The sequence below is a fragment of the Muntiacus reevesi genome, chromosome 9 (assembly GCF_963930625.1).
Source record: "Muntiacus reevesi chromosome 9, mMunRee1.1, whole genome shotgun sequence".
NCBI lineage: Eukaryota > Metazoa > Chordata > Mammalia > Artiodactyla > Cervidae > Muntiacus > Muntiacus reevesi.
In genome coordinates this window covers 66,447,658-66,519,746 of record NC_089257.1, presented here as the reverse complement: position 1 = coordinate 66,519,746, position 72,089 = coordinate 66,447,658, and the positions used below count along the sequence as shown (strand labels likewise).

Genomic DNA, 72,089 nt, shown 5'->3' with positions numbered 1-72,089 from the left:
GAAAATAGGTTAAGAGGTTGTTAGGGGTGTGCAATGCAGGAGACCGGAGTTCAATTCTTGAGTCAGGAAGATTCCCTGGAGAAGGAAACGACAATCCACTCCAGTATTCTTGCCTGGAAAATCCCATGGATAGAGGAGCCTCGTGGGCTACAGTCCATGGGGTTGCAAGAGTCAGACAGGACTTAGTGACTAAACCACCACCACCACCAGGGGTTGGAGCAAGGACTGGCCACAAAGGGACATGAAATAATGTTTTGGGTAATGGAATTGTTCCATATCTTGATTGTGGTCATGGCCATATTACTGTCAAAGCTCACAGAATTGCATACTAAAATTGGTGAATTTTACTGTATATAAATTATATCTCCATAAATTGAATCGAAAAAATCTGGACAGGAGTGTCATTTTCCACATTTGCTCCTGTCAGACTGTTCTGCACACCATGAAGGAAGGGGCTCCTTGAAGGTACATATTCTTTAAAGGGACAGGCATATAATTTTGTACCCACTTAGATACATGATATCATATATTATTTTATCTTATCTGTTGGCTTTCATTTTCCAGTGAAAACACAGAGTTTCATTATAGATATGTAATGTCATTCTCATTTTCTTTATGATAATGCTATTATCTTGGTACAACACAGCATATCTATTTGAGATTAGATCAAAAAGTTTTCTCATCAGTTATACAACAACTAATTTGAAATGCTGATTTTTTTTCCCTCCAACAAGCTCTCCAATTAGAATGCTGTCAGCGTATCACATCTTGATGATTTGTTAACAAAAAATGTATGACCTGAACTTGTTCAAAGTTTGAAAAATTTATGGGCATAGTATATGATTTTGGTCCCTTTGGTAGTCATAATTTACTGGGGATTATGGTAGTGTTTGGGCTTCCAGGTGGCTCAGTGATGAAGAATCCACTTGCCAATGCAGGAGATGTGGGTTTCATCCCTGGGTGAGGAAGATCCCCTGGAGGAGGAAATAGTAACACTCCAGTATTCTTGCCTAGAGAATCGCTTGGACAGAGGAGCCTGGCAGACTATAGTTCATGGGGTCACAAAGAGTCAGACACAACTAAGCATGCATTCATGGTAGAACTTAATAGGTTAATTCTAAAAATATAAGGGTTTGTAAAGTCTAAAAATCTCAAAGCATGCAAAGAAACTTGTAGATTTTAAAATACTTCAACATCTTCTCTGAAGCCCACGTAGTTAACATTGAGAGTTACTGACTGGCCATGGACAGCAAGAACCCATCGCTGAGTCAGTGTAGGTGGGAAATAGTTTGGCATGTTAGAAAGAATTTATAATTTGGAGTCAGAAAGGCTGAGTGTGTAGGTGGCAAAGTCAAGCTCAGGATCTAGGGATTCAGAGAAGGGCTGGCCGTCGAAATTTGAAGCTCCTCCTTGGAATTCCCCTTCCTATGCCACCTCATTCTAAGTAAAGCTACTATTTTTGAACACAGATACTGCATTAGGACCTTTGCTTGCACTGAAACATTAATAATTTTCATGACAAACCTGTGTGCCGTTATTATCATTCTCATTATAGAGGAAGAGACTGCGCTTGTAGCAAAGTCAGGAATATCTTTTTGATTCCAATGTCCCTACCCTATTTGATGTTCCACACTATCCTGCATCTTACAAGGAACTGCCCAGCATTCAGCCTTTGTGGCCCCACCGCACATTTTTCAGATTTGTGAAGTCTCTTTCCACATCTCTGAACAATCAAGCCACTCTTTCCGCTGATACTATCTCCTTTCTTTATGATTTATGGCACCTTCTAGACATCAGAGAGGACCACTCCCAACCCAGGCCTTGTCTCAGAGGCTCATACTCTTTGCTTTTTTGAAAGGAACACATCTTTTCTCCCTTGTAGAAGGTTCATACTTTTTTTTTTTTTTTTTTTTACTAAGATCACCTTTCTCATTTTAAGTATCACCATTTTCACTTTTATAACATTTCTTGCTAGCCTGGAGCCAATGTCAAGGTCTTCCTCACAGTGAAAACCTCATAGCATCATAATTATCCTTAATCAAGGGATGGGGAAAAATCTTCCCCTGAAAAAAATTCAATTTGATTATTATTATCAAGATTTAAAAGGTGCATCTCCAGATCAGTTTTGATTTGTTTTAAAATGTTTTCTCTGAACTCTCAAACAAAAGACATGTTTTGTTTTGTTTCTTTCCAGAAATGGTGACATAGTATAACTGAAATCCACTATGTGCATGCATGCCTGCTCAGCTGTGTTGATGAACTGTTAATTAAGAGACTTGTTCTATCTGAAATCCATTGTTGAAACAGCTATACAGCTTTGAGTAAATCATATAATTGATTTGAACTTTGGCTTCTTGGTCTGAAAAATCAGGTATAGTTTTGCCAAACAGTTTCTAAATAGGTCTTAGAGAGCCCAACCTCACTCTAGATTGCCAAAGTATGCGTGTAATGAACTTTTCCTAGCTAGCAGACAGCTTGTTTTGGAATGTTCTCTTAATGTAATTGTGTTTTCTTTGTATTTATAGCCTTTGTTTGAACAGAATTCTTGTTCCGTCATGATGGACAAAGTGACCAAAGGAAAAACAAACACCTCATTTAGAATATACACACCTCTATAGAAAACATACATAAAACTTATGCCTGCACACATCCAGTTTTACTTGCAGAGATATCCTCTTTAAAGATGGTGTCTTGAATAAACACGTTGCCAGCACAAAGCCAGATAAAGAACCAGGCCACCTAACCCAACTTAGGACCCTTTGTTTTAAAGATCTTGGTTGATTATGAAAACTGACCACTTGGGACATTATTATTATTATTTGTCTTCTCACATTTTAAATTCCCACTTTTATGTTTTAAATTTAACAATAAAGGGGGAGCCTGCAAGAGACTAGGCCCCCACCCTTGACCTCAATAAAAGCAGAACTCCAGGACTACACCCTCTGCCTATGACCTCCTGACTGCAGGTGTTCTGGGTAATTTCCAGGTCCTGTAAGTAAAAAACCTTTATTTTTCCAAAGTTTCCTGATGCTTATTGCTGAAGGGTGACTTGTGCTCACAGTAAGAACCACAAGAGCTTGTCTATAACATTGGTAACTGATGGGCTGAGACAGGCACAGAAAACACCCCTATATGTACATGCCTCAGACACACAAATGCAGCATTGAAAGTGGCAACTAAAAATTGTCACTCACCATCTGCCTCCGCAAGGATAAAGTCACTAGCCATTGAAAGTGCAGACCTTCAACACATCCTAAAAGGAGTTTAGGGCACAGATCAAGAACGGGGCACTCCATGCTCTGGGAAAAACTGGCAGAACAGACTTTAAGAAAGTTAGATATTTTTCAGGAAAAGATTTTATGAGCCCTATTTTTTACATCTTCTTATAACTAGAAAAGTACTAAAATCATTAGCAGAGACATCTGCTTCTCTTGACAAGCAGAAACCTTCTATGGAGATGTGTGCTTGACTGCACGCACCCCTTCACCAAAATCATATGTATATTGACACTCCCCTACCTCTTTGGAGCAGTTCCTCAGAGTTATCTGGGAGTCTGTCTCCCAGGCTATAGTCCTCATATTTTTCCCCCAATAAAACTTAACTCACAACCCTCATACTGTGCATTTTTTTTTTCAGCTGACAAATATTAAAGAACACCTGAGCTCTCCACCTCTAAACCATGTACCGACTTTCCTTAGTTCATCTGAGTTGCTATAACAAATTACCATAGACTGGGAAGGCTTTAAACATGCGTTTTTAAATGTATTTTTTCAGTTCTGGAGAGCTGGGAGTCTGCTATCAGGATGCCAGCATAGCTGGGTTCTGGTGAGAGCCCTCAGTTGGGCTATAGACTGACTTCTTGCTGAGTCCTCATGTGGCAGAAAGAAGACAAAAGAGCTCTCGGGAGTCCCTTTCGTGAGGGCAGTCATTCCATCATAAAGATTCCACTTTCATGACCTTATCAACTCACAAAGGCCCCATCTACTAACACCCTCACATTGAGGGCTAGAATTTCAACATGTAAATTTGAGAGAAGGGAGCACACACATTCAGTCTATAAAAATGGTCATTCTTTCATTTATTCAACAAAATTTTATTGACCATCTACTATATGCTGGGTGCTGTTCTACTGTGTTAAGAGAGACATATGGGCCAGGGAGTTATCCAAGTATCCATAGGTATTTTCATGAAGATCCAGATTCTGATCAATAGAGAGCAATTGAGCTGGTTATTTTCTTCTAGAACTTAAAGGAATATGTCTGGATTTTTCTAATTCATTTTTTTTTCTTTCAGTTTACAAATCAGAAGACAGGAACAGAGTAGCAGAGTGAAGGTAAGAGGAGAAAGTGCTTCTTTATTAATCCAACTATAATTAGCAACTAGACAAGTCTCTCTTAAAACGTTGATTTGAAGCGTCACCCTGAAGTAACACACTTCTAAGTGTTTATTCAGTGGGAGGCCATTCATTCGTCAATTAAAAGAAAACACGCTATACCCTATACGTCAGTCACTGTATTAGGCAGAAACTAGATTTAAAGTATGTCTACAAATACTTTGATACTATTTCCTTTAAAAAGGCAAGCCTTTTAAAAAATACATAGTAGTGTATACAATAGATAACTAATGAGAACCTACTGTATAGACCAGGGAACTCTACTCAGTGCTCTGTGGTGACCTAAATGGGAAAGAAATCCAGAAAACAGGGAATATATGTATATGTATGGCTGATTCACTCGCTGTATAGCAGAAACCAACACAATATTGTAGAGCAATTGTCCTCCAATAAAAATAATAAAATCTTAAAAAAAGGAAATCCTCTTGTTGCCCTCTTCTCTAACGTTCAGCATCCATAAAGGAATTCCCGCTTTAGTCTCTTGGGTCTACTTCACTGGGCCCTTCTGTGAAGCTTATGGGTTTGATAATCCCACCTCTTTCCTAGGCTCCCCCAGCCCTAGGGTGATGACTGCTTTGTGCAGTTAATGTCTCATGCACCTCACTGTTCCTCCCCTTGGGTTTTTTTGAATCCACTAATATCTGTTTAACTTATTTTCTAATTTAACTTCTCTCTGTTGAAATAGCTAGTGTGTGGTTTCTGTTTTCTTGAATGGTCCTGGATTGATACAGGTAGGGATTAACCAGGTGAGAGAGTGAAGGGTATCCCAGACAGAAGGAAGAGAAAGAACAAAGCTATGGAAGCATGAGGGAGCACAAGGAAATTCAGAACCTGGGCAGACAAGGGGGGAAAGGAACGATACAGGAAGATAATGGGAGAGGATAGGGGCTGTGGCTTACTTTTATATTTTCTTTACAAATATCAGTAATTAATTTGTCAATCTTTTAATGGACACTGCAGGTACAAAATGAGACTACTAGGACATGACTGATGAATTACTGAAATTAGAACCTTGGAAAATCCTTCCCCCCAAAACCAACTGGACAAAATTATTAAAAACAACTACCCCCGAACTCAGAAGTTACCCAAATGCATACAACAAATAAAGAAGCATTTATTTGAGAAAAACTACAGGATCTTGATAAGAAGGGTGGAATCTCTGACATTTTAACTCAGATATGCTCATTCCACTCCAAGCTTCATGGAGTAGTAGCTATGAGGAATGCTAGCTAGACAGGGCTAAGCTGATTTCGAGATTCACAGAAAGGCCCCACCATCAGAGATGATTTTCAAAACAGTAACAATCCAGAGACAACTTCTGAAACAGTGGTTTGAGGGGCAATGTGTGGACCCTTTTCCCAGTGAAGCAATTGTAACTGGTGAAAACTATAAAACACAGGTTTAACATCTCTGAAAGTTATCCTAAGGGAACACAGTAAATGAATAAACATTTAAAAAAGAAAATATGCTAAATCTTGGTTAGAACAGCAAGAGTTTATGGCATTTGAGACAGGAAATGCTTCTTTTCTCCATGCTCCCCATACCTATCCCCTCACCAGATAAGAATGACGGAAACTCCGTTCTGGTGGGCCCAGTCAAGAACACAGGGCCTCCCTTTCCCCAGCTTCCAGTAGAGGGTATCTTCCCCAGAAGGGTCAAGCACCAGCATTTCTCACCCCCTCCAGCTCCATGTTGCAGAAGTTCTATTCCAGGCAGAATGACTGAGAAATTGAGGACTCCTTTCCTCCTCCTAGCTTCTACTTGTAGGGCACAAATTTGTATTCCAGGTGCGGTAGACTAATAACCCTGAGCCCAAATCACTCCCACCCAGCTTCCTTGTTGGGAGACACAAGCTGAGAAGATCTATGTGCAAAGCTAGCACTTCACTCTGGGGAAAGTGGGCCACTGTCCCTGTCCTCAGTTCTGGAGCAATTGCAGAGGTTTCAGAAAGGCAGAACATAGAACAGAATGCTCCAAAGTTCTCACTGAGAGAACTGAGTTTATTTGGGAAGTTCAAGCCAAGGACACTCTCAAAAACAGTGGAAATACTGGTGGTAAGCAGTTAGGAAGAGGCTGGTAGTTACATAAGAGCAACAAATTAAACCACAGACTGACTAGTTTACCAGAGAGAACCCATAGAAAGTGGAAACTAAGAGCCCTCTGGAATTGGAACAAACTGCAATGACTAGTCTCAAAGACTGCCCGTGCAAAGGGGCCTACATTTAATTGATTGGTCAAAAATAATGGAGTAATCAGTCAGCAATTACTCAAGCTGTTAGGATGCTGTGTCAATAGATGCAGACAGCTTAACAGATCAGGATAAGAGACAGTAAAAGAGTCAAGAAATTTTGATAAAATCACTGTCAGTTCAGGGTGATTGTGTGCATGCCCAGGGTTACACCTTCTGAGGAGTAACAGTAAAAGCTGCATTCTCCAGGAGAAATAATCTTTACTAAAAGAGTCAAGGAAACAACTAAACAAACAAGCGAACAGCATCAACATCCCGCTCCACAGGGGGAGATCAGTGTATAGGGTCACCACAGTATGTTACCTCAAATGTTCAGTTTTCAGTAACAACAACAACAACAACAACAAAAAGAGACATGCAAAGAAACAGGAAAGTATGACCCTAAAACAGGAAAAAAGAAAAAGGACAAGCAACAAAAACTGCTCTAGATAGGACCAAGTTATCAGATTTAGTAGGGGTATGCCTGTATGTTCAAAGAACTAAAGGAAATTGTGCTAAAGACATTAAAGAAAGATACTATGACAATATCTCATCAAAGAGATCATCAGTAAAGACAAATTATTTTAAAAATAGCAAAATACAAATTTTAGAGTTGAGAGGTATACTGCTGCTGTTGCTAAGTCTCATCGGTCACGTCTGACTCTGTGCGGCCCCAAAGATGGAAGCCCACCAGGCTCCTCTGTCCCTGGGATTCTCCAGGAAAGAATCCTGGAGTGGGTTGCCATTTCCTTCTCCAGTGCCTGAAAGTGAAAGGTGAAAGTGAAGTCGCTCAGTCATGTCCGACTCTTCGCAACCCCATAGACTGTAGCTTACCAGGCTCCTCCATCCATGGAATTTCCCAGGCAAGAGTACTGGAGTGGGGTGCCATTGCCTTCTCTGGAAAAGTACACTAGTTGACTTGAAATGAAAAGCTCAATAGTATATTTGAATTGGAAAATTATATTTGCAGATAAATTGATAGAGATTATAGAGGAATAGAGAGAAAGATCATGAGAAAAATAGATATGTTTTCATAGATATGTGGCACAATTTTAAGTACATGAACATACATCATAGGCAAACCACAAGAGAGGGGAAAGAAAAAAATAGGAAAACTATTAGAAGAAATAACTTGAAACTTTCTCAAATTTAATGAAAAACACTAATCTGCACATCTGAGAAGCTCAACCAACTCCAACTAGGATAGTATAAAGCAATGCACTTCCAGACTATTAGAAAAAGTAAATAAGTTCAGCAAAGCTACAGAATATAAGATCAATATACCAAAACCAATAATATTTCTATAAATTACCAATGAAAAATCTGAAAATGAAATTAATAAAAAATTCTGAAACCGTTTACCTCAGATTGTGACTTGAACCCATGTGCTGGGACTTGAACCCAGTCAAAACCCAGTTTGGGACTCTAACCCACATGGCCGGTACTCAAATCTAGCCAAAACCCATGGTCTTCCAACTGAGACCACAGACCTGGTTTTAGAACCTAATGAAGCTCAGGTTCTTAATGTCTCATCATAGAAAGAATTCAGTGAGAGACAAAATGATATGTAAGAAGTATATTTATTAAGACATAAATATACTCCACAGACAGTGTGGGCCATCACAAAGGGCAAGTGCAATAGCCTTTAAATGTGGCATGGTTGGTTTTTATGGGCTGGGTAATTTCATAGGTTAATGACCATGAGGATCACAACAAACTGTGGAAAATTCTTAAAGAGATGGGAATACCAGAACACCTTACCTGTCTCCTGCAAAACTGTATGCAGGTCAAGAAGCGGCAAGAGTTAGAACTGGACATGGAACAATAGAGTGGTTCAAAATTGGGAAAGAAGTATGTCAAGGCTATATATTCTCATGCTGCTTATTTAACTTAATTCAGAGTACATCATGTGAAATGCTGGGCTGGATGAAGCACAAGCTGGAATCAAGATTGCCAGGAGAAATAACAGTAACCTCAGATATGCAGATGAAAACCACCCTTAGGGCAGAAAGTGAAGAGGAACTGAAGAGCCTCTTGATGAAAGTGAAAGAGGAGAGTGAAAAGGTTGGCTTAAAACTCAGCATTCAGAAAACTAAGATCATGGCATCTGGTCCCATCACTTCCTGGCAAATAGATGGAGAAACAATGGAAACAGTGACAGACTTTATTTTTTTGGGTTTCAAAATTACTGCAGATGGTGACTGGAGCCATGAAATTAGAAGACACCTGCTCCTTGGAAGAAAAACTATGACCAAACTTGACAGCATATTAAAAAGTAGAGACATTACTTTGCTGACAAAGTCTGTCTAGTAAGAGCTATGGTTTTTCCAGTAGTAGGGTATGAATGTGAGAATTGGACCATAAATAGAGCTGAGCACTGAAGAATTGATCCTTTTGAATGGTGGTGTTGGAAAAAACTCTTGAGAGTCCCTTGGACTGCAAGGAGATCAAACCAGTCAGTCCTAAAAGAAATCAATCCTGAATATTTATTGGAAGGCCTGATGTTGAAGCTGAAGCTCCAATGCATTGGCCACCTGACGCAAAGACTCAACTCATTAGAAAAGACCCTGGTGCTGGGAAAGATTGAAGGTAGGAGGAGAAGGGGAGGACAGAGAATGAGATGGTTGGATGATGTCACTGACCGAAAGGACATGAGTTTGAACAAGCTCCAGGAGATGGCGAAGATCAGGGAAGCCTGGCGTGCTGTGGTCCATGGGGTTGCAGAGTTGGACATGACTGAGCGACTGAACAACAACCATGAGTAGGAGGATTATTCCAACTATTTTGTGAAGGGTTGGCGATTTCTAGGAACTGGGCCATTGCCCCTATTTTGGTCTTTTGATGGTGCCTTGGAACTGTCATGGTGCCTCTGGGTGTGTCATTTAGCTTGCTGATTGAGGATCAAGGTCTAATCGAAGTTGACTTGTCTGGCATCTTGGATCCATTTGATTCTAATCAGTTTACATTGTGTCCTCTGTTCAGTTCAGTTCAGTCGCTCAGTTATGTCCAACTCTTTGCGACCCCATGGACTGCAAAAAGATATGACACTTTTTGCTCTTTTGTGTCCTCAAGCTATGTCATTTTTTCAAATGTTGTGCCCTGCCCCCTTCCCTCCTGTTTCAATTCTATTTAAAGTGACATAAAAAATGTGAATGAATTTAATAAAATAAATGAAATTCTTATAGATAGCCCATATTCATGGATCTGAGGACTTAATATTGTTAGAATGACAGTTCTTTCCAAACTGATCTGCAGATTGAGCACAATTGCTATCAAACACATAGCTAGCTTTTTTTTTTTTTTTTTTTTGCAGAAGTTAACAAACTGATCCTAAAATTCATATGGAATTGCAAGGGACCCAGAATAGCCAAAACGACCTTGAAAAAGAATAATTTCAGATAATCCACACTTCCCAATTTGAATCCTTCTACAAAGTAACAGTGATCCAGCCTGTGTGGTACGGGCATAGGAGTAAACTCAGACAATGGAAAGGATTCAAAGTTCAGAAATAAACCCTTACAAGTGTAATCAATTTCTTCTCCAGAGTGCCAAGATAATTCAATGGGGGAAAGAATAGTTTGCATAGTTTATTTGATAAATGGTGCTGGACAACTGGTTATTCACACACAAAAATGAAGTTGGAACACTTACTCATACCTTATATGAAGATGAACTCAAAATGGATTATAGTCCCATTGTTACAGTAAATCTACAAAACTCTTGAAAAGAAAATATATAACAGAAAAGAATCTGAAAACAAATATTTATATATGAATCACTTTGTTGTACACATGAAATTAGCATAATACTGTAAATCAACTATAGTTCAATAATAATAAAAAAAATAAGACCTATGCTAAGAAAAAAAAAGAGCCAGGCATAATATACCAAATATTGAATGATTATATTTGTATGAAATATCCAGAAAAGGCCAAGTGACTGAAAACATATTAGTGGTCGCCTGGAGCTGGAGGTGTGAATATGGAGATGAGTCTTTGGGGGTGATAAAGATATTCTAAACTTGATTTTTGTTTCTCCCTTGATAGTATACTTGTTTCAATGCTGTTCTCTCAGAACATCCCACCCTCACCTTCTCCCACAGAGTCTAAAAAATTATTAAAAGGCAGTGAACTAAACACCTAAAGTGGGTAGTTTTATTGGATGTATATTTAACAGCTTGATAAAGCTGTTAAAACAAGAAATTTACAGTTATGTGGGGTATATGTTAAAATAGCAAAAGGCATCACATACTAGAAACAAATTGAGGGAAAATCAGTCACTGTGTTTGGGGTTGCTGCTGCTGCTGCTCCAACTCTGTGCAACCCCATAGACGGCAGCCCACCGGGTTCCCCTGTCCCTGGGATTCTCCAGGCAAGAACACTGGAGTGGGCTGCCATTTCCTTCTCCAGTGTTTGGGGTTGGAGGGTACTAAACATGAAACATGGATTGGAAACCATTCTTGGTTTTGTTTGTACCTGAACACCCCCAAAACCCACTAAATACAGTCACTTGTGGTCTTTCTAAGGTTAAAGTTTAAGCCAGTCCACCATGAGATTGGTGCAGAGAGAGGGTTCATATAGATGCTGGTGGTGGGAGCCAAGGGAGCAGAATCTACATTTCCACACTGCTTTGTTATCTTCTCCCAGTGTGATATGAATATTATATGTAGAAAGTTGAACATGACAGTAGTACTTGAAATGGGGAGAGTCTTAAAATGTCATCTCAGAGGTCTTCTATACAGTCGTTTTAACAACAATGTTTTTTGTTTGTTTGTTTAGTTAGACACCTTTTTATTTGCCTGCAGATCCTCACTGAATTATGTGCAGGTGGAGCAGCAGTTGCTGTGATGTTTGGTGAGTGACTCTTTGTTGTTGTTGTTTTTAAAATTTTAATTTTATTATAGTTAATTTGCAATGTTGGGTTTGTTTCACATGTACAGCAAAGTGAATCTGTTATATGTATCCACATATCCATTCTTTATTAGATTCTTTCCCCATATCGGCCTTTACACAGTTTTAAGTAGAGTTCCCTGTGCTTTATAGTATGTTCTTGTTATCCACTTTGTATATAGTAGTGTGTGCATATTCATCCTAAGCTCCTGATTTATCCCTCCCCCCCTGTTTCCCCTTGGTAAACATAAGCTTGTTTTTCACATCTGTAAGTCTGATTCTGTTTTGTAAATAAGTTCATTTGTATCCTTTTAAAAATTATATTCCACATATGAGTGATATAATTTGATATTTGTCTTTTTCTGCCTTACTTCTCTTAGTATGATGATATCTAGGTCTATCCATGTGGCTGTAAATTCATTATTTATGGCCAAGTAATATTCCACTATGGAGCTTCCCTGGTGGCTCAGTGGTAAAGAATCTTCCTGTAGATGTCGCTTCAAAATTATAGCACTATTTACAATCGCCGAGATGTGCAAGCAGCCTTTAACAGCAATTCAAATAAAAATGCCTAGAAATGTATAGGGTTTCCCTGATGGCTCAGCAGGTAAAGAGTCTGCCTGCAATACAGGAGACACAGGAGACATGGGTTCGATTCCTGGATCAGGAAGATCCCCTGGAGGAGGTCATGGCAACCCTCTCCAGTATTCTTGCCTGGAGAATATCATGGACAAAAGAGTCTGATGGGCTGCAGTCCAAAGGATTGCAAAGAGTTGGATACAACTGAGTGACTACACACACACATGCACACAGAAATTTGTTAGTGATACAAAAGGACATGCCAGCTAGTTATGACCTGTGATGGTCTTAGGTGATTACTGGGTACTAGATATTTCAATGCAAGTGGCAAGGAGCCAGTGGAAAGTGAGGGTTGCCATCAACAGAGCTGCTTTCAGACAATTAAATCTCCATTTTCTTCTGTAGAATTCCCCCTCATTTTTGAGGATCATTCTCTTCTGTTAATACCCATCACACCCTCCTTTATTTGCCATCTATCAATCTTTCCATTACATTGTAATTGAGTTTAGTATTGAGTTCATGACCTTCTTTCCACCCTAAATTTTGCTTTCATTCCACGTGTTTTCAATAGTCATCTGGTGACACATCTGACATCTAAACCCTCATAGTTTCTTGCCTTTTCAATCCAGTGATCTTCTTCCCCTTTTCACCACTTTAGAGAATCAGACCCATGGGCATATATTACAGCTTGTCATTAGCTGTAATTATTTCTGCCACTTCACCGCTCCTCTTAGTGAGTACATCCTCCTTTTCTTCCTGTAGCCTCCTGGATTTTTCACTGTTACTAATCTAATGAGTTATTAGACGGCTTAGACCCAAGATTGAAGGCAAATTTTCCTGTCAATGGCCAGATAGTAAAAATTTTAGCTTTTTGGGTTACATGATCTCTATCACAATTATTCAAATCTGCTGTTTCAGGGGAAAAGCAGTCCTAGACAGTATGTAAGCTAATAGGAATGGCTGTCTTCCAAGGAACACTTTACTTACAAAAACAGGCCACAGATCAGATATGATCCATGACCACAGTTTATACTCCTCCCTTGAGTTTAGACTCAGACCTAGACATGGGCTTATGCAAGAAAATGCAAGTTATTTAATTTTTCTGAGGCTTGTTTCTCATCTATGTACTGGGGATGATGCTTTCTAACTCTCCAAGTTTATAAGAATGAAATGAAGGAACTTTCCCAGTGGTGCAGTGGCTAAAACTCCACACTCCCAGTTCAGGGGATCTGGGTTTAATCTCTGATCAGGGAACTAGATCCCCCATGCCTCACCTGAGAGTTCACATGCCACAACTAAAGATCCCTGATACTGCAACTAAAAAAGATCTCATATACTGCAACAAAGATCAAAGATCTGGTATGCCTCAGTGAAAACTCTGTGCGGCCAAGGAAATAAATAAATATTGAAAAAAGAATTAAGTGAGAAGATGTATCACCAGCATCATGTAATCGATGGCACACAGATGAGGAACTAGAAAAAAGCAAATGGAAAACATTGCTGCACCCCCAAATTCACTGTTACTTACAAGAAAGCTGGAATAGGAGAAAGGTGGCTTATATCTGTAGGTAAGTGGCCTTTCTAATCTGAACCCCAGAATCGGAGAAGCTTACCTACATTGTCTAGGCAGCACCACACCAAACCAGGCCTTCTCAAACAGGAAGAAGTTGAGGAGCCTGGGTACCTTTTTATAAAAAATCATTAAGGTCTGTCCAAATGGATGGAAATATCACGAATGGGTTCTTAATGTTCTGCCGAGAGCAAATGTTCACCCCCTTCTCCCACTGTTGCCAGGCTGGATGTTTATGCTTATGAGGTCAAGGCCACCTCTTCCCACAAGGGTGCTGGCAACATGCTGACACATTGTCATAGTTTCCTGAGTGTGTGCAGGGGAGTTTTTCTGCGTTTAGCTCAAATTTCTCTGTGAATGTATTCCAAAAGCAGGCTAGAAGGCACTTTAGACTTCTGGGGCTTCTGGATGTGACTAAAAAAGACCCTACTAAGGGAGTAAGATTCTTTGGCCATCTTTTCTTTTTATGCCAATGTTGCGTTTCCCTTGGGTATGCTAAGGTTTAAATTGACAAATGTCTAAGTTATTTTCCAATTAAACAGCTTTAACCCCCCCTTGCCCACCAAATCATTGAGTAAAATTAACACTATAGGAAAAGTGTATTTTTGGAGTATATAAGTACCCTCTTTCCCTCAAATGTGGCCTCATACTATCTCTGCCATTGGGCAAAGTAATTTCAATTTGAGAAGCAAAAGCCAAGGCTTTGTTATTTCAGCGAAAAATAGCTCTCCTTTATTACATTTATTTCCTTTCAAATCAGTCTCCATGATGTGGAGACACACCCTGAACCCACCACACTCATTCCTGTGGACTGAGGGCTTGCACAAGTCAAGGGCTGGGAGCTCTAGCCTCAGCTCAAAGGCTAGTCTCAGGTAGCCTCACCTCAGCTGTAACCTCAGCTCAATTGCTGACACAGTGACCTCAGGCCAGTTTTGTAGCTCCTCTCTGTGCCCCAGGGTGATAGTACCTATCCCAACTGGCTCAGCAGCTCTTACATAAACAAAATGAGTTAATTATATATTTTAGGGGTACAAAACATTTGTCTGGTTACTATGCTATTATCTAAGGGACTGTGGTAATTATGCTGTGGCTCGGAGCATACATTTATCATCAAAAATTTAGGGAGCCAAGTATTTTCACTTATTTCTACATGAGAGAAGGTTGTTAGGGTTTACTTTAAGAATCCTGGACCCACTATTATCATTGTCACAATCCGTGTAGTACAAGGCAATAAGCAGAAATATGCCTTAGAAGGGGCAGGGAAGGATTGGCAGGATCGAGATCTTTCTTTCAATATATTCCTTTAGAAATTATCTACTCAGTCTCTGTGCCAATCTTCTACATGCTGTGATCACAGTCCTGATATCCATGCAGTTATATGTATAGATTGGTACAGATGCAAACACACAAATGTTATGTGTACATACATATAGTATGTATGTGAAATAAACATATGTCTATCTATATATGGGTTTCCCTGGTGGTTCAATGGTAAAGAATCCACCTACAAATGCAGGAGACCTGGGTTCAACCCCTGTCTTGGGAAAATCCCCTGGAGAAGGAAATGGCAACCCACTCCAGTATTCTTGCCCAGGAAATCCATGGACAGAGGAGCCTGGTGAGCTACAGTCCATGGGGTTGCAGAGTCAGACATGACTTAGTGCCTAAAGAACAACAACTATACCCACATCTCTACCTAGATATTCGTCTCTATAGTTATCTTCATGCAAGTGTGCATGCATACTCAGTCGCTCAGATGTGTCTGACTCTTTGCCAATAGAATTTTAGCATGGAGTCCATTCTATGGACTCTGTCCATAGAATTTTCTCTTTTGGATGCTCTCCTATCCTGTGACAGACGCAGGGTACAGTGGGATTTAGACCTATGCCTCCTCCTCTTACAGCCTGAGATTTAATTTAGATCATCATTGTTGGAGTGCTCAATAGATGTAATTGCTTAGAGCAAGGGGAAGAGTTTACAAAGAATACAACCTGAATATTGAGAAGAACCAGGCAAATCAAATCCTAGTCATACAGCAACTGTGGTCAAAGGCTGTTTACCTTCTTTCCAGTTTTTCAGATACTTCTGCCATTGTGAAAGTAACTAATTCCACGTGACAGGGAAATGAGGGCATAAGCAAGGGAAATTTACTACCTAAATATGTAAATACATAAAAAGTGTAAGACTGCAATAAAAGGTGACCATGGGCTGGGATTAGATGTGTCTGTTTTTTAAAATGAATTTCCTCCTCCTCCTGGCTTCTTTCTCCGGCTCTGTGACGTGAGCAGGGGCAGGGCTGTGATCCTACGAGGCACACTTGAGCCACCAATGGCATTTCAGCTTTTGATCAATGAAGCTTATAGGGAAACTCCAGCCCAAAATAAATGCAAAGACTGCTTTATCCAAAGAAAGTCTGGACGGCTGTAATTCCTGTGAGAGAATATGATGGAGAAGACATTCATTCATAGGTACCATCCAACTCTTATTTGTAAATTTAATGGCTGAAACAGGAGGGAGAACCATAGTCCTGCCAGTGATTTTCAGACGGTGCAATCCCGTAAGGGATAAAAATCAGTTTTACTGGGGTGTAGAAAAATACTTTTAAAATGAAATAGTCACATAGAATAAAATATAAAAACTAGAAAATATCATAGTACACTGCATGCAGTAAGAATAAGGATTGTTTATGAAACTTGTGTTGTGTATGTCTATGCACGTGTGTGTGTATGCCCTGAAATGAGATTTGATATGATCTCAACTGTGTGTCTCAGGCAAAAGTAGTTTGGGAAATGCTGCCATAATTTAACTCTTTGCCACATACTTTTGGCATTCTGTGTTTGCAAAACAAACTAAAAGTCTGGCCACTCAACAGTGACCTTCTCTAAAGGATACACTCTTGCCCTTTATGGTAATGCTTCTCAACTACTTCAACATGAGGCGATGAAAAACCTGAGGTGGAAATAAGCTGCCTAAGAAAGCAAATGGGAGATTGAGAAGGAAGCCTCCTGAAGCAGTTAACACCAGGGAGAGAGAACACCAGATAATGCATATGTGCGTGTGCGTGTGTGTGCGTGTGCGTGTGTGCGTGTGTGTGTGTGTCTGAGAGAGATTTAGAGACCAGAATTCATTAGAGGGCACCAGAAAAAAAGTGTTTCTTAGGGTAAATAGCTGTAAAACCTTGCTACACTTGCTGAGCCAGTAATGCGAGAGCCCTGATATGACTCAAATGAAAAAGTTCATCTAAGATTAGGAACCAGGAGATCTTTCCTGCTTCACCCAGTTCAGTTCTTTTCTTTGGGGAGGACAATTGTTTCTGATTTCTAATAGAACCTATGATGGAACATCCTGGAAACCCAGAAGAGAGCAAGTGTCTAGAACATAACCTATTCTGAAAAAGTACTGAGGAGGAAGCTAAGTATGCAGAGCAATGTCATGTTTATTTGAATCAACATGTGAGTATTTTTCCTGTCTTCTCTTATAGGTTCCTCACTTTGTTTCCAAATGCCATAGCTCATAAATTACTGCTGATGTGGATGCTTATCTTAGCTTTCTGGGTCATTTACTTCTCTCCCAAACACCACACAAAGGTAGGAATTGTTTCCTTTTTCAGAATTTCAGAAAAGGTCACAATGACTTGGAATGTTCACTATGATTAACACAAGAATTAAATGTTAAAAGCATGTAATCTTAGCAATAGATGTGGATGAGAGGATCCTTTGTTCTGCAGTAATTCCTTTGATAGTATGCATTCTATTATTATTTTTTTTTTTGAGCGACAGGTAGATTTGCAGTCTCTATGTAGTGTTTGACACTGCTAACCATCCTGCCTAAGCGTTTTCTCCAACCTTGGTCCCTGAGCCTCCAATCCAATTAAATCTCCGTGTCAGCCCCTGCCTTTTTCACAGTTTTTTTTTTTTTTTTTAATACTTTACATAATTCAGTTCACATGCCTTGATTTTCCTTTTCCTCAGTCTTTTTTAAAAACGGATTTTGCTTTACTTTTTCTTCTTCTCAACCATTCAATACAAATCTCATCTTTCAAAAGTTCTGTTTTCATCATCTTCTTGTCCTCATGATCAATAACTTTCACCAATGGCTTTCAGAGGGCAGTGCAGAAGAGATCAACTCCTTAACCATTCAAGCTTCTTCTAAATCCGAGCCCAGCTTCTTTTCAAAGTATCTATTTCACCTTTGTATAATACAGACCCTCACCTCCAAATAAAAAGGACCACAAATCTAGGACGTTCAGTCTATGATGGAAACTGGTAAACTGTGGAGCTCTCAAACCACAGCTCAAAAACTTCCTCTCTGTGAACCTTCTCAGTAAATATGTGTTTTCTAGATTTCTTCCATCAATCTTCTCGTTCATGCTTGTACCCTTTAATTCATATGCTCAGGTCCCATCAACAAATATTTGTGTCTCTTAAAGTGAGGCCTGGACACTCTGTACTGAAATGCCCATGTTTGTGCATGTGTGTGTAAAATGCAGATTCCTGAGCCCTGCTAAGAAGCTGCTAAAAACAAATCTCTGGATTGAACCTAAAATGAAGTTTTGAAAAATCTAATCAGAGAAGATACAAGTACACCAAGGTTCATAACAGCACTATTTACAACAGCCAAGACATGGAAGCAACCTAAGTGTCCATCAACAGAGGAATGGATAAAGAAGATGTGGAATAGATACTCAGTGGGATATTACTCGGCCATATAAAAGAATGAAATAATGCCATTTGCAGCAACATAGAGGGACCTAGAGTTTATCATACTAAGTTCACTACAGCAAGTCAGAGAAAGACAAATGTGGTATGATATCACTTATTTGTGGAATATAATAAATGATACAAGTGAAGTTATTTTCAGAACAGAAATAGACTCACAGACATAGAAAACAATCTTATGGTTACTAAAGGGAAAGTGGGGATGGGGGAGGGGTAAATTAGGAGTTTAGGATTAACAGATACACACTACTGTATATAAAATAGAGGGGCCTTGGTGGCTCAGTGGTTCAGACTCTGATTCCAGCAGGGGAGCTGATTTCTGCTTGGGGAGCTAAAGATACCACATTCTGTGAAGCACAGCACCGCCCCCCCCTCAAAAAAACAGAAAAACAACAGGACCTACTGTATAGAACAGGGAACTTCATTCAATATCTTGTAATAACCTATAATGAAAAAGAATCTGAAAAAGAATATATATAAATAAATAACTGAATCACTTTGCTGTACACCAGGAAACTAATACAACATTGTAAATAAACTGTACCCTAATAAAAATGAACAAAATGATAGTTTGAACAAAGTCCCCCAGCTGATTCTCACCCTCACTGAAGTTTGAGAATCACTGCCTTCGTAATTCCAGATCTGAGATTTTTTTCTGTGCCTCACTCTTGAATTCATTCCTCGGTTATCTCCACCTGTTTCACTAGTGTTACCAACACAGAGAAAAACACACAGAGGTTATCTTCTTCCTCGCCTCCCTCCTTGGCAAAACAGAATCATATGGAAAGAAATTCTCTGCGTTTTCTCCTATGTCTCCTATGTTGCCTCAGCCCATTAGTCAACTAAACCAATTCTCTCTCCACAAGCAGTCAGTCACTAATCTCCTAAATTCTACCTCCTGTTTCTCTCATATCTATCCTTTTATCTCCATCCCCAGAGTCTTGATTTAGTCAAGTCCTTTGTCATTTCTCATCTATGGTGTTGAAATAGTCCTCTCATTAATTTCCCTGCCTCTGGTCTCAGCCTGATCCAATCATTCATTCAACAAACCTTTGTTGGGTATAGATTGTGTGTCAGGGCTGAACTGGGTATTAGGGATACAGAAATATAGGACATAATCTTTGTGTTCAAGATCCTGAGATTGTATTTCTAAAAGAAAAATGTCATGCTCCCAACTTCAGGGGAAACACGGCAGGGTTCAGATTTCCTGGCTCACTGTCTTAGTCAGGCTTTTTTATGAAAGGATTTAGAAAACCTGGACCAAGGCATTCTTGAACTGGCTGATTCCTCTGCTTGTTCTTCCTCCAGATTTTCATGTAGCTAATGCTCTTCGTTCAGATCTTTGCTCAAATGTCATCTTTATTTAGCACTAGAAATGGCTCCCACCCCACTACTTAGTATTTCCCTTACCCTGACTTTAAAAAATAATGATAATACTTTTCACTTTCTAAAATACTATATAATTTACTTACTCTGTTCTTTGATTATTGTCCCTCTTGGCCTGCTGTAAGGTGACTGCCATAAGAGAAGGATTTTTATTATTATTCATTTGTTGGTATATCCTAAGTGCCCAGAACAGTGGTTGGCACATAGTAGGTGCTTAACAAATAAATTTCTTTAAATTACAAAATAAGGACTGCTCAGTGGTCCTGGTGAGATATAATGGTGACCTGAAATAAGGTACTAACAATGAGGATGGAAAAAAGTCAAGGAATTTGAGTTAAAATTGACAGGAATAAATTGACTGTGGCACAGGGGTGAGGATGTGGAATTAAGTAGGAATTATTCCAGATATGTACAACTGCCTGGCTGGTGATGCCATTTGTTGAATTATAGAATAGAGTAAGACAAACAGTTTTGGAAGAAAAAAGACAAGTTTAGATATGAACAGTCTATGTTGGAGGTGCTTTTAGGTCATCTAAATGGAGATGTTGCTTCAGTAGACTTGAATATACAAATCTGAAGCTAAGAAAGATGTGATTTAGAAAAATGGACTTAAGATCATCAGAATATAAATGACAGCCTAGCTTATTGATGTTGGCGACAATTCCTTGGGTGAGCTACAGAGTGAAAAAAAAAGACCTACTATACAGCACAAGGAACTCTACTCAATACTCTGTAATGGCCTATATGGGAAAAGAATCTAAGAAAGAGTTCAGCTCAGTTCAGTCGCTCAGTCGTGTCAGACTCTTTGCGACCCCATGAACCGCAGCATGACAGGCCTCCCTGTCCATCACCAACCAAACTCATGTCCATTGAGTTGGTGCCATCCAACCATTTCATTCTCTGTCGTCCCCTTCTTCTCCTGCTCTCAATCTTTCCCAGCATCAGGGTCTTTTCCAATGAGCCAGCTCTGGATATATGTATGTGTTCAACTGATTCACTTTGCGGTACACCCACAACTAATACAATGTAAACCTACTATACCCCAACAAGAATTTAAAAAAGAAAAAAAAGTTGCTAAACTATTGCCCCAAGGAACAAAAAAAGCACTGGTCTGTGAAATGAGTGGGAGGAGAGAAAGAGACTGACAAGAACTCCCGAGAAGTTTAACTGGGTAAATTCAGGGAATAAACAAAAGTTTTAGTATAGCAGTTCTTTGTATAATATGGGAGATATGTGAAAACATTTAAATTCTTATGGAAAGAAGTTAACAGAAGTAAATAGGAGGTAAAGGAAAAAATGTGGGTCCAATTAAGTAGGGAAGGGTAACAGAAAGTTGAATTGCTGACTACTTTAAAAAAATTTTATTTAGATTTAAAATTTTTTAATTAATTAATTAATTTATTTATTTTTGGTTGTACTGGGTTTCTGTTACTGTGTGGGCTTTTCTCTAGCTGAGGTGAGTGAGGGCTACTCTCTAGTTGCAGTACATGGGCTTCTCATCATGGTGGCTTCTTTTCTTGCCGAGCATGGGCTCTGGGAGGTGTGGATCTCAGTAGTTGGGGTATGAGGCTCCGAAGCTGCAGGTCCCTGGGCTCTAGAGCATAGGCTTAGTGGTTGTGGCACATGGGCTAAGCTGCGCTGCAGCATATGGGATCTTCCTGGAACAGGGATCAAACTCATGTCTCCTGCATTGGCGGGTGGATTCTTCACCACTGAACCACCAGGGAAGCCCTGGATCTTTTTTTAAATAAGAATTAAAAATATATATATATATTTATTTATTTGGCTGTACTGGATCTTCATTGTGGCATACAGGATCTTGGATTTAGTTCCCTGACCAGGGATGGAATCCACGCCCCTGCATTGGGAGAATGGAGTCTTAGCCACTGGACCACCAGGAAGTCCCTGACTACTTTTTTAGATTTTTAAAGTTTAGGAACAAAAAAATTCAGTTATTGGAGGAGATGCCTCCTGAATGTTGAGGGCTACTTGGATGTTATCAGGATTTTCAACGATGAAGACTGTAAGACAATTTCTTCAAAATTTTCAGTCAATGAGTTGAGTAGAAGCTACCAATGATTAGCACATGATGGATGATAGGAGGATTATGTAGTGATATTAGTGAAATTTGGTTAGACTTATCTTGGAAGACTCTAAGTCCTCCCCATCTGCAAAGAAGGTCTTTTTTCAGAAGATCTTAGAGTCTTCCAAAAATTACAGTATGTATTAGGGCCTATATATGGGAAATATAAGTGCATTTGAATTAAGTATTTATATTTCATATGCATATGTATTTACTCTATATTTATATCTAATATGCACTTGAAATATATGTATATATATATCCCTAATATTTATGTTTGAAATAAGTATCTTTGAAATAGGCTGTTAAAGGAATGAGGCAACTGGGTAAGAGAAATTGAGCGCTGAATCCTGATCCCCACCCTACTACTACTGTCTTAAAGAGACATTCCCCTTTCTGTGACTCATTTCAAGGGTCAGGCACAAAATTGTTTTCCCTAGCTCATATTTATGGCTCATATATTATGTGATTTCAATACATAATATTCTTCAAACAATGGAGGAAGGGAGAACAGAGGATAATGGATTACGAGGGGTTGGGATTGGGAGGGACTGAGTGTGACTAAAAAGGGCTATATGAAGCAGGCAGATGGTGATGGAGATATTCTGTATTTTGATTATCTGAGTGTTAGTCTGTCAGTCATGTCCTACTCTTTGTGACCCCATGACTGTAGCCTGCCAGGCTACTCTGTCCATCAATTCTCCAGGCAAGAATACTGGAGTTTTAGCCATTCCCTTCTCCAGGGGTCTTCCTGACCTGGGATCCAACCTAGGTCTCCTGTATTGCAGGGAGATTCTTTAATGTCTGAGCCATCAGGGGAGGCCCATCTTAATTATATCCAGTGTCAATATGCTGGTTGTGATATTTTACTACAGTTTTACAAGATGCTATTGTTGAAACTGGGTAAAGGATACATGAAGTCTCTCTGTTATTCTTATTTTTTTCATATTTTATTTATCTTATTCTATTGTATTTTTATTTATTTTATTCTATTATTATTATATGTATGTGAATTTACAATTGTCTAAAAATAGTTTTTTTCACTCACTGCTATACTACTGTTCAAATTAAACATCTCATTACAAACCGAATCTTGCCCAAACTATATATCCCTTAAGAGTAGAGCCTCATGTGGTACTTAGATTGCCTTTATCAGTTGTTGTTTAGTTGCTAAGATGTGTCCAAGTCTTTGTGAGTCCATGGACGGTAGCCCCCTAAGGCTCCTTTGTCCATGGGATTTCCCAGGCAAAAATGCTGAAGTGCCATTTTCCTACTCCAGGAGATCTCCCCGACTCAGGGATCGAACCTGCGTCTCCTGCCTGTCAGGCAGAGTCTTTACTACTGAGCCACCCGGGCCTTGTTCAAATGTTCCTGCCTGATTCAGGTGCTACAGGAGTTATAGGGAAACATGATAAGTTTCTCATGCAGGCTAAGAAAACTTCTTGCCCCATATGTCTGGCTGAATGGCCAAAAGTAGGGATTCCATAGAGTGGGCAGAGAAGACAAAGCTCAAAAGGGTTATCCCCCAAAGCAGAGATTAGACCGTGTCACTCTTACCCTAAATAGCATGCTAAAGGCTTGGGGGAATTGAACTACAGGCTGGACCATTGCCCAGGTCCCAGGGTGGCCACTGGATATTAGATGCATGGGACAGATTCAAACAGTACAGGCAAAGGCTTAGAGAACTGAACAGACCTTGAAACTAGAGCTTGTAAAAGGTGGGTTGGAGCTTATGGCTTTAACCTAACTAGGTTTGATTGCCTGGTTAAAAAAAATATCAGCATTATCTTTAGAGTTTAAACAAGACCCGAATCTCATAGCACAACAGTTAAAATATCCAGTATATGAGCCAAAACAATTTAGCATATGAGGAACCAGGAAAACTATAACTTTCAGGAGAATAAGCAAAGTTACTAACTCTTAGACACATAGCTGTTGAAGTTATCAAAAACTTTAAGACAGTAGTTACAATTGTATTAGTTTTCTTCTGCTGCTGTGACATATTATCACCAACTTGGTGGCTTACACGATAGAAATGTATTTTACGTTATGTTTCTTGAGGTCAAAATTCCAGAATGAGGTTCAACTGGGCTAAAATCAAGGTGTTGGCAGTGTGTACACCTTTCTGGACACTCTGTGGGAGAGTATATGCCCTTGCCTTTTCTAGCTTTTAGAATTTGTCTGCTTTTCTTGGCTCCTCCATCAGTGAAAGCCAGCAAATTTGGGCCAAGTTCTTCTTAGCCAGCTGTCTGGTCCTCCCTCCTTTGCCTTCCTCCTTTATTTTTTTCCCCCTCTTTTTCTTTTGAGGACCCTTGTTACATTTGGCCCACCTAGATAATTCGATATAATTCAGTATTCCCTATTTTAAGGTCAGCTGATTAGCAACTTTAATTGCATCTTTGATTTTAATCTTGAGATGCAATCATCCTGGGTTAGGGTGGACCCTAAAGCCCATGACAAGTGTCTTTTTAAAAGAGAAGAAGGGAGAGGATGCACAAGGTGAAGTGAATCTGATGGCAAAGATGGCAGTGATGCTTCTACAGGCCAAGAATACCAAGGACTGCTAGCATCCACCAGAAGCTAGGGGAGAGGCATGGAGCATACTCTCCTTCAGAACCCCCAGAAGGAATCATCTCTGTTGACGTCTTGATTTTAGAATTCTGGCCTCCATAACTGTGAGAGAATAAATTTATGTTGTTTTAAGCCACCAAATCAGTGACAATTTGTAATGGCAGCCTTAGGAATCTAAAACAGTCAGGCAAAAATATAGAAGAACTAAAGAGTACAATTAACTGAATCTGTTTGACATTTATAGAACATTTCACCCAGTAATAGCAGAATATATGATATTTTCAGTGCACATAAAACATTCACCAAGATAGAACATATCTAAAGTCATAAAACAAATCTTAATAGACTTTAAAGTAACTGAAATTACACAAAGTTTGTTCTTTGACCATAATGAAATTATACTGGAAATCAGTAACAGAACAATAACTGGTAAATCTCTCAGCATTTGGAAATTAAGTGACACAATTCTGCATAATCCATGAATCAAAGAATAAGCTTCAAGGGACATGAGAGAACATTTTGAACTAAACAAAAATGGCAATATAACATTAATATTTGTTGTATTTCCAGTACAGCTAAGGCTGTACTTAGAGTGAAATTTATAAATGAAAGAAGAGCAATGCAGGAGTCAACAACTGTACTTTTGAATTTGTTCTTTTTTTTCATGTATAACTCATCTATAAATTAAGTGGTTATTTTAAAAAAGAAGAAAGTTACCAAATCAATAATCTAATTTCTACCTTAAAGAACAAGAAAAAGAAAGCAGAAAGAAGGAAATAAAGAACAGCACAGTAGAAATCATTAAAACTGGAAACAAATACAATGGAGAAAATCAATAGAACAAAAGTTGGTTCTTTAAAATGATTAATAGAATTGATCAAACTTTAACCAAACTGATATTGAAAAAAGAAAGAGTAGGCATAAATAACCAATATCAGAATTGACAAAAGACACATTATTAAGGAAATTAGAGACATTTAAGTATAATAACAGAAAACCACAAGCTACTCTATGAATGTAAATTTGACAACTTAGATAAAATGGATGAATACCATAAAGTACCAAAAGTCACCCAAGAATAAATAGATGTTCTGAATAGTTAAAACTCTCCTGAAAAAGAAATATCTAGGCCCAGATAGTCATTTTACATGGTAAAATTCTATTACATACTTAAAAAGTAAATAACACTAATTTTATACAGTCTCTTTTTCCAAAGGATAGAAGAGAATGAAAAACTCCCAAATTATGTTATTAGGCCAACATTACACTGATGCCCAAACCAAAGAGTACAAGGAAATAAAATAACAGATCAATATGCTTTATGAACACAGGTGCAAATATCCTCAACAAAATATTAACAAATCAAATCTAGCAATATATAAAAAGAATAATATACCATAACCAACTGGCTTTTATCCCAGGAATACAATTGCTGGTTTAATGTTTTTAAAAATCAATCAAAATATTCAACCATGTCAACAGGCTACAGAAGAAAAAAATACATGATCATATCAATTTATACAGAAAAAATTTGACAAAATTCACATGTCATTTATGACAAAACATTTAGCAAGCTAGGAATGAAAGAGAACCTCTCTAACCCATTAAATTACATCCCTAGCAAATATAGAGCTAACATAATTTTTAATGGTGAAAGGGATTCTTAATCCCTGAGATCGTAAAGAAGGCAAGGATGTCCATTTTCACCACTTCTGTTTAGCATCATACTGGAAGGGCTAGCCATTGTAGCAAGCGAAGGAAAAGGAAGTAAAGCACATGTACGTTGGAAATGAGGCGATAAAACTGAAACTATTTGCCCTATTTGTCCCAGATGACTTGATTGTCTACATAGAAAATCCTGAAGAACAGACAAAAATGCTCCCAGAACTATTATGTAATTTTATCAAGGTCATAGGCTATAAGGTTAACACAAAATTCAGTTTTTTTCTATATACTGTAATTTTAGCAATGAAAAATCAGATATAGAAACCCACATAATGCCATTTACAAGAGATTAAAAAATGAAATCCTGAGATAAAATTCTAACAAAATAGGGTAGAATCTATAGTCTGAAAACTTTAAAATGGTGAAAAAAATTATATACATAAAAATGTTCAAACAGTGTTGAACACATACAGTGTTCATGGATTGGAAGACTCATAACTGTCATCACACTATAGATTTAACACAATTTGAAACAAAATCTTCACAGGAATTTTTGTTGATCTAGATAAGATAATTCTAAAATTTATATGGAAAGGTGAAGGAAATAGCACAGACAAACCAAGTTTTAAAAAGAAGAATAGAGTTGGAGGCCACACTAAAATAATTCGAGACTCATTATTAAGATACAATAGTTGACACAGTATAGAATTAATGAAGGAATAGACACAAAGGTGAGTAAAACAGAATAGAAAGTCCAGGAATGCAGCCATACAAAAAAGGTGACTTGATTTTTGAGGGATGTAGAAAGGAAGTTCAATGGAAAAATGATAGTTTTATAATGTGGTTAGAACCACCAGCCATCTGTATGGTAATAAAATGAATATCAACCTAAACCTCATAAATTATATAAAAATTAACTCAAGTGCATCATAGGTCTAAATATAAAGGGTAAACCCATAAAAGTTTTAAGGAAGCAGATTATCTTAACCTCCTGTGGTTAGTCAGATTTCTTAGATATAAAGCTAAAAACATGATCCATAAAATTAAAAAAATAATAATATGGGACTTCATCAAAGTTAAAACATTTTTCTTTGCGAAAGACACTGTTGAGAGAATGAAATGACAAGGAATGGAATGGGAGAAAATATTTGCAAATTATACATTCAGCAAAGCACTTGTATCTATAAAATACGGTGAACACTTGAGTAACGAGTTTGAACAGCACAGGTCCACTTATATGTGGATTTTTTTTAACAGTAAACATGCCAGTTCTATGGGATCTGCAGCTGGTTGAATCCATGGATGTGGAATCGAGTATATGGAGGAGTTGCATTTACTGATTGTAAATGACTATAAGTTATACTTCTAGTATAACTGACACATAGGATAAATATAGCTGACTACAATTATACTCAGATTTTTGATTGTGTGGAGGGTTGGCACCCCAACCTCCACATTGTCTAAGGGACAATTGTATAAAAAAGCTCTCAGAATTCAAAAGTAAGAAAGCAAATAATTCAATTAAAAATTAGGCCCCCAAACTTGAGTAGATCCTTCACCAAAAAGATATAATGGATGGCAACTAAGCAAAATAAAAATATATAGTCCATGTGATTTGCCACTAAAGAAATCCAAATTAAAACTCTGATGAGCTGACCCTATGTACCTACTAGAATGACAAAAAATACAATAAAAGAAAACCCTGCAATTTCAACTGCTGGTAAAGACACGGAACTTCCATTGCTGGTGAGAATGTCAAAAAATACACATGTTCTACAAAACAATTTGGTTGTTTCTTGTAAAGTTAAAGATGCATTTACCATACACCTTTATAATTCCTACTCTTAGGTATTTTTTTGTGGGGCAGGTCTCTCAATTGTAGAACTCTCACTGGGCCAGTAATTGTTTGTTGTTGGAGGTTGTCTTCAGCATTGTCAGATGGTATACCTTGACCTCTACCCACTAGATGTTACAGCAACCTTTCAGCCTCCCCACCCCCCAACACACCGCCACTCTGCTTCAGCTGTGACAGTGTCCCTCAGAGACAGTCAAAAAAGAACCATGAAAAAGAGCTTAACATCACTAATTATCTGAGAAGTGCAAATCAAAACTACAATAAGTTATTACCCCACACTGGTCAGAAAGGCCATCACCAATAAAACACACCTTGACCCTGAGTAATCAATGGAAAGTCCACTCTGGAAGTCCCTCCCAAGAAGAGTGAGTTCCAATCTTCAAAATCTTCCACAATACCTTTATCATCTGTTAGACTAGACTCTTATTTAGTTGTTACTGGGATCTTTATATCATAAGAACTATAGGATATTTGTTTTTGTAAAGAAATTAGGAAGCAGGATTGCATAGTTAAAATTAATGAAGGCCATTGTCAGAAAGAAGGAAACCAAGATGGCTGATTCTCCTTATTTGTTCCCCTGAGCTCCTCCAAGTCCTTTAAATATTTAGGTTAGACTTTTTGTTCTTTTTTCTTTTCTTTTTTGACACTAATTGCCTTCTTTACTGAAAGAATTATTCTCGATGAAAGGTTAATGGTTCTGGACTTCTGGCCACAGTTTACAGATATATAGTAAGGATAGTCTTTTTCTGAAAAGATAAAAATCTCAGTTCCAGAAATAGCTATCCCTAAAAAGCCTTTTTTCTCTTCTCTATATGGTAATCTCCCTCTTATCTTTTGAGAACTATATGTCATCAGCTCTGTGAAGCCATTCTTTAAGGGGGAAAAAAAAAGTTTTATTGGGATATAACTCATAAAATATACTACTCATCCATTTAAAATATATAATTCAGTGATTTGGGGTATTAATTATAAAAACTGTGATTAAATAGAACATAAAACTTTAACATTTTAACAATTTTAATGTGTATAACACAATGGCATTAATAACATTTATAATATTGTGCAACCATTGCCACTATCTATTTCTAAAACATTTTTATTGCTCCAAAGAGAAACTCTGTGACCACTAAAGCCCAATTCCCATTTTCCCCTCAGGAAGCCATTTTTAACAGTCTGGGGCCAAGTTTGCAACAATCTCTTTGGAATGCCCTTGTAATTCTACTTACATGTCTTTCAAATTATTCTTTTTGTAATAATAAGTTTATATATTTGTTCTTTTCACTAGATTGGTTTTTCTGGATATACAATCATATCCTCTCATAATTAGTCAGAAATAATTAATTAAATTAAAATTACTATTATTACGATCAGTGAAGGCAAAGAATATCTATGCCATAAGAACCAGCAGACAGAAATCAACACAATATTGTAAAAAAATTATCTTCCAATTTAAAAAAAAGAGCCAGTGGAGTAGATCTTTCTATTCACTTATTTGAATTCTAGATAGACAAAAGAATTTAAAAATCCAGTCATACAAAATATGAAAAAACTGGTTCTAAAGTTTGTGTGGAGAGGCAAAACCCCCAGGGTAGCCAAATCAAGAGTAAAGAACAGAGTCAGAAGCCTGACACTACCTGACTTCAAGACTTACTATAAAGCTTACTATACTTACTGTAAATAGTACATGATCAAGACAGAATGATATTCGTGAAAGAATGATGAACAAATCAGTGAGACAGAGTAGAGACTCCAGAAACAGACCTGCATAAATAAAGTCAACTAATGGTTAACAATAGAGTAAAGACAGTCTTTTCAGTAAATGGTACTGGAACAACTGGTCACCCATCTATGTTTTTGAAAAAAAAACCTAGACAACTTTTCTAAAAATGAAACACTGACCTAAATGTAAAATGTAAAACTACAAAATTTCAAGAGATAACAGGAGAAAATGATACTGACTTCGGGTATGGAGATGACGTTTGAGATATCATAGCAAAGGCACAACCTATAAAGGAAGTAATTCATAAACTGAACTTCTTTAAAAGTAAACTTGTGCCTTATGAAAGGCAAAAGAATGAGAAGACAAGCTGCAGACAGAGAAAATATTTGCATAAGACACATCTGATAAATAAATGTTATCCAAAATATACAAAGAACCCTTTTTTCCCCTCTAGGATTATTTGGCACATTTACACATGAGAAAAGTTAGAAACCACTTGATACGTATATAATACACACACAGAGTAACTGAAGCATCATCTTTGGAATTTGAAATATGAACCTTAGGTAGAGCTGTAGCTGTAGATAGCACATGAGTTTCCAAACTGAAAGATCCTCTTATTTATCTCAAAATTGCCACAGGAGATGCTAGTTGTGTAATATTAAACATCTTCTCCTAAGGGAACACTCTACCATTGCTTAAACATGAAATTTATCTTCACACATATCCTTTGCCAAACCCATTTGAAAAGTCATTTATTTGGAACATTTATTTGATCAATCTAGTTTATAGCCAAAACATCTTCTAGTCCTGTAATCAAAATTTGGAGCATATTTTCCAAGCAGAGCCGGATTCTATACACTATAAGATAAATATGAACTAAAACTTAGTAAGACAACTCACAGTAACCACATCAAGATGAAATGTTCACTGTTAAAGTAGGTCAAAATTGTTTATAAAAAGCACAAAATACATATACATTAAAAAAAGACTTTATGGTAAAAAATAAACCAACTAAGCTTTTAAATTTTTTCCCTTCTTGTCGACCAAAGAATTTCTTCAGTGTGTAGTACAATTTAGTGGTTAAGACTACAGGTTCTAGAGTCACCCTTCCTGCATTTGAATCATACTTCCCACCACTTACTGGCTCGCATCTCTGGCTAAGTTATTTAACTTTCTCAGGGCCTCAGTTTCACTTTCTGTAGAAGAGGGGAAGCAGTTCTACTAGCTTCAAAGGGTTGTCATGAGGCTAAATTAGAAAATCCAATTAAATCAATTAGGACAGCATCCTTTTATAAGCATGCTTATTAGAAGCAAATGTTTTCTATGTGTTGACTGTTCTAATTGTTTAGAATGCAATTCTAACTGGAATGCAAAAGTAGGAAGTCAAAAAACACCTGGAGTAACAGGCGAATTTGTTCTTGGAGTACAAAATGAAACAGGGCAAAGGCTAATAGAGTTCTGCCAAGAGAATGGACTGGTCATAGTAAACACCCTCTTTCAACAACACAAGAGAAGACTCTACACATGGACATCACCAGATGGTCGACAACAAAATCAGATTGATTATATTCTTTGCAGCCAAAGATGGAGAAGCTCTATACAGTCAGCAGAAACAAGACCAGGAGCTGACTGTGCCTCAGATCATGAACTCCTTATTGCCAAATTCAGACTGAAATTGAAGAAAGTGGAGAAAACCACTAGACCATTCGGGTATTACCTAAATCAAATCCCTTATGACTATACAGTGGAAGTGAGAAATAGATTTAAGGGACTAGATCTGATAGACAGAGTGCCTGATGAACTATGGATGGAGGTTCATGACATTGTAGAGGAAACAGGAATCAAGACAATCCCCAAGAAAAGAATAGCAAAAAAGCAAAATGACTGTCTGAGGAGGCCTTACAAACAAATGTGAAAAGAAGAGAAGCGAAAGGCGAAGGAGAAAAGGAAAGATATACCCATTTGAATGCAGAGTTCCAAAGAATAGCAAGGATAGATAAGAAAGCCTTCCTCAGTGATCAATGCAAAGAAATAGAGGGAAACAACAGAATGGGAAAGACTAGAGATCTCTTCAAGAAAATTAGAGATACCAAGGGAACATTTCTTGAAAAGATGGGCTCGATAAAGGACAGAAGTGGTAGGGACCAAACAGAAGCAGAAGGTATTAAGAAGAAGTGGCAAGAATACACAGAAGAATTATACAAAAAAGATCTTCACGACCCAGATAATCATGATAGTGTGATCACTGACCTAGAGCCAGACATCTGGAATGTGAAGTCAAGTCGGCCTTAGGAAGCATCACAACAAACAAAGCTAGCTGAGGTGATGGAATTCCAGTTGAGCTCTTTCAAATCCTAAAAGATGATGCTGTGAAAGTGCTGTACTCAATATTGCTGTACTCAATATTTCCAGCAAATTTGGAAAACTCAGCAGTGGCCACAGGACTGGAGAAGGTCAGTTTTCATTCCAATCCCTAAGAAAGGCAATCCCAAAGAATGCTCAAACTACTGCACAATTGCACTCATCTCACACGCTAGTCAAGTAATGCTCAAAATTCTCCAAGTCAGGCTTCAGCAATACATGAACCATGAACTTCCAGATGTTCAAACTGGTTTTAGAAAAGGCAGAGGAACCTGAGATCAAAGTGCCAACACCTGCTGGATCATCAAAAAAGCAAGAGAGTTCCAGAAAAACATCTATTTCTGCTTTATTGACTATGCCAAAGCCTTTGACTATGTGGATCACAGTAAACTGTGGAAAATTCTGAAAGATATGGGATTACCAGACCACCTGACCTACCTCTTGAGAAACCTGTATGCAGGTTTGGAAGCAACAGTTAGAACTGGGCATGGGACAATAGACTGGTTCCAAATAGGAAAAGGAGAACATCAAGGCTATATATTGTCACCCTGCTTGTTTAACTTATATGCAGAGTCCATCATGAGAAATGCTGGGCTGGAAGGAGCACAAACTGGAATCAAGATTTCCAGGAGAAATATCAATAACCTCAGATATGCAGATGACACCACCCTTATGGCAGAAAGTGAAGAGGAACTAAAGAGCCTCTTGATGAAATTGAAAGAGGAGAGTGAAAGAGTTTGCTTAAAGCTCAACATTCAGAAAACTAAGATCATGGCATCTGGTCCCATCACTTTATGGGAAATAGATGGGGAAACAGTGGCTGACTTTATTTTTCTGGGCTCCAAAATCACTGCAGATGGTGATTGCAGCCATGAAATTAAAAGACGCTTACTCCTTGGAAGAAAAGTTATAACCAACCTAGACAGCATACTGAAAAGCAGAGACATCAGTTTATCAACAAAGGTCCATCTAGTCAAGGCTATGGTTTTTCCAGTAGTCATGTATGGATGTGAAAGTTGAACTATAAAGAAAGCTAAGTGCCAAAGAATTGATACTTTTGAACTATGGTGTTAGAGAAGACTCTTGAGAGTCCCTTGAACTGCAAGAAGATCCAACCAGTCCATCCTAAAGTTGATCAGTCCTGGGTGTTAGTTGGAAGGACTGATGTTGAAGCTGAAACTCCAATACTTTGGATAGCTGATGTGAAGAGCTGACTGATTGGAAAAGATCCTGATGCTGGGAAATATTGAGAGCAGGAGGAGAAGGGAATGACAGAGAAGGAGATGAATGGATGGCATCACCGACTCAATTGACATGGGTTTGGGTGGACTCTGGGAGTTGGTGATGGACAGGGATGCCTGGCGTGCTGCAATTCATGGGGTCGCAAAGAGTCGGACATGACCGAGTGACTGAATTGAACTGAACTGATTATTAATGTATTTAATACCATTGTAATTTCTCACTTTATTTTCTAATTTTCCATTGAAGTCTTCCAACTTAAAAAATTCAGGGGAGATTAGGTGCGTCTTGCTTATATTTCCACATGTCTCCATAGTTAACACAAGGTTGGGTGCATAGCATGGACTCACTACATACTTTATGGAAGGAGGGAGGGAAGGAAAAATGAAGTAGGGAGGAAGGGAAGGAGGGTAAAGGAGGAGGGGAGGATAGGAGAGAAGAGAGATGGGAGAAGAGAGGAAAGAAGAGAAAATAAGGAGTAAAAGAAGTGAAAATGTTTAGTCATGAGTAGAAAACCAATAATAATATGGCATGGTTTCATGATTTGGAGTAGAACTCTTAATAATTTCACAGGTAACTTGACTGTCCTTTATCTAAATCGACTTTTTTGATACTTTTGATATATATGTACAATCACATTGTTTGAATACATTATAGATGTGTTTTTACCTGTGGCTCATTTACATTGATGTGTGGCAGAGGCCAAGACAATATTGTAGGGCAATTGTCTTCCAAAAAAACTTTTTTTCCAAATATTTTAAAGTATTTAATTCATTTGGTTTATACACACACACTGAAAGGTATGAGGGAAGACACAGAATGAAGCATAAATTCATGTAAACAGGCTAATTCGAAGTTTAGCTTTTCAACTTCTTTACCTTAGACCCATCTTCAGCTTTCAGGTTGGTTGGGGTGGTGAGGCCTAAGGCAGCTTCTGAAATTTCTGAGTGGCTCTAGTCAGTACAAGATAGTTCTAATAGTCTTGAGTTATATATACAGTCTACTGAGGCCATCAGATGTCTCACTACTGGATCCTCCAAGCTGGCTCAATGACCAGGGTCTGCCTTTGAGCACTTTGTCAACAGTCAACTTCATGACTGCTCTGACCACATCTGCTTCATCAGCCCTGAAGTCACTCAGTTCATCAAGGACACAGGCAACCCAAGTATTAAAAAATTTTTTTCCATGGGTAGATACTGACCAAGCCATTAGGTGTTAAATTTGTTAATTTAAAACTGCTATATGTTACATGGCAGCTTGGATGGGAGGGGAGTTTGGGGGAGAATGGATACATGTTTTGTATGGCTGAGTTCCTTTCTTATTCATCTGAAACTATCACAACATTATTAATTGACTATACCCCAGTACAAAATTTAAAAAAATTTCTTTTTTGTAAAAAGTGCTATAATTGGGACTTCCTTGGTGGTCCAGTGGCTAAGACTACAGCTCCCGATGCAGGGGACATGAGTTTGATCCCTGGCCAGGAAACTAGATCCTGTGTGCTGCAACTAAGACCCAACGCAGCCAAATAAATAAATAAACAAAATAAATATTTTAAAAGTGCTGTAATCTTTTTTTTTTTTTTTTTTTGTGCTGTAATCTTAATAAGAAGCAATAAAGTTGTTATCCAATTTAAGATGAAAAAAATGGGTGGAGCAATTATTTACCAGATGGTGAAATTATGATCATATATGATAATAAAAAAGAATGAAAATAATGCAATAAAATGTAAAAATAAATTCAAAACAGGTAATAATCCTGCTAATTTAACTAAATCTAATTAGAATGATTATGGGTAGTCTAAGTGATCTAGTTTGGCTGACTAGATTTTTCCTTAGTAAAATAGTCAATTTTTCTTTTGACTTAGTACCTGATAGACTTAGTACAAAGGTACTTGTTTATAATTTGAAATGACATATTTTTCATGATTTTCCAATAGTACTAATTCCTATAGAACCAATACTTTCTCAAAATTTTGCTGTCTACTGAGAGGGTATTTTTATTCACTAAATAAGCATTTTATTTTGTTTAAAAAATAGAATTAAATATTTAGAAAATGAAAGTGTGGAGAACAGTCGAAGATTAAAAGCAATAGAAGTATATCACAAAGGAATTTTTCAGTGCTTTTACAGTAAACATTAAATGCTTCTAAAAATGTCAAGAAGTGACATTTGCAGATAAAAATTTTTTCTGCAAAACTGAGAGATTAAATGTTAAAATGTTTGTTATATAAAGAACTGATGTACCAAGAAATTAAAAAACATTGAAATCAATGAAATCAAAATAAAAAATTGAACAAAGGAAATAAACTATATGGAAGAGAAGAAACACATTATTTCTTATACAGTATTTGAGAGAAAATAAAGCTGAAATACACTAGTATTAAAATAAATGTAATTTAATGAAAGCATTTCCCCTGAAATCAGGAACAAGACAAGGGTGCCCACTCTCACCACTACTATTCAACATAGTCTTGGAAGTTTTGGCCACAGCAATCAGAGCAGAAAAAGAAGTAAAAGGAATCCAGATAGGAAAAGAAGAAGTGAAACTCTCGCTGTTTGCAGATGACATGATCCTCTACATAGAAAACACTAAAGACTCTTCCAGAAAATTACTAGAGCTAATCGATGAATATAGTAAAGTTGCAGGATATAAAATTAACACACAGAAATCCCTAGCATTCCTATATACTGACAATGAAAAAACAGAAAGAGAAATTAAGGAAACAATACCATTCACCATTGCAACAAAAAGAATAAAATACTTAGGAGTATATCTACCTAAAGAAACAAAAGACCTATACATAGAAAACTATAAAACACTGATGAAAGAAATCAAAGAGGACACAAACAGATGGAGAAACATACCGTGTTCATGGATTGGAAGAATCAATATTGTCAAAATGACTATTCTACCCAAAGCAATCTATAGATTCAATGCAATCCCTATCAAGCTACCAACGGTATTTTTCACAGAACTAGAGCAAATAATTTCACAATTTGTATGGAAATACAAAAAACCTCGAATAGCCAAAGTAATCTTGAGAAAGAAGAATGGAACTGGAGGAATCAACCTGCCTGACTTCAGACTCTATTACAAAGCCACAGTCATCAAGACAGTATGGTACTGGCACAAAGACAGAAATATAGATCAATGGAACAGAATAGAAAGCCCAGAGATAAATCCACGAACCTATGGACACCTTATCTTTGACAAAGGAGGCAAGGATATACAATGGAAAAAAGACAACCTCTTTAACAAGTGGTGCTGGGAAAACTGGTCAACCACTTGTAAAAGAATGAAACTAGAACACTTTCTAACACCATACACAAAAATAAACTCAAAATGGATTAAAGATCTAAATGTAAGACCAGAAACTATAAAACTCTTAGAGGAGAACATAGGCAAAACACTCTCCGACATAAATCTCAGAAAGATCCTTTATGGCCCACCTCCCAGAATACTGGAAATAGAAGCAAAACTAAACAAATGTGACCTAATGAAACTTAAAAGCTTCTGCACTACAAAGGAAACTATAAGTAAGGTGAAAAGACAGCCCTCAGATTGAGAGAAAATAATAGCAAATGAAGCAACAGACAAAGGATTAATCTCAAAAATATACAAGCAACTCCTGAAGCTCAATTCCAGAAAAATAAATGACCCAATCAAAAAATGGACCAAAGAACTAAGCAGACATTTCTCCAAAGAAGACATACAGATGCTAACAAACACATGAAAAGATGCTCAACATCACTCATTATTAGAGAAATGAAAATCAAAACCACAATGAGGTACCATTACACGCCAGTCAGGATGGCTGCTATCCAAAAGTCTACAAACAATAAATGCTGGAGAGGGTGTGGAGAAAAGGGGACCCTCTTACACTGTTGGTGGGAATGCAAACTAGTACAGCCACTATGGAAAACAGTGTGGAGATTTCTTAAAAAACTGGAAATAGAACTGCCATATGACCCAGCAATCCCACTTCTGGGCATATACACTGAGGAAACCAGATCTGAAAGAGACACGTGCACCCCAATGTTCATTGCAGCATTGTTTATAACAGCCAGGACATGGAAGCAACCTAGATGCCCATCAGCAGATGAATGGATAAGGAAGCTGTGGTACATATACACCATGGAATATTACTCAGCTGTTAAAAAGAATTCATTTGAATCAGTTCTAATGAGATGGATGAAACTGGAACCCATTATACAGAGTGAAGTAAGCCAGAAAGATAAGACCATTACAGCATACTAACACATATATATGGAATTTAGAAAGATGGTAACGATAACCCTATATGCAAAACAGAAAAAGAGACACAGAAGTACAGAACAGACTTTTGAACTCTGTGGGAGAAGGTGAGGGTGGGATGTTTAGAAAGAACAGCATGTATATTATCTATGGTTAAACAGATCACCGGCCCAGGTGGGATGCATGAGACAAATGCTCAGGCCTGGTGCACTGGGAGGACCCAGAGGAGTCGGGTGGAGAGGGAGGTGGGAGGGGAGATCGGGATGGGGATTACGTGTGACTCTATGGCTGATTCATGTCAATGTATGACAAAACCCACTGAAATGTTGTGAAGTAATTAGCCTCCAACTAAAAAAATAAAATAAAATAAAATAAAATAAATGTAATTTAAAACAATAGTAAGTCTCCATTTTCACCTGTCAACTTTGCAAATAGTTTTAATGACAATGTTTTATAATTTAACCAACAGTATTTAAAGTGACGAATTTTGTAAGGGAAACTTAATTAGCTGAGATATCCAACTCCTTTCTCTTGGTGAGCAGACAGCTATCCAAACTCATCAGTCAGAAGATAGATTTTGTACGATTCTTTTATTCAGTCCACAATCCAATTATTAGCATGTGAAATGCATGCATGCGTGCTAAGTTGCTTCATTTGTGTCTGACTTCTTGCAAGCCCGTGGGCTGTAGCCCACCAGGCTCCTTTGTCCATAGGATTCTCCAGGATTCTTGCCAGGAGAATGGAGTTGCCATGCCCTCATTTAGGAGATCTTCCCAACCTAGTGATTAAACCCACATCTCTTATGCCTCCTGCATTGGCAGGCAGGTTCTTTACCACTAGCGCCACCTGGGAGGCAGAATACGATATATGTGATGTTATATATTGTTTTGGCATAACTAAATCTCTTGTTCCAGAAAAATCTTTGACTATAGTTGCAGTGCTGCCTACTCGCTCAATCGTGTCTGATTCTTTACAATCGCATGGGCTGTAGCCTGACAGGCTCCTCTGTGGAATTTTCCAAGCAAGAATACTGGAGCAGATTGCCATTTCTTACTCTGGGGGTTTTTTCCTGACCCCACCATCAGTACCCTGCACTGCATCTTTATGACAGAGGAAATAAGACATCTGAACTTGAAGCCTTTCTGTACAAATATTAAACAGCAGTTGACTTAAAAAGCAAAACAAAGTAAAATAAAACACAAACAAGCCAATTGAGAAACAAACAGGAGTGGTTTCCTACCCTGGCTTTACCTATGTCATTTTAGGCTACAGCTAAATGTACTTCCTTGAGGCCTGAGAGATTCCTGGAACCTGAATAGACTTTAAACTGGTGGTGATGTTTCCTCCAATTACATCATTGTCCCACAGAAAACATGTATTCACTGTCAGCTAAACAAACTTCTGATTTGATTAACTATGTCCTTCAGTACTCTTGTTACGGAGCAGTGTACTTAACTCACACTTTGCTGCAATGTGGCACGCCAGCTAGTCTTACATATTGCTGGTGGCAATGAAAACTCTTATCTTGAGGATATATATTTGACAGTTAAGAATAGAAGTGTTTATATTCCTTAGTTGACAGATAATTCAATAATGTATGATCTGATATGCCCATCCCTAGAAATCCTTCAAAGAAGTATCCTATGTTTGAAAAGTTGGAAAATATCCAAAAGTAATGTCAAATGGAAGTGAATAGTTATAATCCAATTGTCCAGTATCACTGGCCACAGAATTCATTTTGCATCCTCTTGACAGAGTATCATGCAACCATTAAAACTGATCATGAAAATTATCTAACAATATTAAAATGTTTATAATCCATGGTATTATCTGCAAATATGTGTTAGTACTATATATTTAGTATGATTGCAACTAAATGAATTATATGCATGGAAGGAAAAAGAAAGAGTGGACATAATAATTCAAAAACACCACAAAGAGCAAAGCTTTGGTAAGATCATATTTTTAAAAACATGGTGTTTTCCATATTGCCTATAATATGGCTATATGATTTTCATAAAGAAAAGTAGACCAAGTGAAGAGTTGGTAAAGGGAAATAGTTAAACAGTCAATCATTTGGTAGTATAAAATTATTTCATATATTTAATTTTTAAGCCAATGACTTCTAACAGAAATCATCAGCTGGTAGCTAAGGAAGTCACATTTCACAGAAATTAGTCCTGTGATTCCAAAACTGAAAACTAGTTAGGATCCATTTTTTATCTGTGTGATTCTATCAGTTGAAATATATATAAATTAACCCATAATAGTTCATTTTGAAAAGCAAGCCATATTATTTGCTGATAATATATCCTTTTTTCAATACTTCAGTTCTTGTTCAGCTTGAGAAATTCTATTTCTCTGGATCATTGGAACATATTCAGGAATTCCACCGACCCGGAAGCCCCACCAAATCCAGAAATTTCACCAGCAGAGACTGAGCTGAGGATAAAGAGGATCGTGGAGAAACTAGACCAGCTGATCCCACCCAGACCCTTCACCAACGTGAGCTCCACCAGCAGCGCCACACACAGCAGAGCCACCCTCCTCAGCCCCCGAGACACATACTGCAGGGGGGACCGGCTGGACGTCCTGCTGGAGGTGAGGGACCACTTGGGGCGCAGGAAGGAATATGGTGGGGATTTCCTCAGGGCCAGGGTGTCCTCCCCAGCCCTGAAGGCGGGTGCTTCTGGAAAGGTGACAGACTTCAACAACGGCACCTACCTCGTGAGCTTCACCCTGTTCTGGGAGGGCCGGGTGTCCCTGTCTGTCCTGCTCATCCACCCCAGCGAAGGGGTGTCGGCTCTCTGGAGGGCCAGGAACCAAGGCTACGACAGGGTGAACTTCACAGGCCAGTTTGCTAACGGCTCCTCCCCAGTATTCTCTAAATGTGGCCTGACCCTTCACACCAGTGCGGAACTCTGCGAGTACTCGGACTCTCGCGACCAGGAAGCCTTCTACTGCTTGAAGCCTCCCCAAGTTCCCTGTGAGGCGCTGACCCACGTGACCACCAGGAATGCAAACGTGTCCTATATTAGACGGAAAGAATGGGCTCTTTTTGACAGGTAAACAGCCTTCAAATATTATTATTCATACAAAGAGGGAGACTTAGGTTCAGACCAACTCTGCTTAATAATTTTTCATAATCAAGCTCCCTTAAGTCAATTGTGTTGACTAGGTTATAATCAGAGTCAGTAGGGATGGTAATATATTAACAGGGTCCCAAATAGCTCACCTCCTCAACTGTGGTTTTAGTCATCCTGAACTATTTGTAAAAAGAGTATAACCCATGAAGCAATTTCTATAGGTCTATAGTTCTCCATGGCTTGCCATAGTTTCAGATTCAGTAATTTTCTGGAGACTAACATTTTCTATGATGTATTCCATGAGATGCCATTCCTAGAGAGTGTTAATAGATGCTATGCAAAAACAAAGACAAAAATAGAACAACAATGACAAAAAACCCCCAAACAAACCAACAAAAAACCCACAGGGAGTGAATGTTATCATTATTTGGTCTACCTCACCCTTTACATCAAATAACTCACAAAATCCCATGAATTGTACCTTTCAAATACTTCCTGAACCCAGCCATTTCACGCCATTGCTGTTCCCTCAGTCCTTGTATAAACTATCATCCCGCCTCAGATTATTGCAGCAATCTCCAGAGATGTTTCCTTGCTCACAGCCTGGTTTCCTTCCTATCCATACTGTATTCAGACCAGTGTTTTACTTTTCCTTCCCTAAAATCCTTAGTAAGATCCCATTCCTCTAAGGATGAAATCTAAACTCTTTAGTATGTTTACAAGGACTTGTCTCTCTCTGAAGCCGCTTATCTCACCTTTCAGCTACCTTGCTCTCTGTCAGTCAAATTGAACTCCTTTAACTATACAAAAGGACCATGCTGTCTCTCAGCTCTGGCATTTCACGAGCCTGCATCTAAATATCATTTCTGCTTTGTTTGGGTAAACTTCTGCTGCTGCTGCTAAGTCGCTTCAGTCGTGTCCGACTCTGTGTGACCCCATAGGTGGCAGCCCACCAGGCTCTGCTGTCCCTGGGATTATTCAGGCAAGAACCCTGGAGTTGGTTGCCATTTCCTTCTCCAATGCATGAAAGTGAAGTCGCTCAGTCCTGTCTGACTCTTTTCGACCTCACGGACTGTAGCCTACCAGACTCCTTCATCCATGGGATTTTCCAGGCAAAAGTACTGGAGTGGGTTGCCATTGCCTTCTCCATTTGGGTAAACTGCTAGTCTCATATTCTTCCATTGTATTCTATTCTCCCTCAATCAAAATACTCATTATACTATTAAATTTCGGATAAATATTTTATATCTTCTGCCAAGCTGTAAGCTCTGTGACCCAATAACTGTGACTATTGGATTGGCTAAAATGTTCACTTGGGTTTTTCTGTAACATCTTATGGAAAAACCCAAATGAACCTTTTGGCCAATCAAACTTTTTTCAACATTTATTCATTCAATTTGTAAATAATTCTCACTTTCTATATTCCAGACATAGCTCTAGGTGTTGAGAATTTAACACCTAATTAACCCTAATTAATTCTGGGCTGGAGTAGAAAGACAGCAAAGACATTTGTAACATAAAGTCATCAGAATAAGATTTTATTTATTTATTTATTTATTAGTTGGAGACTAATTACTTCACAACATTTCAGTGGGTTTTGTCATACATTGACATGAATCAGCCATAGAGTTACACGTATTCCCCATCCCGATCCCCCATCCCACCTCCCTCTCCACCCGATTCCTCTGGGTCCTCCCAGTGCACCAGACCCGAGCACTTGTCTCATGCATCCCACCTGGGCTGGTGATCTGTTTCACCATAGATAATATACATGCTGTTCTTTCGAAACATCCCACCCTCACCTTCTCCCACAGAGTTCAAAAGTCTGTTCTGTACTTCTGTGTCTCTTTTTCTGTTTTGCATATAGGGTTATCGTTACCATCTTTCTAAATTCCATATATATGTGTTAGTATGCTGTAATGTTCTTTATCTTTCTGGCTTACTTCACTCTGTATAATTGGCTCCAGAATAAGATTTTAATGTGATAGTGAATATATTTTAAAAGCATGGTCAGGTGAGTATCTTGAGCAGCAACCTGAGAATGGGTTACTTGAACAGCAGCCTGAATGAAGTGAGGAAGTGAGCCACGTGCATTTGAGGGGAACACTATTTCAAGAAGGGGACTAGAACCTGAAGCAACAGCATGCTGGAATCTTCCAGGAACATGAAGGGGACAATCAAGGTTGGAATGCAGTGAATGAAGGGAAAAGGGGTTCCAGCAAGTAGGTAGAGCCTTGGAATATCTGTTGACTTTAGTGTCTATTCCTTCAAATCAGATAGAACACGAAACACTTCCCAAAATTATTTGACTATAGACCACCTACTTAATGGATTATCTTAAGGGGTTGTGGTTCTATAGTAAATGCTGCTGCAGAATGGCCTTGGTTTTCTAAAACATGTTCAGAAAAGTAATTTGAATAGCATAATATCCTGGAAATTCAAGTTCAAATCCAATTCAAGCTTTATGATGACACACGGGGAGGGGGCAGGATACAACAGACCCTACCTGGCTATAAGGTTTCCCTTCCACGCCTAGGTTGCCTTTATTTCTTTTTGTTTTCCTGGTCAAGGTTTGAAAAAATCCATTGATCTTATAGCTCATCCAAAAAAGGCTGGACTTTTTCAAATAAATATTATGCTAATAACTAAAGGACGCATAATCATGGAGACATAAAGGCCTAAATAATCACAAAAGTGTAGAGACCTTCCTGCCTTGAAGGTCTCCAAACCACATCTCAGCTCTATGCGCAGAGATTACCTGTGCTGATTCCGTATTTCCTGTTCACTACATCTGCTCCCTCTTGAGAAAATGGTCCTCCTTGCAGTTTGGGATCGGGGAGCTCTCCTTGCACTTTCTCCTGTCTGCTCTCAGGAATGCTAAGTTCTGGGTCTGGCAGGTCTGCAGATCTGTATTTTGGATCTAACCATACTTCTCAAGTGAGCTATGTTCATGACAATAATCTGCCTGACTCCATTTTACTTCCCAAAGGACATATTTACTTCCTCCATACCCTGCTCTATTCAAACCATTTATCCCTCCCTCCCTCACCACACACCCCTCCCCTCTCCCCTGCCCATCAATGCATAGAAGTAGAGATATGAATCTGTTCACAGGTGTAGTTGAGTTCATAGGTGATTCCGAATCCATGAACTCTCATGCATCATTCTCTCACTAAGATCAAGGGCCCCTTCTTAGGCCCAAGCCAGGTTCTGTGGCATCTTCCTTTCCCAGAAGTCCAGGGACTAAGCCTATTTCTCTTTCATTTGTCACATAATATTAACAGATACATTTTCCTACCAAGGTCCTCTCTCCCAACACTGGCTGCAGAATCAGATGCTCCCTCCTCAGATACTCAATTCTTCGAAGTTAAAAAAAAGTTATTTTCTTCTTAATTTAAGAGTTTTATTGATAACCATGATGGAAATATAAGCAAAGGTGTTGTTGTATGAGAAGACATCATACAGGCAGCAAGTTGTTGACAATTCTTTCCATTTCTGTTATATTTCTATATTGCTATCAAATTCATTCAATCCTTCTGTGGGTGGAAGGGACGATTATAGACTCTCTTCTGAAATGTAATACACAGACACACTCAAGAATACTAAGACAAGGCACACCGAAATGAATGTCTTCTTACCACGAGTACATGTTTTTAATCCTAATTTTAATGGCTCATCACAGTTTGGCTTTGGTAACCAAATTTACAAGGTAGCCAGATATTGGTCTCTTTTGTCAACTTCAAACTTACCTGGAATGGATATGGGAAAAGCAATGTTTCAAGTTTCCCATTGAGACAAAGTTTAATTTGTGCCACAGGTAAGTCTCATAGGATCCTCAGTAAGATACTCTGGAGTGACTATGCCCATTTCACTTTTGTGGAATTTAATCACAGACATATTAAAGAGCTTTGCCAATGTAGGCTGCATCTAGTAAGTGGGAGAGTCAGAATTGGAATCCCAACATACTCTATTCTGGTTACTTCCCTGGTGGCATAATGGTAAAAGAATCTGCCGGCCAATGCAGGAGATGCAGGAGACACGGATCCAATGCCTGGGTTGGGAAGATCCACTGGAGGAGGCAATGGCAATCCACTCCAGTATTCTTGCTTGGAGAATTCCCATGGACAGAGGAGCCTGGCGGGCTATGGTCCATAGGGTTGCAAAGAGTTAGCATGACTGAAGTGCCTTGGCACACATGCACAAGCCCTATTTGCAAGGAGATAATAGAGAACAGGAAATTTCCTGGAGGATGTGTGAAGGAGAAGAGTGTATGGAGGAGAGGCTGGACAAGGAGGTTTTATCTTTCCTCCTGGATAAGGAGGAGTCATCTTCCCATGACTTTCCATCATCAACCTACAGTTGACGACCTTGGCTCTTATCCTGTAGGTTGATGATGGAAAGTCATGGAAAGATTTTGTGTCGAGGAGCAAAACAGGCAGCATACAGGATGTATTTAGGTGGCATAACCCGAAAGGGCATAAAGACAATATTATAACAATCTAGGATGTAGTTCTCTGATGTCCGTGTGTCAACAGCGTCTGCATCACTTGAGAGTTTTGTTAGAAATCCAAATCTGAGAACCCCACCCCAGAACTATTTTTCTCTAGTGTTATTGAGGTATGATTGACAAATAAAAGTTGTATATTATTAAGGTTACAACATGACGTTTTGAGACATGTATGTGTTGTAAAATTTCTCAGGTGGTGCTAGTGGTAAAGAAACTGCCTGCCAATACAGGAGACATAAGAGAGGTGGGTTCGATCCCTGTGTCAGGAAGATCCCCTGGAGGAAGGCATGGCAACCCACTCCCACATTCTTGCCTGGAGAACTCCATGGACAGAGGAGCCTGGTAGGCTATATAGTCCATGAGGTCACGGAGAGTTGGACACAACTGAAGCAACTTAGCCAGCATGCATGCGTATGTTGTAAAACGATTACTAAAATCAAGCTGATTAACATATCCATCATCTCACACATAGTTTACATTTTTGTCTTTATGGTGAGAACACTTTATATCTACTCTCTTAGCAGATGTCAAGTATACACTTATTAACTATATTCACCATTCTGTACATTAGATCCCCAGATCTTAGTCATCTTAAAACTGAAAGTTTGTATCCCTTAACCAACGTCTCCCAACTTCCCCAACCCTAAACTCCTCAACATTTTGCTTTCTGTTTCTATTCTCTCTGTGCTGTGCTTAGTCACTGAGTCGTGTCCGACTCTTTGTGACCCCATAGACTGTAGCCCACCAGGCTCTGCTGTCTGTGGGATTTCCCAGGCAAGAACACTGGAGTGGGCTGCCATTTGCTTTTCCATATCTGGCTTATTTTATTTAGCAAAATGGTCTCTAGAGTCATCCATATTGTTGTAAATGGCAGGACTTTCTTAAGGCTGAGCAATATTTCACTGTACATATAAACCATATTTTTCTTTATCTATTTATCCACTGATAGACACTTAGGTTGTTCCCATATCACGGCTATTGCCAATAATGCTCCCATGACCACAGAACTACAGATATCTCTTCAAGTTTGCAGAACTCTTATATCAGAAGCTCTGAAGATGAAGCCCAGCGATCTGAGTTACAACAAGCACTCTAGATGATTCTGATGCAAACTCGAAATAGAGAAGTACTCGCCTAGGAAAATATCCATGAAGGACTAAATTACTACGAATGCTAAATGTGGTCAAAAATAATTTGGATGGTAAAATCAAAGAGATTCATACTTGATTATTTGTACATACAAGGTGAGTGACTCTCTGGATCTCTGGATTCCTATCATTAGTGGGAGAACAGTTTTACAGAATCCTGGCCTGTTTACTTTCTGCATAATATCTAAAATATATCAAAATAAAGAAAACATGTATTTACAGAGAGTTGAGAGTGGTTTGATCTTTCTAAGTCCCCTGTGATCTGTTCTTACTTTAATATCTCAACTGTTATCAGGCTAATTTATTTTCTCGTTTCTTGAAGGTCCAACGTGGGAGTTGAAATAATGAAGAACTTTGCCTCCATCAAGGTCTTAGCATGTGGCAGTAAGTCTGTTGTGTTAAAAATTTATCCATTTAATGGATATCCTTACTTTAAGAGATATTTATTGAACATTAACCATTTCAATCTTTCATTTCCTGGGATAAATAGTATTAATCATCTTGGGCTTTGCAGAAGGGGTTTTATTCTTGGAAATTATTTTCATATAAATTTAAACCAATTTTCATCTTGAGCCAACTATAAAAGGCTAGGCAACCCTTCATTTCAGCTGCTTTCTCTCAAAATGTGCAGGTTATTTGTATTTGTATTTCAACTTGGGATTTGTTCCTGAAAAACCAATAATTGGGTACTGGTGAAAATATCTCAAATGAACTACAGAGCTTGGAAACTTCTTTGATGGTTTCTAATCTCACTTTCAGCCAAACCATCTCAGTTAAAGTTGTATAAACTAAAATTCCTGTGGATTTCTTTCAGTTTTTTCACATAAACTTCAGTGGTCAATTCAAAGCCATCTCAGTTATCAAAGCGATGTTTCTACTATACTGAAATTAAAGTGAACTTCAAAGAAGCAAATTACTTCCATTTTAACAGTCAATAGGGTATACATCTATCCACTGCCCTTTTCTCATGTATTCAGAAAATGTTTATTGAGGACCTACTATAGGCAAAGAACTTTGCTAAACCCTGTGGGGATATAAATAAACCAGAAACCCAGATCTAAAGCTCATGGGCTCTGGGTGAAAGATAGATTCCTTCCCTGCCATGGCAACCATCATCCATACCTAATTTTTACATCAGTGAAAGTTCTTTGATTCTTAAGGCCAATTAATTTATAACACTCCTGCTTGGTTTCCCTCTTGCCTAGATAGTAATTTCTAGTAAAGTCTTATAAGATGGTGTGTTCCTAAACATATATCCCAAATCCGAGCAATGTAGGTAGATAAAAAAAGATGTAGTTTTAAAAAAATGATGTATTTTATTCTTTTTGTTGCAATGGTGAATGGTATTGTTTCCTTAATTTCTCTTTCTGTTTTTTCATTGTTAGTATATAGGAATGCAAGGGATTTCTGTGTACTAATTTTATATCCTGCAACTTTACTATATTCATTGATTAGCTCTAGTAATTTTCTGGAAGAGTCTTTAGTGTTTTCTATGTAGAGGATCATGTCATCTGCAAACAGCGAGAGTTTCACTTCTTCTTTTCCTATCTGGATTCCTTTTACGTCTTTTTCTGCTCTGATTGCTGTGGCCAAAACTTCCAACACTATGTTGAATGGTGAGAGTGGGCACCACTATGTTGAGTGGTGAGAGTGGGCATCCTTGTCTTGTTCCTGATTTCAGAGGAAACACTTTCAATTTTTCACCATTGAGGGTGATGCTTGCTCTGGGTTTGTCGTATTTATTGGCTGCACTGGGCCTTCGTTGCTGCACATGGGCTTTCTCTAGTTGTGATGAACAGAGGCTACCCCTCCTTGTGTGCATGGGCTTCTCATTGTGGTGGCTTCTCTTGTTGTAGAGTACAGTCTATAGTAGTTGTGGCTCTTGGGCTTAGTTGCTCTGTGGCATGTGGCATCTTTTCGGGCCAGGGACTGAACGCTGTCACCTGCGTTGGCATGTGGATTCTTAACCACTGGACCACCAGAGAAGTCCCAAGATTTTTTTCTAGCTTATTTATATATTTTAATTGGAGGACAATTACAATATCGTGATGTGGCTGATTCATGTTGATGTATGCCAAGATGGGTTTTAAAGTGGCAAAGGATAAAAATGGCTCAGTCACACATGGATGGAAAGATTTTTATATGAATCAGTGAGTTCAGCTTAGGCCACTTTTGAGTTGGAATATTTGGACTTCTCAGGTGACTCAGATGATAAAAAATCCACCAGCAATGTAGGAGACCTGGGTTCCCTCTCTGGGTTGGGAAGATCCCCTGGAGGAGGGCATGGCAACCCACACCAGTATTCATGCCTGGAGAATCTCCACTGACAGCGGACAGAGTTGGACATGACTGAGCGACTAAGCACTGCAAAGTGGAATATTCAGAAAAACCATTTCGTGTTCTTCTCTTTTTCTGCACTAGTCAGACCACACAGAATATTAAATTCAGTTATGGGCACAAGGAAGAAACAATGAAGGAGTTTTCTGTGAGCTAGAAAACATGGTTCTGATATATACAGAATAACAAGCAGTAGCCACTTCGTAAATGTGTTCAAACTTTCTCCATGGGTAAGTAGTTTGAGGAAGAGATGTCCAGTCCTTCCTGGACAGTGTCATGGGAATGATATTCAGCTGGACTGCTGATTCCTGCTTGTTACCACCACGCATTTCTCCCTCAGTTTTGGCTAGCTATCTCACAACTGCATGGCCTTAGGAACAACATGAAGCCCTGGAAAACGTTGAAAATTCACAAGGGAAAAATCTAACCCCACTCTATGTGTGTGTATGCTCGGTCATCCAGTCGTGTCTAACTCTTTGAGACCCTATGGATTGTAGCCCTCAAGGCTCCTCTGTCCACGGGATTTTCCAGGCAAGAATACTGGAGTGGATTGCCATTTTCTACTTAAAGGGATCTTCCCAACCCAGGGGTCGAACCTGTGTCTCTTGTGTCTCCTGCGCTGGCAGGCAGATTCTTTACCACTAATCCACCTGGGAAGCCCCAACCCCATTCTAGGGACTACCATTCATTATTGAGATTATTCAAAAGTGATAAATTTTAAGCCATCCTTTTAACATGATCTTGTTAGGTAAATATTTGGGAATAAGACAGGAGAGCAGCAATAGAGAAGGGTGGAGGGAAAGGGGGAAACAGAGAAAGAAAATGAAGAAACTGTCTTTGAAATAATTTGTGATAATAAAAATTGCTGATTGTGGGAATTCTTATCACCAGAGAGTAAGAACGTAACAAAATGTCAGCTCGGCATGAAGAGTCCTTTCCCCAGTGGTTATACTCTGAAAAGAAAGTGGATTGCAGCATTTTGTAAACAGAGAGAATTAAGTGAAACAAAAACTATAAATGACTGCTTGAATAGAAAACTTATTTACCTAATGGGAGATTCAACACTGCGTCAGTGGATTCAATATTTACCAAAAATGGTAAAAAGTATGTGTCTTATTTTGAAACTATAGTTGCCGTCAGAGGTTATTTTGATAATAGAAGTCTTCATTTTCCTTTTCTAATGTTAACTATTTTTTAAAATGTGTCAAACCTTTGGATTTGGGCCTTTAATCAAAAGTTAAATTTTATCTTTTCATTCTCAAATATCAACATTTTCTTCCTCTTTCTTTATTCTGGTAATAATTTCACAATTTTGTTAAGATTTTAATGCATTTGGTAAAGTTCTCTTCTTCCCATAGGCAGCAATGTTTTTTTAGTTAGAAGTGATCTTGGTCAGAATTTTATAAATACGTGCATCTAAAATTTATATCCTTATTTTCCTTTTGTTAAAAGTTATTGGTTTTTTTTCCCCCATCAGCCTTAAAATATTTTGATCTTCATGGAGTTGGGCCCTTTAAAACACATGTGCTTCTGGATGCTGAAAGACATACTTTGATTCAGTGGAAAAAGCATGGTCATCCATTTATTACCCAAAGTCTGTTCTCGGTAAAGGATGATAATTATATCCCACGGGAAATTGACCGGATAGCAGGAGACAAGGACACCGCCATTGTTATCACTCTTGGTCAGCACTTGAGACCCTTCCCCATCAAAATTTTTATCCGTAGGGCCATCAACATTCAAAAGGCCATAGAACGACTATTCTTGCGAAGCCCAGAGACCAAGGTGATACTGAAAACTGAAAACACTAGGAGGATGTTTGATAATGCAGAGATGTTTAGTGATTTTCACGGTTATATTCAGAATCTTATCATGAGGGATATTTTCATGGATCTCAATGTGGGTGTTATTGATGCCTGGGACATGACTATTGCTGATAGCACTGATAATATCCATCCTCCTGATTACGTGATTGAAAATCAGATCAACATGTTCTTAAACTACATTTGCTAGAGGAAAAATACAGCAACAACAAAAAAACCCAGTGCTAGCCATTCTCTGTAGATGACCTCACTTATACTGCAAGGGTAGTTTAATACAATCCAAGGTATGGAGGACACAAAATTTAAAAGTTACTGTTGAAATAAACATAATTTAAAATTTACCACTTAAACCATTTTATGAGTACAATTTCGTGGCATTAATAACATTCACAATATTGTGTAAGCACCATCATGATCCCAGATATTTTTTATCATCCCAAACAGAAACTTTGTATCTATTGATTAATAATTTCCCAACTGCTCTTACCCCCAGATAACTACCGTTCTACTTTCTGTCTCTATGAATTAAACCATTCTAGGTAGCTCATATAAGTGGAATTATATAGTATTTTCCCATTGTACTGGCTTATTTCATTTAGTACAATATCTTTTGAGTTTCATCCATGTTGTAGCATGTGTCAGAATTTCCTTCCATTTTTGCAGATGAAAAAATTCCATTGTTTTATGTATATACACATTTTGTCTTTCCAGGCATCTGTTGATGGGGATAGTTGGGTTGTTTCCATCTTTTGGATATTGTGAGTAATACTGCTATGAAGAGGAAACCAAATTTAAAGGATTGTTTATAGTGCTGAGTGTGATGACAGAACAGCAAAAGATCATCATTCATAGTTTAATTGTAGGAAATATAAGGCCTGGAAATGAGCAGTCTAAATGACTAAAGTTTAGAGAAGTTTAGAGAAAATGTGAAATATAGAAGACAACTTAGTGTAATCGTAATAGCAGTCTTTGTGCTTAAGATAATTATTTGAAATTTGTTAGCCAGTTGTTCTCTAGATTTCAGTAAGAATCAGGAATCACAGTCCAAACCTGCAAACTCATTGAGAGAAACCAGTTGGTATTATTATGTCAGTGTACAGACCCTACAAACCTAGCTCTTGCTGATCCTCAAAGTATGAGATGAGATCTCCTTGAGACGACTTCAAATGACTTTATAAGCTTTTCTCTAGATTGCCCTCTCAAAATAAAAGTATCTTCCCTTTCTATTAATATGCTTGAGGTTCAGTCAGTTCAGTCACTCATCGTGTCTGACTGTGACCCTATGGACTGCAGCATGGCAGGCCTCCCTGTCCATCACCAACTCCCGGAGTTCACTCAAACTCATGTTCATAGAGTCAGTGATGCCATCCAACCATCTCATCCTCTGTCATCCCCTTCTCCTCCTGCCTTCAATCTTTCCCAGCATCTGGGTCTTTTCCAATGAGTCGTCAGCCCTTCACATCAGGTGGCCAAAGTATTGGAGTTTCAGCTTCAGCATAATAAACATTCAGGACTGATTTTCTTTAGAATGGACTGGTTGGATCCTTGCAGTCCAAGGGACTCTCAAGAGTCTTCTCCAGCACCACAGTTCAAAAGCATCAATTTTTCAGCACTCAGCTTTCCTTATGGTCCAGCTCTCACATCCATATATGACTACTGGAAAACCCATAGCTTTGACTAGATGGACCTTTGTCAGCAAAGTAATGTCTCTGCTTTAATATGCTGTCTAGGTTGGTCATAGCTTTTCTTCCAAGGAGCAAGCATCTTTTAATTTCATGGCTGCAGTCAACATCTGCAGTGATTTTGGAACCCAAGAAAATAAAGTCTGTCAATGTTTCCATTATTTCTCCATCTATTTGTCGTGGAGTGATGGAACCGGATGCCTTGATTTTAGTGCTTTTTTTTTCATTTATTTTTATTAGTTGGAGGCTAATTACTTTACAATATTGTAGTGGTTTTTGTCATACATTGACATGAATCAGCCATGGATTTATATGTATTCCCCATCCTGATCCCCCCTCCCACCTCCCTCTCCACCCGATTCCTCTGGGTTAATGTTGAATTTTAAGCCAACTTTTTCACTCTCCTTTCTCACTTTCATCAAGAAGTTCTTTAGTTCCTCTACACTTTCTGCCATAAGGGTGATGTCATCTGCATATCTGAGGTTATTGACATTTCTCCAAGCAATCTTGATTCCAGCTTGAACTTCATCCAGCCTGGCATTTCGCATGATGCACTCTGCATAGAAGTTAAATAAGCAGATTGACAATATACAGCCTTGACGTACTCCTTTCCTGATTTGGAACCAGTCTGTTGTCCCATGTCCGGTTCTAACTGTTGCTTCTTGACCTGCATACAAATGTCTCAGGAAGTAGGTAAGATGGTCTGGTATTCCCATCTCTTCAAGAATTTCACACAGTTTGTTGTGATCTACACAGTCAAAGCCTTTGGTGTAATCAACAAAGCAGAAGTGGATGTTTTTCTGGAACTCCCTTGCTTTTTTGATGATCCAACAGAAGTTGGCAATCTGACCTCTGGTTCCTCTGCCTTTTCTAAATCCAGCTTGAACATCTGGAAGTTCACAGTTTTTCACATACTGTTGAAGCCTAGCTTGGAGAATTTTGAGCATTTCTTTGCAAACATGTGAAACGAATGTAATCGCGTGGTAGTTTTAACATTCTTTAACATTGTCCTTCTTTGGGATTGGAGTGAAAACTGACCTTTTCTAGTCCTGTGGCCACTGCTGAGTTTTCCAAATTTGCTGGCATATTGAGTGCAGCACTTTCACAGCATCATCTTTTAGGATTTGAAATAGCTCAACTGGAATTCATTGCTTCCACTAGCTTTGTTCTTAGTGATGCTTCCTAAGGCCCACTTGACTTCACATTCCAGGATGTCTGGCTCTAGGTTAGTGATCACACCATTGTGATTATCTGGGTTGTGAAGATCTTTTTTGTAAAGTTCTTCTGTGTATTCTTGCAACCTCTTCTTAATATCCTCTGCTTCTATTAGGTCCATGCCATTTCTGTCCTTTATTGTGCCCATCTTTGCATGAAGCGTTGCCTTGGTATCTCTAATTTTCTTGAATAGATCTCTAGTCTTTCCCATTCTATTGTCTTCCTCTATTTCTTTCATTGGTCACTGAGGAAGGCCTTCTTATCTCTCCTTGCTATTCTTTGGAAATCTGCATTCAAATGGGCATATCTTTCCTTTTCTTCTTTGTAGTTAGCATCTCTTCTTTTCTCAGCTATTTGTAAGTCCTTGTCAGACAACCATTTTGTCTTTTTGCATTTCTTTTTCTTGGGGATGGTCTTGATCCCTGCCTCCTGTACAATGTCATGAACCTCTGTCCATAGTTTTTCAGTCACTCTGTCTATCAGATCTAGTCCCTTGAGTCTATTTGTTACTTCCACTGTATAATCATAAGGGATTTGATTTAGGTCATACCTGAATGGCCTAGTGCTTTTCCCTACTTTGTTCAATTTAAGTCTGAATTTGGCAATAAGGAGTTCACGATCTGAGCCACAGTCAGCTCCTAGTCTTGTTCTTGCTGACTGTATAGAACTTCTCTATCTTTGGCTGCAAAGAATATAGTCAATCTGATTTTGGTATTGACCATCTGGTGATGTCCATGTGTAGAGTCTTCTCTTGTGTTGTTGGATGAGGGTGTTCTTATGACCAGTGTGCTCTCTTTTAGCAAAACTCTGTTAGTCTTTGCCTTGCTTCATTTTGTACTCCAAGGCCAAATTTACCTGTTATTCCAGGTATCTCTTGACTTCCTACTTTTGCATTCCATTCCCCCATGATGAAAAGGACATCATTCACAGAAGACTGAGCCAGACCTGTGTTTGAGTCTCCTGTGGAGGTACGGGTCAGCAGTGGCCTGCTGCAGGAACAGGGGCTCTGGGTGCAGCTACCTGGTCACACAGCCTGTGGCATAAGACCTCTTGGAGGTTGCCATTAACCCCACCACAGAGCCGCAGAGCAGATGACCCACAACCTGCAGAACAATTATACCAAAGAAATTATTGCACTGTTAAGAAATTTCTAGGCCCCACAACAGATTTCCCAACCTTGGGATTTGGCAAAGGGACTGAGAACCCCCTGGGTATTTGACTTTGAAGTCCAGTGGGATTTGATTACAGAATTTACACAGGACTGGGGAAACAGATTCTTGGAGGGCACAAACAAAACCTTGTGTTCACCAGGACCCAGGAGAAAGGAGCAGTGACCCCACAAGAGACTGACCTAGACTTGCTTGTGAGTTTCCAGGAGTCTTTAGCAGAGGAATGGGCCGGTGGTGGCCTGCTGCAGGGTTGAGGGCACTGAATATGGCAGTGCGTGCATGGGACCTTTTGCAGGAGGTCACCATTTTCTTCATTGCCTCCATCGTAGTTTGGTCTCAGGTCAAACAGCAGGGAGGGAACACAGCCCTGCCCATCAACAGAAAGTTGGATTAAAGAGTTACTGAGCATGGCCCTGTCCATCAGAACAAGACCCAGTTTCCCCCACAGTCAGTCTCTCCCACCAGGAAGCTTCCATAAGCCTCTTATCCTTATCCTTCAGAGGGCAGACAGAATGAAAACCACAATCACAGAAAACTAACCAAACTGATCACATGGACCACAGCCTTGTCTAGCTCAATGAAACTATGAACCATGCCATGTAGGGCCACCCAAGTTGGACGGGTCATGGTGGAGAGTTCTGACAAAACATGGTCCACTGAAGAAGGGAATGGCAAAACACTTCAGTAGTCTTGCCTTGAGAACCCCATGAACAGTATGAAAAATCAAAAAGATAGGACACTGAAAGATGAACTCCCCAGGCTGGTAGGTGCCCAGTATGCTACTGGAAAATATTGGAGAAATAACTCCAGAAGGAATGAAGAGATGGAGCTAAAGCAAAAACAACACCCAGGTGTGGATGTGACAGGTGATGGTAGTAAAGTCCAATGCTGTAAAGAGCAATATTGCATGGGAACCTAGAATTTAGGTCCATGAATCAAGGTAAATTAGAAGTGGTCAAACAGGAGATGGCAAGAGTGAACACTGACATTTTAGGAATCAGTGAATTAAAATGGGCTGGAATGGGTGAATTTAATTCACATGACTATTATATCTACTCTTGTGGGCAAGAATCCCCTATAAGAAATGGAGTAGCCCTCATAATCAACAAAAGAGTATGAAATGCAGTACTCGGGTGCAGTCTCAAAAATGACAAAATGATCTCTGTTCATTTCTAAGGCAAACCATTCAATATTACAGTAAACCAAGTATATGCCCCAACCAGTAATGCTGAAGGAACTGGAATTGAACTGTTCTATGAAGACCACTTGAGGTTACAAGAGTAGAAATGTTGTTACTCCAGGGTGATTTCTTTTTTGGACTATGTTTCCTAGGGAGAGGAAGTGAAATTATAGTGCTGTAACATCAGTATGAATGTCAATCCATACAGCTTAGGATCAGCTTCTCTAAATAAGAAAACACATATTAGAAGTCTTTTCCTTTGGTTCTAAATCTTCACATTGGAAGCTTTCAACATAAATCTATTTGTTCTCCCAATCATTACACTCTTAAATGTTTATATGAGTTATCATTGTCCTATCAAAGTTATCTTAAGTCCCTTTAACCTAATTCTGAGATGCTAGAGTTTCCACTTTTATTATGGTTACTCTTCTCGGATTGCACTGAACTGTGTCTGTGTCATCCTACAACATGTGTTCTACCCCATCTCTCACTTCAACAAAGGCAATCCTCTAATTTAAATGTGAATAATAAGGGTCTGTTCACTTGTTCTAAAGCTGCACTGTAAGTATTATAGCTGTTAGTCACATGTCACTGTTTAAATTAAAATTAAATTAAGTTAAAAATCATTTACTTGGTTGCACTAATCACATTTTGTGTTCAGTGGCTACATGTGGTTAGTGGCACTGTGCTGACAGTCCAATATTTACTTCCATTTGAAAAGCCCACAGCTAACATTTTATTCAACATAGAAAGACTAAAAACTTAACTTCTAGAATCAGGAACAAGGCAAAGATTCAACATAGTACTGGATATTCTAGCCAAAGCAATTAGATAAGAAAAGTAAATAAAAGGCATGGAAATTGGAAAAGAAGAAATAAAATTATTTGTTTCCAGATGACATGATCTTATATTTAGAAAATCCTAAACATGTTACAAAAACACCTGTTCAAACTAATAAATTCAGCAAATTTGCAGAAAACAAAATCAATGTTTAAAAATCAGTGGCATTTTAAGATAAAAAACACAATGAGGTGTCACCTCACAATGGTCAGAATGGTTATAATTAAAGAAATCTGCATATAATAAATGCTGTAGTGGGTGTGGAGAAATGGAAACCTTTGTATACTGCTGATAGGTATGAAAATTGGTGCAGTTACTATGGAAAACAGTATAGACGTTCCTTAAAAAACTAAAAACAGACCTACTATATGATCTGGCAACCCCACTCCTAGATATATACTCAGGGAAAAAAGCTTCTAATTTAAAAAGATACATGCATCACAAAGTTTATAACCACATTATTTATAGTTGTCGAGACATGGAAACAACAGATAATTGAATTAAGAAGATGTGGTACATATACAATGGACTATTACTCAGCAGTAAAAAAGGAATGGAATAATGCCATTCACAATAGCCTTGATAAACACAGAGAATACCATACTTAGTGAAGTAAGTCAGGCAGAGAAAGACAAATACTGTGTGATTTCACTTATTTGTGGAATCTAAAAAATAATACAAATGAATTTGTGTACAAAACAGAAACAGGCAGAAAACAAGCTTATGGTTACCGAAGGGGGGCGGGAGGAAGAGAAGAAGGGAAAAATCAGGAGTGCGGGGTTGACAGATAAAACCACTATACATAGATAGCAGGCAACAAGGCTTTATTGTATAGCCCAAAGAATTACATTCTACATCTCGTAATAAACTACAGGGAGTATAATCAGGAAAAGATAGCTGAATCACCATGCCGCACACCTCAAACTTACACAGTATTGTACATCAACTGTTCTTTGATTTAAAAAAATTCAGTTACATTTTTAAACACTTACAATGACCAACCTGAGAAAGAAATTAAGAAGGCCGTCCCATTTACTGTGCCTCAAGAAAGATAATATATTTTGGAATAAACTTAATGAAGTAGATTATAGACTTGTACACTAAATGATACAAAATACTTTTAAAATCAAAGAGGTTACAAATAAATGGAAAGACTTTCACATACTTGTAGACTGGAAGACTTCATATTATCAGAATGTTCATACGTACCAAATAAAGCAATCTATAGACCCAATGCAATACTTACAAAAATTCCAATGGTATTTTTTTTGTGAAAATAGAAAAAAATTCTAAAGTTCATATGAACTCTCAAGGGAACCTGAATATCCAAAGCAATCTTGAAGAAGAACAAAGTTGGAAGACTCAAACTTCCTGATTTCAAAATGATACTACCAAGTAACGGTAATTAAGGCAGTGTTCTTGTTGTTTGGTCATGCAGCTGTCTCTAACTCTTTGCAACCTCATGGACTGTCGCATGCCAGGTTTCTCTGCCCATGGGATTTTCCAGGCAAGAATACTGGAATGGGTTGCCATCTCCTTCTCCAGGGGATCTTCACTACCCAGGGATTGAACCCACGTTTCCTACATCTCCTACGTTTCCTGCATTGGCAGGTGGATTCTTTATCACTGAACCACCTAGGAAGCCCAATTAATGTGATATAGTACAGGCATAAAGATAGATATATAGGCCAATGGAACAGGATAGTGAGTATAGAAATAACCCCTTGCATATATGGTCAAATGATTTTTTAACAAGGGTGCTAAGCCTAATCAATGGGGAAAGAACAGTCTTTTCAACAAATGGTGTCAGGAAAACTGGGTATGCACATACAACACAGTAAAGTTGGAGCCTTACCTTATACTGTATATAAAAATTGACTCAAAATTTATTAAACACCTAAACAAAAGACCTAAAACTGCTAAACTTCTAGAAGAAAACATAAGGGAAAGTCTTTAAGACAATAGATTTGTCAACGATTTCTTTGATATGACACCAAAAGTGCAACTAACAAAATAACCACAAATGGGACTATACCATGAACTCAAAAACTTACGCATGTCAAAGGAAAAAAATGCATGAAAAGACAGCCTACAGAATGGGATAAAATAATTGTAAATTGTACATCTGGTAAAGCTTAATATTCACAATATATAAGAAAAAACTACAACTCAACAACAATAACGTAACAATCTGATTGAGAAAATGGACAAAGGATTGAGGCTAGAGTCAATTCTAGGGGAATTCTCAAGGCAAGAATGCTGGAGTGGGTAGCAGTTTCCTTCTCCAGGGGATTTTCCTGACCCAGAGATCAAACCCAGGTCTCCTGCATCGCAGATAGATTCTTTACCATCTGAGCCACGTGAGTATCAGCTACTGATTTATTGTGCTAGAGTCCTTTATTGTGAAGAGTAACTGCTGACCTTATTCACTGGCTGTGGCATAGTCACCAGCTAGTGACATGCAGCAGAGGAAAAAACAGAGCAAAGGAATCGATTAGATTTTCTCCAAAGAACATATACAAATGGACAATAAGCACATGAAAAGATGTTCATCATCACTGATCATTAGGGAAAAGTAAATCAAAACCAAAATAAGACATCACTTCATGCCTATCAGAAGGGCCACGATCAAAACAATGTTGGTGAGGATGTAGAGAAGTTGGAACTCTTGTGCACTGTTAGTGGGAATGTAAAATGGTGCAGTTATTGTGGGAAAAAGTATGGAGGTTACTCAAAAAGTTAAAAATCGAATTACCATATAACCCACTGATTCTGCTTCTGGGTATATCCAGAAGAACTAAAATCAGAATCTCAAAGATTTATGTGCACTCCCATGTTCATTGCAGCATGATTCACAACAACCAAGATATGGAAACAACCCAAGTGCCCTCTGAAAAATGAATGTATAAATGAAGAAAATGTGGTATATACATTAAATGGAACATAATGGAAGTCTCAGGGAGAAAAGGAAATCCTGTCACGTTATAACATGAATGAACCTCAAGGAAATTACACTAAGCAAAATAAGTCAGTCACAAAAGGACAGTGTTATGATTCCTCTAATATGAAGTAAAGTAAAATGAAGTAGTTAAAATCATAGAAACAAGAAATACAAACATGGTTATCAATGTGGGGGAAAGGGAACAAGTATTTCCTAGGTGTAGAGTTTTGATGTTGCAAGACAAAAGTTCTAGAGACCTGTTGGACAGCAATGTGAGTATACTTAGTGCTACTGAAATGAGCATTTAAAATAGTTAAGGTGGTAGATTTAATATTATGTGTTTTTTACATGATGTGTGTTCATTCCATTTTATAGCAAATAAACATCAGTGTTGAAATCCAAAGCAGTTCATTTCTTTGCTCAACATGTTAAAATGAAACAGCCTCAGTTGCACAGTAGCTGTTAGTGTCTTGAATTTTTAATTTTCTTTCATAATGAGTCAACATTAGGAGGCATATTGTTGTTTAAAAAAAAAAAACAAAACCCTAACTGTTCTCTGTTAGTAAGCAGCATGTGAACTGGCTTCAGGTATCAGTCTTGCTGCACACACAATTGCTGTCCTAATGGGAGTAATCCCAATGCTTCTTTCCATTCTACACCACAGCACACAAAGTAACTTATATGAAAATTCTTCCCCTACAGCATAAGTTTTCAATGACAACCAGAAGCAAAGAATCAAGTGCTTCAGCTTCTTATAAACGCTGCACAGATGCCAAGAACTTATTTATAGCCTACATATCAATCACGTCAACCTACTGTAAAGCAAAATGCAATCTAGCACCACACCTTTCAATTCACATTCTATGTTATTGACGCTGTGTTTGCACAACAGTATCATTTGATAAAGGAATTTTACCAACAGTTCCTTCTGATTTAGCAGTAACCATATTTGTCATTAACTTGTGGTTGACTTTGTGGTTTGACATGTACCTTTTTTCATTATCAGGAGTGCAATGCTGAATGATACCTTAGTAATTCTAATCTTTCTTTTGACTTTACTGATAGAATTCATCAAGTTTGTACTAGAAGGAAATCTGTTGTTCCTGCTCTGAAAAAAATTAGATTGCTTTAGCAGAGTGGTTACTGTGCTTTCTCTGACAATTACATAAAATCTTTGATGGCTTTAGTCCTCCGTATTAGATGAGACTTTTTTTGGCAGGTGATAGAAATCAACATCAAACTAACCTAAGAAGGGGTAGGATGAAATACATTTCAACTCTATGAAATATAAGTACAAAATATTTACATGTTTTTCTTTGAGAACTACCCAAATACTTCCTGACCCCTTGATAAACTACTGTAGTCCACATTCTGAGGATTAGTGCTTTCTTCTAAAAGCATATTTTCTTTTCTAAAAAAACAAATTTTAAAATTTATTTATTTTTAATCAGAGGATGACTGCTTTGCAGTATTGTGTTGGCTTCTGCAACACATCAACATGAATCAGTCATAGGTATACATATGTCTTCTCCCTCCTAAACCTCCATCCCACCTCCAACCCCATCCCATTCCTTTAGGTTGTCACAGAGTACTAGTTTTCCAGGCCGCAGGACTGGAAAGTGTCAGTTTCCATTCCAATCCCAAAGAAGAGCAATGCCAAAGAATGTTCAAACTACCACACAATTGAACTCATTTCACATGTTAGCAGGGTAATATTCAAAATCTTTTAAGCTAGGCTTCAACAATATGTGAGCCAAGAACTTCTAGATGTACAAATTGCAGCAAAAAGAGGCAGAGGAACCAGAGATCAAATTGCCAACATCTGTTGGATGATAGAAAAAGCAAGAAAATTCCAGAAACAGCATCTACTTCTGCTTCATTGAGTATGCTAAAGCCTTTGACTGTGTGGATCACAACAAACTGTGGGAAAGTCTTAAAGAAATGGGAACACCAGACCTTCTGTATGCAGGTCAAGAAGCAACAGTTAGAACCAGACATGGAACAGTGAATTGGTTCCAAACTGGGAAAGGAGTACATCAAGGCTGTATATCATCACCCTGCTTACTTCACTTATATGCAGAGTACATCATGCAAAATGCCAGGCTGGATGAAATCAAGCTGGAATCAAGATTGCTGGAGGAAATATCAACAACCTCAGATATGCAGATGACAGCACCCTAATGGCAGAAAGTGATGAGGAACTAAAGAGCCTCTTGATGAAAGTGAAAGAGAAGAGTGACAAAGCTGGCTTAAAACTCAACATTCAAAAAACTAATATCATGGCTTCTGGTCCCTTCACTTCACGGCAAATAGATGGGGCAAAAATGAAAACAGTGACAGATTTTATTTTCTTGGGCTCCAAAATCATTGCAGACACTGACTATAGCCTTGCAATTAAAAGATGCTTGCTCCTTGGAAGAAAAGCTATAACAAACCTAGACAGCATATTAAAAAGCAGAGACATCACTTTGCCAGCAAAGGTCTGTCTAGTCATAGCTATGGTTTTTTTTTTTTCAGTAGTCATGTGCGGATATGAGAGTTGGACCATAAGAACACTGAGTGCCGAAGAACTGATGCTTTCAAATTGTGGTGCTGGAGAAGACTCCTGAGAATCCCTTGGACAGCAAGGACATCAAACCAGTCAATCCTAAAGGAAATCAACCCTGAATATTTATTGGAAGAACTGATGCTGAAACTGAAACGCCAGTACTTTGGCCACCTGATGCAAAGAGCTGACTCATTAGAAAAGACCCTGATGCTGGAAAAGATTGAGGACAAAAGGAGAAACAGACAACAGAGGATGAGATGGTTGAATGGCATCACCGATTCAATGGACATGAGTCTGAGCAAACTCTGAGATAGTGAAGGACAGGGAAGCCTGGCGTGCTATAGTCTACAGGGTTTGAAAGAGTCGGACACGACTGAGCAACTGAACAACGCCAACCAGTCTGGGCTCCCTGCATCATACAGCACATTCCCGCTGACTGTCTTATTTACACGTGGTAAGGTGTACATTTCCATGTGACTCTCGGTTCCTCACTCCCTCTCCTCCCCCCGCTATTTCCACAAGTCCATTCTCTGGGTCTGCAGGAGTGTTTTCAAAGTCAGCTCCTCCATGGGCCTGGGTACCACAACTACCTCTGAAGCTTATGAAAGACATTGATTGACACGTCCAACTTCTGGCCAGCCAAATAAGACCTTCCTTGTGTGATGCTCAGAAATCTCTATTTTAAATGGTCTTCCAGTGTAACTCTAGCATACCCATCCTGGCATCCTGCAATAAGATCAATTTAGGAATCATATTCTACAGTATTCTTTCTCTATTTCCTGAGGTCAAGCAGCTTACACTTGTCCATTTGCCCTGTTTATATCCCTTCTCAGTTCTCATCTAAACCTCTCACATGGCTGAGTCCTCACCACAGGATACTATGGGAAGCAGCTCCAAGACAGGTAACTCATAATCCTTGTGGAAGTTTCATCAGCAGGTAGGACACGGAAAAGCAGCCTTCACGGGACCTGGTTACCAGCTAGCTGTCTCTATCCTCACCTGCTCTGGATCCAATAAAGCTCAGTGTCTACATCTGCACTTCTACTCAATTTCATGAAAAACGGAATTCCAGTGCTCATGGAAGGTCACTCCATTTACGGCATAGAAGTCACCCTAGGAATAGGGGAGGCATGATGAGGGATGAAATAAAGATGCTCTGAAATACAGGTGGGTATGTATCTTGTCTCTTCTATTTATCTCTTTGTCTCCATTATCTGAGTCTTGGATGTATTACACAATATGTCCTTCCTGCCAAGTATGACCTGGGCAGAGGAATAAGTGTGTGGCTCTTTTTAAGGATTTGGCCAGCATATATTGAGATGCAAGCCAAGGGCAAAGCAGTGAATGATCAGTGCTGCTTATATTGTCTTGAGTAATTCAGCTCTGATCCCCAAGTTGCATATCCCACTAAGCCAAATGAGAGCTCTGTGATTGAAAAGACCTGCCCTACTCAGAAAGTTATTTGGTATCAGGCCATTGTCACTTGGCTATACACTGTAGGGAGGAGGCAGGTGGTGTTTCAGTATTCCATACTTGAAGCAGTTGATGAAAGTATTCATTCCACTTGCAAAGTGCACTTTCTCTAAGGAGAATGGAAATAAATAAATAGGTTCTGCCTTTCTGCAGATCTGCTGCTAGTTTAGGAGTCAACAAATGAATGGCTACCAGCCAAACCCAGACTGCAGCCTGCCTTTATATAGCCTGGGGGATGGGGCCTAAGTATGGCTTTCACCTTTTTAGGTTTGTAAAAATAAAACAAAGAAGAATATGTGACCAGCAAACCTAAGATAGTTACCTTCTGGCCTTTTACAGAAAAATTTGCTATTTGGCCTAGAGTCCTTTTAGACTTGTATACCTGGTAACTTCCTGTTTGGCTGTCCTCTTAATTGGACTCTTTCTGGCTGCATCATGAAGACCATCTAAGAGTTGTTTCTGACTGAATTCATGTACCTGTCCTTGGTTCACCCAGTCCCATTTGTGTCCAGGTAAGTGTTCAACAACCAGCAACTGAACCAAGAAGTCCTGATTTGTAGCGTCTGCCAATTTCTGTGGTGTAAATACTCCCCTCCACAGCTGATTGCAAGCTGCCAACAGTTTCAAGCTGTAATGATGATGTTACTGAACACAAAATTGGGGGGCAATGCACACAATCAGATCTTGCTAGATGGTAGGAGTTAACTCCTGCAACCACTGCCCAATCCTGAGACATGTGAGGCAGCTGGCGTAGTGGAAAGAGAATCATTCTCTGGTTAAATATTTTTAAATTCAAATTAAATCATTACTTCTTAGGATGTTGCTGTTGTACAGTCACTCAGTCGTGTCTGACTCTCTGCAACTCCACGGACTGCAGGCTTCCCTGTCCTTCACTATCCCACAGAGCTGGCTCAAACTCATGTCTGTTGAGTCTATGATGCCATCCCACCATCTCATCCACCATCACCCCCTTCTCCTCCTGCCCTCAATCTTTCCCAGCATCTGGGTCTTTTCTAATGAGCTGACTCTTTACATCATATGGCCGAAGTATTGGAGCTTCAGGTTCAGCAACAGTTCTTCCAATAAATATTTAGGGTTGATTTCCTTTAGGATTGACTGGTCTGATCTCCTTTCTGTTCAAGGGACTCTCAAGAGTCTTCTCCAGCACCACATTTCCAAAGCACAAATTCTTCAGTGCTCAGCCTTCTTTATGGTCCAACTCTCACACCTGTACATGACTACTGGAAAAACCATAGCTTTGACTATATGGACCTTTGTTGGCAAAGTGATGTCTCTGCTTTTCAATATACTGTTTAGGTTTATCATAACTTTTCTTTCAAGGAGCAAGTGTCTTTTAATTTCAGCACTGCAGCCATTGTCCACAAGTGATTTTGAACTTCAAGAAAATAAAACTTGTCACTGTTTCCATTTTTTCCCCATCTATTTGCCAGAAAGTAATGGGACCAGATGCCATGATTAGTTTTTTGAATGTTGAGTTTTAAGCCAACTTTTTCACTCTCCTCTTTCACCTTCATCAAGAAGCTCTTTAGTTCCTCTTCACTTTATGCCATTAGGGTAGTGTCATCTGCATATCTGAAGTTATAGATATATATTCCAGCAATCTCGATTCCAGCTTGAACTTCCTCCAGCCTGGCATTTCACATGATGTACTCTGCAAAATAAGTGAAATAAGTAATATAAGTGAAACAAGCAGAGTGACAATGTATAGCCTTGATGTACTCCTTTCCCAATTTGGAATCAGTCCATTGTTCCATGTTTGATATTCCCATCTCTTTAAAAATTTCCCCAGTTTGTTGTGATCCAAACAGTCAAAGGCTTTAGCATAATCAGTGAAGCAGACATAGATATTTTTTCTGGAATTCCCTTGCTTTTTCTATGATCCAACAGATGTTGGCAATTTGATCTCTGGTTCCTCTGCCTCTTCCAATACCAGCTTATACATTCAGAAGTTCTTGGTTCACATACTGTTGAAGCCTAGCTTCAAGAATTTTGAGCATTTCCTTGTTAGCATGTGAAATGAGTGCAATTCTTCAGTAGTTTGAACATTCTTTGACATTACCCTTCTTTGGGACTGGAATGAAAACTGACCTTTTCCAGTCCTGGGGCCACTGCTGGATTTTCCAAATTTGCTAGCATATTGAATGCAGCACTTAATGTCAATGATCTTGGTTTTTCATGTATAAATTTGAAATAATGCTACATCATTATCTCAAGAAGGATCTGGGAAGCGTGAGGTCAGGTAGAAGCAAACAAACCACACAGTGCTTAGGACCCCCCCTTCCCACTTTTTCTCCGCTGGCCCCATGGCAGGCAGGGTGCAGGCTTCCTTTTCTCTCCTCCATTTTCTCTGCTGCCCTCTCTGCCTAGCTCAGGACTGGATTGTAAGTATGCAACAATATTTTTAATTTGTTATTTTTATTTATCATTAATACCTATTATATTTTTCATCAAAGTCAATGTTAACAACTAACACTCACTGATACCCACTCTGCCTCATGCTCTTGTTTTAAGATATTAGTTGGTGTAACATTTCAAGGAAAGGAAGACAAAATACAATAGTACCACTCTAATATGGCAAGACGCTTAATTTTATTTTTAAAAATTTTTTATACTTGTATAATGTTTTATTTTTTAATTGACTTATTTTTAATTGAAGGATAATTGCTTTACAATATTGCGCTGGTTTCTGCCATACATCAAAACATGCATTAAAAAAAAAAAGAACCATACCAGATACACACACACACACAAATAAAAATAAAAATAAAAAGTTTTCCCAAGTTAAAAAAAAAACAAATCATGCATCAGCCATAGGTATACATAGATCCCCTCCCTCTTGAATCTCCCTCCCACTCCATTCCACCCCTCTAGGTTGTCACAGAGCCTCGGTTTGAGCCCCTTGAGTTCCCACTTGCTATCTGTTTTACATGTGGTAGTGTATATGCTTCCATGCTACTCTCTCCATTCATAAGATGCTTGGTTTTAATAAACTAAACTCATCATAGCCAAGTATTTCTCTTCTTTAGGTCTCCCATGCTCATCAGATTAAAGAAGCAAATGTTGCAATGAAATCAAAACAAGTCTAAATTACAGCAGCAAAAGATGTTAAGTACTGTTGTTCCCTCTTGCCTCTGAAATGTTCTCTGCCTCACAGAAATGTCCGCTCCTATCTCATCTATGTCACTATGCTTAATTCTTAGATTTTATACCTTGGATAAGATATACGGGAGATAACAGTTAAGAAATTGAATGTTTTTCTGTAGCTAATATGATTTGGTCATTTTGATGCTTTGTGGAAGCGGTGGTATGGGTAGCATTCACCTTTTAGCCTCTATTTTTTTTCCATACGGTTGAACAGAGTTGGACATGACTGAGGCGACTTAGCATGCATGCAACGTGAAAAATGAATCTTCTCCTATGATGGCCAGCCCTTGCCCCACCCCTGGACATGATCTCATTCCTGACCTGTAGTCCAAATGTTTTACTAGTATCAACTTTATTATGGACAACTTGCTGTTAAATCCTTCAACTAATCTTTGGTTTCAAATTAAGTAGCTGGATTTAGATTGGGCTTAAATTTTTGGCTTTCTTGCTTTTGAGTTGAGCTGTACATTGTGTAACAACCATCAACATTAAAATATCCTGTGTCTTGAATCACTTTCGGGCTGTTGTGGTTTAGTCTGACTCTTGTGACCCCATGGACTGTAGCCTTCCAGGCTCCTTCAAATCCCTCCTCTGTCTATGGGATTCTCCAGAACACTGAACACTGAACACTGAAGTCGGTTGCCATTCCCTTCTCCAGGATATCTTCCTGATCCAGGGGTCAAACCTGGGTCTCTGGCATTGCAGGTGGATTCTTTTCTGACTGAGTCACCAGGAAGTCCTTTGAATCCCTTTGGCTTGGTACAATTGCCTTGCTCCACTAGCAAAATGGTAGACAATATTCTGGGGAATGTGTCATAATCCTTCAAATTTTTATCCATACAGATAGAAGAAATAATCCTTGCTGAGGTCATTGGTAGAAAAAACATTAAAAAAAAGTCAAAGGCCTTTTCAAAACAAAGGAATTAAGAGTCAGACAAGGAATAAAGTAAAGACAAACTAACTTGCAGAGGTGGGACCTGCAGATGGGGCACAGCTGATGGATGGACTTGTGGCAATTTTACTCACATCTAAAAGCTTTTGGAAGAACCAAACTAGTCTGCCTCTGTTTCTCTTTCTCCTTCCCCATTTCTTCCCTCCCTCCCTTTATGCTCTCTCTGTTTCTCTCTGTCTCTCTGCTCCCTTTTGGTGGACAGGGATATGTAAATGGAAAAATGTAGCTTAAGAAAAACTGCATCAAAATTTCATCTGCAATCTGAAAATGGTCCTGAGGCTATTTGTGGTTGCTTTTTTATTTACTTACATCTAATACTTTTCCATCCCTGCAATGTTGGAAATTTCTTAACAATTTTCCCCCTAGACCCCTACTCTCAATATAACACACTTTTCTTTTTATGTTGGAAGGTAATTCTGAATTCACTTCTGTCCTGGTGGTTTTTTATTTTTCAGGCTTTTAGTAGGCATGGATAAAGTTTCACATGTAATACTTAACTCTTTTTATAAACAGAAATGGTGGAATGAAAACTGAGGTCCCCTTCCATTTAGGGGTCTGAAAAGAAACTCAAGGGGGTTCTTACTGGTCAAATATGGGGAATGTGAACACTGAAAAAAAGACTGCAATTGTTTGAAACACATTGAATATATAAAAGTCTCTAAGCTTATGGGAGAGAAGGCAAGGGAGTGAGAATGAAGAAATCTCATTTATCATTATTGGAGGCAGGAAATGCAGAAACACCTTACTCTAAATGTTGATAATTAAAGTTAAAGAATTTGCATTCCCCTTGCTTGTCCTGTGTGAATTATATTCAGGGAAATCAAACAGCTTGAACTGATGAAGGAAACTTTTTAACAGAAGTGTTTCAGGGAATAAATGTGGAAATAATTAGAAAAAAATTACCAGTTTTAAAACCCCTAGTGAGTTTGTCTATCTAGATAATAATTATTAATAGATGCTGAAGTAATTACAGATATCGACAAAGTGTTCAAACATTGCCCTACAGATTACTTCCGGGATGTAACAGGAAAGTGCAACTACATAATGGGGAAGTCAGCCTACCACCACCTGAACCCACCCAGAATCACTACAAGTGGGACAGTCAGCAACTACATGCCTTCTGACATGATTCGATCCGAACTGTTTTTGTCCAAAATGTTGAACTAGAATCTAAGGGAGCCTTCAGATCTATTTCTAGAAGGGTAATGGAACAAAGTAACTAACACTTCAAGGAAGCAATAAGAAAATTCAAAAGATGGGTTATTCTGCAGAACAACTCCCTCAATTTTCAACAAGTCAATGTCAAAGAAAAACAAAGGGAGTTGTGAGAGACTGTTCAAGACTAAAAGAGATTTACGAAGTAGAATGGTGATTGTCAGCAGCATCTTGGAGCTCTTTAGTGGATATAAAGTTTCAATTATACTAGATGAATTCCAGAGAACTTCTGTACAATATCATGCCTATAGCTAATGCTACAGCATGCAGCTAAAAAAAAATTGAGAGAGCTGATCTCATGTTAGCACACACACAAACTAAACAAAAATAGCCAAGTTGTGCAAGGAAACTTTTAGAAGATTAGATATGTTTATTATGATGATTGTTCTGATGTCTTCATGAGTGTTACACATTTTCTTCCAGATAAGTTTTTAAAGTTTATTTGAAACAGTCCCCATCATGCTCTGATCTCTTTTAATTCACTCTGACTTGCTTTTTACAGAGCTTTTTGCTTAGTTGCATATCCATATCTGGTATTTTTATCTTTTTAAGAACTCTCCAGTTTACATACCCTTCTTTGTAAGTATCCTTCATTCCTGAGAGATCCTAGTTCAAGAGCCTCCAGAACCACAGAAGCCCATCACAAGACCACTGATGCCAGCGCTGCTGGTCTCATTAAATACACATTAAATACATACAGATATTTGTATATCAATTACATCTCAATACAGCTGTTTTTAAAAAAGAAAGACTTAAGAGATGTCTCATCCAAGTATTAAATTTATGATTATTTATCGAAGCCTGGTTTGAGCTTGTAAAAGATGTTTGGGGGCCAATTGGGGAATTTTGAACATGAACAGGATATTTGATGGAATTAAGACAATACTGTAAATCTTGTTGGGAATGGTAATCTGTTTTAATTCACTCTGGCTTGCATTTTACAGATGACTTGCTTTTCTGTTTAGTTTCATATCCACACCTGGTGTTTTTCTCTGTTGAGAACACTCCTTCTACACACCCTTCTTTGTAAGCATTCTTCATTTCTGAGAGAAGATCACAGTTCAGTAGCCTCCAGAACCACAAAAGCATATCACAAGCCCAGCTGATGCCAACACTGCTGGTCTTCAGATATCTGGATGGAAGGAATGCAGGCCCTGCCTGCACATAGATCCTTATCGACAACCCTGCTCCCTAAACCATTACAGTAAGATTCCTCAACCCCACCCTGGGCTGGGACACACAGCTTTGAGGGCATTAGTCTGCTGTGGCCCTCTTTGCCTGGCAAAGCAGTAAAGCTATTTTCTGCTTCACCAAAAGCTCTATCTCCGAGATTTAATTTTGTGCTGATGGACAGAGACCGGAATTCAGCCACACTGTGTCAGGCTCAAACTATACACATTAAATACGTACAGAGTTTTGTATGTCGACTATACCTCAATAAAGTTGTTTTTTTAAAAAAAGAAAGACTTAAGAGATGTAATATCCTATTATTAAAACATATAATTATTGAATCCTGGTTTGACCTTGTAAAAGATGTTTTGGGTACAACTGGGGAATTTTACATATGAACAAGATATTTGATGGAATTAGACAATACTGTAAATCTTATTGAAAATGATAATGGCATTAATCTTAAGTAAGAAAAGCCATGTTTTAGAAAGGAGAGGCATATACACATTTGGAGATGAAGTTTCATTTGTTTGACATTTACTTTAAAATACTTTGCACAGCTGCTCCCCCGCCCCCGCCAAAAGGAAATAATATAGTAAAATGTTGCTCATTGTTAAAACCAGATGATAGGTAACTGAGGATTAGTTATGTTAGTCCAGTCTACCTGCTGATAAAAATGTTTGAAAACATCCAGTAAAAAGTGTAAAAGAAATGAGGGTCCAGAATTCCTCTGTAATAAAGAAATGGGTGAAATCACATCTATCATTGCTGCTTTTCTAATGGTCAGTTGAGATCCACAATAAGGATAGTAAACCTGGAAGAATTTTCAATGAAACTGCTGTGAATGTAAGTACGTATAGTTATTAGTGTAACCAATATGTTCAGGCTTCATTAATCTGTGACAAAAATTAAATCACAAATCATATTTTTAAAAATTTGAAATAAGAAATATAACATATAAGTTGTATACACATATATATAATAAGATATAGGCAAAGTAAAATATATACCACATATATTAATTTATATAAGTGTGTGTGCTCAGGCTTCCCAGGTGGTGTTAGTGGTAAAGAACCCACCTGCCAATGCAGGAAATATAAGAAATGCAGGTTCAGTACCTGGGTCGGGCAGATCCCATGGACAGAGGAGCCTGGTGGGCTACAGTCCATATGGTCACAAAGACTGGAGTGATTAAGCACGCACACGTACATTTGTGCTCAGTTGTACAGTTGTGTCCAACTCTTTGTGACCCTATAGACTGTAGTCGGCCAGGCTCCTCTATCCATGGTATTCTCCAGGCAAGAATACTGGACACAAAGACAGAAATATAGATCAATGGAAGAGAATAGAAAGCCCAGACATAAATCCATGAACCTATGGACACCTTATCTTCGACAAAAGGAGGCAAGAATATACAATGGAAAAAAGACAACCTCTTTAACAAGTGGTGCTGGGAAAACTGGTCAGTCACTTGTAAAAGAATGAAACTAGAACACTTTCTAACACCATACACAAAAATAAACTCAAAATGGATTAAAGATCTAAATGTAAGACCAGGAACTATAAAACTCCTAGAGGAGAACATAGGCAAAACACTCTCCGACATAAATCACAGCAGGATCCTCTATGACCCACCTCCTAGAATATTGGAAATAAAAGCAAAAATAAACAAATGGGACCTAATTAAACTTAAAAGTTTTTGCACAACAAAGGAAACTATAAGCAAGGTCAAAAGACAGCTCTTAGATTGGGAGAAAATAATAGCAAACGAAGCAACAGACAAAGGATTAATCTCCAAAATATACAAGCAACTCCTGCAGCTCAATTCCAGAAAAATAAATGACCCAATCAAAAAATGGGCCAAAGAACTAAACAGATATTTCTCCAAAGAAGACATATAGATGGTTAACAAACACATGAAAAGATGCTCCACATCACTCATTATCAGAGAAATGCAAATCAAAACCACAATGAGGTACCATTACACGCCAGTCAGGATGGCTGCTATCCAAGTCTACAAGAAAAAAATGCTGGAGAGAGTGTGGAGAAAAGGGAACCCTCTCACACTGTTGGTGGGAATGCAAACTAGTACAGCCGCTATGGAGAACAGTGAGGAGATTTC

The 72,089-nt window shown here is 38.5% G+C and overlaps 1 protein-coding gene across 1 annotated transcript; it reads left to right on the top strand.

Moving 5' to 3' along the window:
* The first annotated feature begins 16,100 nt into the window (after positions 1–16,100).
* LOC136174977 (NXPE family member 2-like) lies at positions 16,101–50,607 on the top strand. Its single transcript, XM_065945271.1, has 6 exons — positions 16,101–16,126; positions 17,140–17,245; positions 39,848–40,581; positions 46,580–46,641; positions 49,486–49,698; positions 50,072–50,607. Exons 1-6 carry the CDS (start codon positions 16,101–16,103, stop codon positions 50,605–50,607), a joined length of 1,677 nt encoding a protein of 558 aa, XP_065801343.1.
* Positions 50,608–72,089: the final 21,482 nt, after the last annotated feature.

Excerpts from the sequence above, each read along its gene's own strand:
- LOC136174977 (XM_065945271.1), top strand. The coding sequence starts at position 16,101 with ATGATGGAGAAGACATTCATTCATAG. Across the intron at positions 16,127-17,139 it reads GAGAAGACATTCATTCATAG|GTTCCTCACTTTGTTTCCAA; the intron begins GTACCATCCAAC and ends CTTCTCTTATAG. Across the intron at positions 49,699-50,071 it reads TTTACCAAAAATGGTAAAAA|CCTTAAAATATTTTGATCTT; the intron begins GTATGTGTCTTA and ends TTCCCCCATCAG.